At 45.3% G+C, this 72,089-nt stretch overlaps 1 protein-coding gene and 1 long non-coding RNA gene across 2 annotated transcripts; one reads left to right on the top strand and one right to left on the bottom strand.

Moving 5' to 3' along the window:
- Positions 1-21,037: 21,037 nt before the first annotated feature.
- Positions 21,038-26,409, top strand: LOC138662813 (uncharacterized). The gene is made up of 3 exons (XR_011318073.1): positions 21,038-23,184; positions 23,976-24,116; positions 25,005-26,409. It is a non-coding gene; the product is annotated as an uncharacterized lncRNA (long non-coding RNA).
- A 3,573-nt stretch (positions 26,410-29,982) lies between these two features.
- Positions 29,983-58,425, bottom strand: LOC138666336 (oocyte zinc finger protein XlCOF7.1-like). Its single transcript, XM_069754564.1, has 6 exons — positions 58,370-58,425; positions 37,737-38,029; positions 37,372-37,514; positions 36,700-37,023; positions 36,144-36,351; positions 29,983-30,167 (listed from the first exon to the last, which is right to left on the bottom strand). Exons 1-6 carry the CDS (start codon positions 58,423-58,425, stop codon positions 29,983-29,985), a joined length of 1,209 nt encoding a protein of 402 aa, XP_069610665.1.
- Between the last annotated feature and the right edge of the window lie 13,664 nt (positions 58,426-72,089).

The following is a 72,089-nucleotide window of genomic DNA, read 5'->3' as shown; positions in this document are numbered from 1 at the left end:
AGAAGCCGCGACGTCATTCCTCAGCTAAAGTCCTAGAATGAGCGCCTTCTAGGACCTGAGGAATGACGTCGCGGCTTCTGATTGGTCGCGTGGCGGTCACATGGGCGGCACGCGACCAATCAGAAGCCGGGACGTCATTCCACAGGTCCTGAAGGCGCGCATTTTGAAGAAAGAAGCCGTGCCGGACGCCGGATCCTCCCGCTGATGTCCAGGGGCCGCCGGAGAGGTGAATATAACAATATTTTTTATTTTAATTCTTTATTTTACACTTTAATATGGATCCCAGGGCCTGAAGGAGAGTTTCCTCTCCTTCAGACCCTGGGATCCATGAGGATACATTCCGATACTTGATGTCCCATTGACTTGTATTGGTATCGGATATCGGTATCGGCGATATCCGATATTTTTCGGGTATCGGCCGATACTATCCGATACCGATACTTTCAAGTATCGGACGGTATCGCTCAACACTACTGGTGGCCCTAAAAGAACCCACGGCTACTGGCTGTGAGGAGCACAAACCGTGATTGATTGCTTCTAACCTGTTGCATGTTTTGTCTTGAATATGCCAGCACTGTTTTGGGGTATTGAGTCTTCTGCCTGTGTGTAGCAGGCAGGGGGAGAGGAGGTTGTCTATGATACGGTGAGCACAAAGTTGCTCCTAGAGTCTCGGGTGCGGAGCATGGCGTGATAGAATCACGGGTGGTCGAACCACATAGTGAAAAAATTGGTAGAAACCTCTTTGAACCCTAGCATTGTGCACAAGGTCTGAAATAGAAATCCCAGTTACAGAGGATGGTCAGTTTTTGTGTTTGTCTGTCCGTATGGTTATGTGTGTCAGAGAGTGTTGTCCCGCTTCCAGAATTAGCTGTCCTGTCTGTGACCGCACATGAGGAACGGCGAGATTTAGTGTCGGTGCTGGGGGAGCGCAAATTCTGTGTGGTACCAGGTAACTCGGTCCAGTTCCGAGGGGAGACACAGCGTCCAGCTGACATGTCTCATTCTCTCTGCGGTTCATAGATTTGGGCTGGGACTTCTGGTGACTGGATAACAACTCCGTCTTTTTGTTTGTTTAAAGCCAGCAGAAAATGGAGACATTTTTGCAGTTCCGTAAAAGAGGAGGGAATGTGATGATGGCAGATAAGACTGCTGTATGATAGTGTTTGCCAGATGGGGGAAGAAGTGTATATATAGAATATGAGGTGATTTTATGAAAATATGTGTATTCCCCGAGAAAGGCAGATTACAGTAGTTAGAATGGCAGTGAGTTATTAAAGGAAAGAAAGGAAGTTGGAAGATGAGGAATTGCTGCAAGTAACTTTAGCATGGTGCAGAACAACAGAAAATTTGTCTAAGGAAAGTTGGGTGACTGACTTAATGAGGGTTTTCTGGAAATGTATTGAAGTAAAAAAAGAGAATCTTTAAATGATGCTGGCTTGTTAGATCAGGTTGAGATATTATGGAAAAACCTGTGTAATTAGAGGTGATGTGCAGGAAGAAAAACATGGTGATCAGTGGCGTATCCAGGGGGGGGCAGCCGGGGCATGTGCCCCGGGCGCAGCTGACAGGGGGGCGCCAGCGGGCCGCCTGATGTGATGCGGCATTACAGCTGTCATAAGCCAGGCTCCTCGTCGGCGGCCTTCTGCCGGCCCCACAGACCAGTGAGATAATAGTCCCGTGCTGCTGCGCTAGTACCCGGCGGTTGCGGTTCGCTTTCTTGTTTTGTGAGACAAGAGGAGTCCCTTCCTTCTCTGTTTAAAGCCTGCTGCCTGCGCCCTGGGCTGGACCCTGACAACCGCTGAGAGGCGCTCTGACCGCCGCTGGCACTTCCGTTCAGGGAAGCGCCAGCAGCGGCTGACGTCATGGAGAGTGTGACAGGCTGCTGCTGCATCGTTCGTCGTTGCGCCGCAGCACCGTTGACTAGGTTCGCGGCCGCGGGTGTCCTGTGTGTTTAGTCAGTAGTCACAGTGTGTAGGTGCTGTTGTTGCGTGGTTGGACGGTGACGTCGTTGGTGGTAGGTCAGGTCAGGGTCAGGACAGGTGCGTCGTGCTCCACTACTCCAGACCGCGGCCGCAGGGACCACCGGGTGACTCCAAGTTCCCTGATTGTCATAGGCAGCTACAGCCCACATCCCAAGAGACACTGTAATATACACTGCACAGCAGAACTGTGTTGGTGTGTTTGATTTTTCACAGGCAGCCGAGCTGAGATTGTGTGAGGCAGCAGAGCCAAGATTGATGCAGCAGGGCTGAGATGGTGTGATGCAGCAGAGCTGTTATGTTTTGATGAAGCAGAGCTGATATGGTATGATGCAGCAGAGCTGAGATGGTCTGATGCAGACCATCACAGCTCTGCTACATCAGACCATCACAGCTCTTCTTCATCAGACCATCACAGTTCTGCTGCATCAGACCATCTCAGCTTTGCTGCATCAGACCATCTCAGCTCTGCTGCATCAGACCATCTCAGCTCTGCTGCATCACACCATCGCCGCTCTGCTTCATCAGACCATCTCAGCTCTGCTGCATCAGAGCTGAGATGGTCTGATGAAGCAGAGCTGAGATGGTCTGATGAAGCAGAGCTGAGATGGTCTGATGAAGCAGAGCTGAGATGGTCTGATGAAGCAGAGCTGAGATGGTCTGATGAAGCAGAGCTGAGATGGTCTGATGAAGCAGAGCTGAGATGGTCTGATGCAGCAGAGCTGTGATGGTCTGATGCAGCAGAGCTGTGATGGTCTGATGAAGCAGAGCTGTGATGGTCTGATGTAGCAGAGCTGAGATGGTCTAATGAAGCAGAGCTGAGATGGTCTGATGAAGCAGAGCTGTGATGGTCTGATGTAGCAGAGCTGTGATGGTCTGATGAAGCAGAGCTGAGATGGTCTGATGCAGCAGAGCTGAGATGGTCTGATGCAGCAGAGCTGAGTTGGTCTGATGCAACAGAGATGTGATGATCTGATGTAGCAGAGCTGAGATTGTCTGATATTGTAGAGCTGAGTTTGTTAAGTGCCACCTATCTAAATTTGTGAAATGTAGCAAACCTGAACCTGTTATTCACATGTAGCAGCTCTTGTAGTCCTGATATGTCAGATGTAGCAGAGCTACAGTTAATGTTCAAATGGGGGAGGTGGGGGGGGAGGTTGGAGGGGGGGCGCCGAACTGATCCTTTGCCCGGGGTGCAGTAAAGGCTAGATACACCTCTGATGGTGATAAGTTTTAGTATGAGAAAGTATGAAACAAAGGTGCTGCTCCCAGTTTGTCTCCACCCCTTACATTGTGTATGTAGGAATTTAGTTTGGGTGGAGACCTGTCCTCTATGTGGTGCCCCCTGTTGGCACATAGGAACTATTAAACCTATTTCTAAGCTAGGATTGTATCCTTTGTTATGCCCCCCATTCATGTGAATAGTGTGCCTTTTGTCCAGTGCCCCAAATGCTATGCCCCCATAAGTTTTGTCCATGCCCTTAATGAATATTATGCCTGTACTGGATGGCACCAGCATCCCCTTCAGGATCTGCCCTGCCCTCTAGTTCTTTTCCTGATAAAATCCAAATGGATGCAGCAGTTATTAATACGTCTGTCTGTTGCTGCCATCTGAGACTCACTAGGACAATTACTCAGCCAGGGTGGGCAGCCCACCTCAACCCCCTTCTGTTCTCTTGCAGTGCTTATCTGGGTTATAGCCACCAGTCCTTATTACCCAGCCTAGGTGATCAGTTATGGTGGAGCCCCAGGAGGGTGTATGGCGTCCCTGGGATCCTAGTGAAATGCTGGCCATAATGAGTAGAATGAATAATAATAATAATTTTATTTATATGAAAGACCCTGGAATATTTCCCATGTCATTTGTTACAGAGAAATAAAAATAGTAATGCTTTCTGCTGTTGCTGGTGAGATTTAGAGGAACAGATTAGCCTCCAGAAAGTCATCCTTCTTGATATCCAACAGGATTCTACTGAATCAGGAGAAAATATGATACCCGATTCTGGCAAAGTTAAAGGTTTAAAGTCTGTGATTATAGAGCCACTAATAATGTCTTACTCAGAGTATTAAAGTCATATTCCCAACTCTGATAACACAAAAACCTGGTCTAGAGCCCCTGTTACATAAACCAGGGAAGAGCAAAAAATTTAAAGTGTAAAGTAAAAATATATTTAGAACTGAGAGTCCTCAGTGGTTGATGCCTTTTACCAAGATATATCTTTCCTATATGTGAAAGTATGCACACAGACGCTGTGCAGGGGGATTGCCCCCTCCTTCTCCTCTCTTCAGTCTCTTAGGGGAAAGGTCGGGGTCATGAAGCTGTGCTGCCGGGATAGCCCCCTCCCTCTCTCCCCCTTCTCTCAGTGCTGCTGAGATCTCAGGTTTCACTGGGTCTGATAACATTAGCATTCATGGGGCACTACTGATTTCAGCCATCCTGCTTGCCTCTGGGGGGAAGAGGAGGGAAGTGGGTGGTAGTGGAACCTGCCTGACCTGCTAGTTGAACTACAACAGGACCATGAGCTCTTTGTGGATGGATTGCAGTATGGCATAGGTGGCCAGTTCTACACCGAATATGCTGTTGGTCCATGAAACCATAAATGTGGAACTGTTGTCCCCACACATGGCGGTCCAGGAAGAATACTCTGACGTGACGCACGAACATGACTGCATAGATGAGTCAGGAGACAGTGGGTTTTGCACATGTTCAATAAACCTGATCCTAATGCAGATTTTGAGTTTTTTCTTGTAGATGGCTCCAGATACCACCAGGATGGGCGATTCTACACTGGATATGCAGTAGAATCCTGACATGAGGTAATCCGAGTTGAACCAATCGCTCCTCACATGGTGCAGGAGGCAGAGTTGAAGGCACTCACTGAGGCGTGTAGAGCTGCTGCAGGTAAAGTTGCTAATATTTACAGATTCGAGTTATGGAGGGGAAATATCCCATGATTATGGCCCTATCTGGAGAAGCAGAGCATTTCTTACATCAGCTGGTAAGCCCATTAACAATGCAGAGCTGGTGGAACAATTAATGGAGGCATTGATGTTACCAGTCCAGGTTGGCATAATCAAGGTGAAAGCACACACAAACTGTGACTCCGTGGAGGTAGAGGGCAATAGAAGGGCGGACGGTTTTGCTAATGTAGCAGCAAGACGGCCCAGGGAGCAGTGGACGGTGGCGAAGGGAGTCAGCATATTCCAGCCACACTGAGCCTAGATGTCCTGAAATCCCTCCAGCTGCCCAAACAGAGAAGGAACACTGGGAGAGAATGGGAGCTGAGCTGACCTCAAATGGAGTATGGGAGAATAAGGATGAATTGTACCAAGGTCCCTGTTCCTAGTCATGGCCCAAGCAACACATGGCCCCAGTCACACCTCAAAATGTCACATGTGTCCATGGTAAATGCCTTCTGGATCGCTCCTGGTTTTCGTTACATAGCGGTGAAACTCGTACAGTCATGCCTCATCTGTGCACAGCACAACCCAGGCAAAACAGTAAAAATCCCTAAGAAAGCGACACCCAGGCCTCTCTACTCGTTTCAGAGACTGCAGACTGACTACATACAGCTACCCCAGGTAGGAGTGTATGAATATGTCCTAGTATGTGTAGATCTCTTCTCTGGTTGGCTGGAAGCCCATCCAGTAAAATGTGCTAATTAATGCTAAAATGACACTTAAACTTAAAAATTCAGAAGGCAATGACAGACACATGAAAGAATTAAAGAATTGGGTAGAGTGCTTGTCTCTTGCACTCTCTTCAGTCAGACGCACTCCAAATAGAAAGACAGGCTTATCTCCTTCTGAAGTCCTGTTTGGTAGTCCGCCAAAGACTGGTCTGTACTTCCCATAAGTACTACAGCCTATGTCCAGGCCTTGCAGAAAAAGACTTAATGTGGTGCATAAACATGTGTTCTCATCCATTCCAGATCCTAATGAAAGTGCAGACGTGCATCAGCTGAATCCAGGTGATTGGTGGTCATATGCAGACACCTGAGAAGAAGCCTAGATCCACAGTTTGAGTGGCCATACCAAGTTCTCCTGACAATGCCTACCTCAGTGACACTCTAAGGGAGACCACCATGGATTCATGCCTAGCATTAGAAAAAAAAGGTGGATTAACCACCCGAGTAATACATATCCTTGCCATCATCTACCTAATGTTGTTATGTATAGGAAATGGGTAACAGGTAGCTGTAACTAAAGAAAAGGGAACTATTACTTTCTGGTACAATTCCTCAAGTGCAGTGGTGGCTACTTATGGGTTTGATGCCTGTGATATAATACAGGGAATTGGTGTGGGGAGCCAGGAGCATCATGACTCTCGGGAAAGACAGAACAATTTGTATTCTTTATTTGTGGTAATTGGGAAAGAAGAAATAAAAACTGTGGTTCTTGGACATTTGTAGGATGGGATACAAGTGATAAAGAGAGGGGATATAAACCGACCCCTGCCTTCAAACAAAAGAGTAGTAAAGGGAAGTCCTTACGTGGATGACGCTACTCAAATCTGACTCTAGTGACCAATGTAGGACAAAATGTCATCCTTTGATACTCAGTATTGAGGATCCATCACCCAATGATGTAGGTGAGTATACTTTGGGTGCATAATATAGTCAGGGGGGAAAGACCCCAACAGGCAATTTCCAACTTAAAGATATGTTGAAGTCTCAAGAATGGGCAAATGTGTAGGGTGAAAGTGACAAATCTGGAATACCATGGATTCCACTTCTTCAACATGTTTGTGTTTTTAGGGGCATGACTGTAATCCAGAACCTCACTTATGAGGACACACTTGCTATAGAGACTGGATATACAGATGTTAACGCCTGGGTTGAGTGGATGAGGTACACTGCACAACAACAAAATGGAACCAATTGTTAAGTGTGTGCTGCAGCCAGGCCCCATTTGGGATCTGTTCCCCTATTCATCCCTGAATTGGAGGAATTGTGTGTCCTTGCCCTCTTTACTAACACCTCCACTAATTATACACAATGTGGGAGATGGAGGGATAAATATCTTGTGTTGGATAAAACTCTGTCTCTTATTTGAAGTATTACTATCTATCCTGGGAACTACACCTGTATGCAAATACAAGGAGAGGACCGTTTCTTGGGGAATTTTAGTAAGGGTTTTTGCCATAATTACTCCTCAGCAACCCCTGAGAAGTTAACACAGCAGGTCTCCTCAGTAGCGGACATATTCTGGATATGTGGGGATATGAAGATAAGGTCTAAATTAGAGGGTAATTGGACGGGACAGTGTACTTTGGCCAAAGCCATCATGCCTTTTCATCTTATCACTGAAGGTTCGCCTTTGACTAATCAGAAACAGCCGCAACATATGAAAAGGGGAATAGCCCACAAAGAAAGCTTTGACCCTCATGTGTATATTGATGCTATAGGGGTACCAAGGGGGTCAGTGATGAGTTTAAAGCAAGGGACCAGGTTAAAGTAGGATTTGAGTCTATAATCCCTATTGTAACTGTCAATAAAAACGTAGATTGGATTAACTACATATATTATAACCAACAAAGATTCATAAATTATACTAAGGATGAATTAAAGGGGATAGCTGAACAGTTGGAAGCTATATCCACTATGGCTTTCCAAAACCCGATGGCTATATATATATCTGTTTTGATATGTTACTAGCAGAGAAAGGAGGGGTATGTAAAATGATTGGAGACATTTGTTGTAGCTTTATTCCCGACAACACAGGTTCAAATGGAAAGGTTACCTTAGCTATAAAAAAGCTTGAATCCTTATCTGAGGAACTTAAGAAAAATTCAGGATTTGATGACCTTTGGGATACTTGGTTTAAATGGATGACAGGATGGCAGAAATGGTGGCCACAGATTGGTACAATTATTATGGTAATCCTTATTTTCATGTCTGTGGTTTCTTGTTGTATATTTCCTTGTGTTAAACAGATGGTAAACAGGAGCGTGGACAGCCTAACAACTACGCTGGTTTTCCAAGAAGATGGTGATGGTCATGATTCTACTATAAAACCCCTGAAGACCAATTCGATTTATTAAACAGGGATACATATGTATATATATCTGATTTCCACATGAATAAAGACTGTATCAAGGGGGGTAAAAGCTTAACATTTATGTCTAATGGACAGCTCAGATGTCACAATCCATGTACTGTGTTTTCTCCTTGTCTTTTTGTGTTTGTCACTGTTCCCTGTGTGTATTATCTGCAGGGGTGAGGCTAGCATCCTTGCCGGCCAGTGCACTAGTCAGGGAAGAGTTAGGTATCAGTGAGGGACGAGGTTCCTGGTGGCAGTGGGGGGGGTGTTGTGAATTCTGTGGCTGAGTTCACTTCTGTGGTCACAAGTGGTATTGCAGTCTCTGGGCTTCCTCCCTCAGGTGTTTTGGTGAGCTCGTTGGCTGCCTTGCTATTTAGCTCCACCTGAGTCTGTCTTCCTTGCTCCTTGTCAATGTTCCTGTGTTGGATCTGAGCTACTGCATCTTTCCTTGGGCCTGCTGCTCTGCTAGATAAGTGCTTCTAGTTTGTTTTCTGTTTTTTTCTGTCCAGCTTGCTATTTACTTTTGCTGGAAGCTCTGAGAAGCAAAGGGGTGCACCGCCGTGCTGTTAGTTCGGCACGGTGGGTCTTTTTGCCCCTTTGCGTGGTTTTCGTTTTAGGGTTTTTGTAGACTGCATAGTTCTCTTTGCTATCCTCGCTCTGTCTAGAATATCGGGCCTCACTTTGCTGAATCTATTTCATTCCTACGTTTGTCTTTTCATCTTGCTAACAGTCATTATGTGTGGGGGGCTGCCTATTCCTTTGGGGTGTTTCTCTGAGGTAAGTCAGGCTTGTATTTCTATCTTCAGGCTAGTCAGCTCCTCAGGCAGTGCCGAGTTGCATAGGTAGTTATAGGCGCAATCCACTGCTGCTTATAGTTGTGTGAGGATAGATCAGGTACTGCAGTCTACAGAGATTCCACGTCTCAGAGCTCGTCCTATTGTTTTTGGTTATTGCCAGATCTCTATATGTGCGCTGATTACTGCACGCTGTGTTGCCTGATTGCCAGCCATAACAGTACAAGGAGCCCACACCAATGATTCCCAATAGAGGGAAAAAAGAAATCCTGACATCATTTTTTTTTCTTAGCTCTGTCTTCAGTCTTTTTTTTCCCCTAGACATTAGAGTGCTTCAGGACACAGCTGTGGACATGGATATTCAGGCTCTGTGCTCCTCAATGGATAATCTCGTTGTAAATGTACAAAAGATTCAAGATACTATTGATCAGAAATCGATGCTAGAACCAAGAATTCCGATTCCTGATTTGTTTTTTGGTGACAGAACTAAGTTCCTGAGCTTCAGAAATAATTGTAAGCTATTTTTGGCCTTGAAACCTCATTCTTCTGGTAATCCTATTCAACAGGTTTTGATTATTATTTCTTTTTTGCGCGGCGACCCACAGGACTGGGCGTTTTCTCTTGCGCCTGGAGACCCTGCATTGAGTAGTGTCGATGCGTTTTTCCTGGCGCTCGGATTGCTTTACGATGAGCCTAATTCAGTGGATCAGGCTGAGAAAAATCTGCTGGCTTTATGCCAGGGTCAGGATGATATAGAAGTATATTGTCAGAAATTTAGAAAGTGGTCAGTACTCACTCTGTGGAATGAATCTGCACTAGCGGCTTTGTTCAGAAAGGGTCTCTCTGAAGCTCTTAAGGATGTAATGGTGGGATTTCCTATGCCTGCTGGTTTGAATGAGTCCATGTCCTTGGCCATTGAGATCGGTCGTCGCTTGCGCGAGCGTAAATCTGTGCACCATCTGGCGGTATTGTCTGAGAGTAAACCTGAGCCTATGCAGTGCGACAGGACTATGACTAAAGTAGAACGGCAAGAACACAGACGTCTGAACAGACTGTGTTTCTATTGTGGTGATTCTACTCATGCTATTTCTAATTGTCCTAAACGCACTAGGCGGTTCGATAGCTCTGCCGTTATTGGTACTGTACAGTCCAAATTCCTTTTGTCCATTACCTTAATGTGCTCTTTGTCATCGTATTCTGTCATGGCGTTTGTGGATTCAGGCGCTGCCCTGAATCTGATGGATTTGGATTATGCTAAACGTTGTGGATTTTTCTTGGAGCCTTTGCGGTGTCCTATTCCGTTGAGAGGAATTGATGCTACACCTTTGGCCAAGAATAAGCCTCAGTACTGGGCCCAGCTGACCATGTGCATGGCTCCTGCACATCAGGAAGTTATTCGCTTTCTGGTACTGCATAATTTGCATGATGTGGTCGTGTTGGGGTTGCCATGGCTACAAACCCATAATCCAGTATTGGATTGGAACTCTATGTCGGTAACCAGCTGGGGTTGTCAGGGAGTACATGGTGATGTTCCATTTTTGTCTATTTCGTCATCCATTCCTTCTGACATCCCAGAGTTCTTGTCGGACTTTCAGGATGTATTTGAAGAGTCCAAGTCTGATGCCCTACCTCCGCATAGGAATTGTGATTGTGCTATCGATTTGATTCCTGGTAGTAAATTCCCTAAGGGTCGTTTATTTAATTTGTCCGTACCTGAACACACCGCTATGCGCAGTTATGTGAAGGAGTCCCTGGAGAAGGGACATATTCGCCCATCGTCGTCACCATTGGGAGCAGGGTTCTTTTTTGTAGCCAAGAAGGATGGTTCGCTAAGACCGTGTATTGATTACCGCCTTCTTAATAAGATCACTGTTAAGTTTCAGTATCCCTTGCCATTGATTTCTGACTTGTTTGCTCGGATTAAGGGGGCTAGTTGGTTCACCAAGATAGATCTTCGTGGTGCGTATAATCTGGTGAGAATCAGGCAAGGAGATGAATGGAAAACGGCATTTAATACGCCCGAGGGTCATTTTGAGTATCTGGTGATGCCGTTCGGACTTGCCAATGCTCCATCTGTTTTTCAGTCTTTTATGCATGACATTTTCCGTGAGTATCTGGATAAATTCTTGATTGTTTACTTGGATGACATTTTGATCTTCTCAGATGATTGGGAGTCTCATGTGAAGCAAGTCAGAATGGTTTTCCAGGTACTGCGTGCTAATTCCTTGTTCGTGAAGGGATCAAAGTGTCTCTTCGGTGTGCAGAAAGTTTCATTTTTGGGGTTCATCTTTTCCCCTTCTACTATCGAGATGGATCCGGTTAAGGTTCAGGCCATCCAGGATTGGACTCAGCCGACATCTCTAAAAAGTCTGCAGAAATTCCTGGGCTTTGCTAATTTTTATCGTCGCTTCATCTGTAATTTTTCTAGCATTGCCAGACCATTGACCGATTTGACCAAGAAGGGTGCTGATTTGGTTAATTGGTCTTCTGCTGCCGTGGAAGCTTTTCAGGAGTTGAAGCGTCGTTTTTGCTGTGCCCCTGTGTTGTGTCAACCTGATGTTTCTCTTCCGTTCCAGGTCGAGGTTGATGCTTCTGAGATTGGTGCAGGGGCGGTTTTGTCACAGAGAGGTTCTGGTTGCTCAGTGTTCAAACCATGTGCTTTCTTTTCCAGGAAATTTTCTGCTGCTGAGCGTAATTATGATGTGGGCAACCGAGAGTTGCTGGCCATGAAGTGGGCATTCGAGGAGTGGCGTCATTGGCTTGAGGGTGCTAAGCATCGCGTGGTGGTTTTGACTGATCATAAGAACCTTACTTATCTTGAGTCTGCCAAGCGCTTGAATCCTAGACAGGCCCGTTGGTCGTTATTTTTTGCTCGTTTTGATTTTGTGGTTTCATACCTTCCGGGCTCTAAAAATGTGAAGGCGGATGCTCTGTCTAGGAGTTTTGTGCCCGACTCTCCGGGGTTATCTGAGCCGGCGAGTATCCTCAAGGAAGGAGTCATTGTGTCTGCCATCTCCCCTGATTTGCGGAGAGTGTTGCAGAAATTTCAGGCTAATAAACCTGATCGTTGTCCGGCCGAGAAACTGTTCGTCCCTGATAGGTGGACTAGTAAAGTTATCTCTGAACTTCATTGTTCGGTGCTGGCCGGTCATCCAGGAATCTTTGGTACCAGGGAGTTGGTTGCTAGATCCTTCTGGTGGCCATCTCTGTCACGGGATGTGCGTGCTTTTGTGCAGTCCTGTGGAATTTGTGCTAGGGCTAAGCCCTGCTGTTCACGTGCCAGTGGGTTGCTTTTGCCCTTGCCGGTCCCGAAGAGGCCTTGGACACATATTTCGATGGATTTCATTTCTGACCTTCCCGTTTCTCAAAAAATGTCGGTCATTTGGGTGGTCTGTGATCGCTTTTCTAAAATGGTCCATCTGGTGCCCTTGGTTAAATTGCCTTCCTCCTCTGATTTGGTGCCTTTGTTCTTCCAGCATGTGGTTCGTTTACATGGCATTCCTGAGAATATTGTTTCTGACAGAGGTTCCCAGTTTGTCTCGAGGTTCTGGCGAGCCTTTTGTGGTAGGATGGGCATTGACCTATCTTTCTCCTCGGCCTTCCATCCTCAGACTAATGGCCAGACCGAACGAACCAATCAGACCTTGGAAACATATCTGAGATGTTTTGTTTCCGCTGACCAGGATGATTGGGTGTCATTTTTGCCGTTGGCTGAGTTCGCCCTTAATAATCGGGCCAGCTCGGCTACCTTGGTCTCTCCATTTTTCTGCAATTCTGGGCTCCATCCTCGTTTCTCTTCAGGACAGGTTGAGTCTTCGGACTGTCCTGGTGTGGATTCTGTGGTGGACAGGTTGCAGCAGATCTGGACTCAGGTGGTGGACAATTTGACCTTGTCCCAGGAGAAGGCTCAGCTTTTCGCTAATCGCAGACGCCGTGTGGGACCCCGACTTCGTGTTGGGGATCTGGTTTGGTTATCTTCTCGTCATATTCCTATGAAGGTTTCCTCTCCTAAATTTAAACCTCGTTTTATTGGTCCGTATAGGATTTCTGAGATTCTCAATCCGGTGTCTTTTCGTCTGACCCTCCCAGACTCCTTTTCCATACATAATGTATTCCATAGGTCGTTGTTGAGGAGATACGTGGCACCTATGGTTCCATCTGTGGAGCCTCCTGCCCCTGTTTTGGTGGAGGGGGAATTGGAGTATATTGTGGAGAAGATTTTGGATTCTCGTGTCTCTAGACGGAAACTCCAGTATCTGGTCAAATGGAAGGGTTATGCTCAGGAAGATAATTCCTGGGTTTTTGCCTCTGATGTCCATGCCCCAGATCTTGTTCGTGCCTTTCATGTGGCTCATCCTGGTCGGCCTGGGGGTTCTGGTGAGGGTTCGGTGACCCCTCCTCAAGGGGGGGGTACTGTTGTGAATTCTGTGGCTGAGTTCACTTCTGTGGTCACAAGTGGTATTGCAGTCTCTGGGCTTCCTCCCTCAGGTGTTTTGGTGAGCTCGTTGGCTGCCTTGCTATTTAGCTCCACCTGAGTCTGTCTTCCTTGCTCCTTGTCAATGTTCCTGTGTTGGATCTGAGCTACTGCATCTTTCCTTGGGCCTGCTGCTCTGCTAGATAAGTGCTTCTAGTTTGTTTTCTGTTTTTTTCTGTCCAGCTTGCTATTTACTTTTGCTGGAAGCTCTGAGAAGCAAAGGGGTGCACCGCCGTGCTGTTAGTTCGGCACGGTGGGTCTTTTTGCCCCTTTGCGTGGTTTTCGTTTTAGGGTTTTTTGTAGACTGCATAGTTCTCTTTGCTATCCTCGCTCTGTCTAGAATATCGGGCCTCACTTTGCTGAATCTATTTCATTCCTACGTTTGTCTTTTCATCTTGCTAACAGTCATTATGTGTGGGGGGCTGCCTATTCCTTTGGGGTGTTTCTCTGAGGTAAGTCAGGCTTGTATTTCTATCTTCAGGCTAGTCAGCTCCTCAGGCAGTGCCGAGTTGCATAGGTAGTTATAGGCGCAATCCACTGCTGCTTATAGTTGTGTGAGGATAGATCAGGTACTGCAGTCTACAGAGATTCCACGTCTCAGAGCTCGTCCTATTGTTTTTGGTTATTGCCAGATCTCTGTATGTGCGCTGATTACTGCACGCTGTGTTGCCTGATTGCCAGCCATAACAGGGGGGGAAGGACCCACTTAGGGCGTTAGGGCAGTGCAGGGATAGGTTCAGGTTAAATTCAGGTGGTGACCATTCCCCATTTCCCTATTGGTAATGCCTTCCTTTTCCCATTTCCCATCCCTTTTTGTGTGTTGTGCATTCATTGATTGACCACCTATTGGATCATGTTACATTGTGACATCAGGTTAATAATTGATTTAGGGGGGACTGTGAAGGAGAAAATGGCTAATGAAATCAATTATTTCCCCTATTTCCTGTTTTTAGTATTTCCTTTGTTCAGAATAAAGTTTAGTTGGGCACAAACCTTGACTGAGAGAGGCAGTGTGCGTCTGTGAATCTGATGCATTCTTGGCCCCTAAGCTAGCACTCAGCTTATATTTGGTCAGGTACAAGCAATCATATTAATCTCACTTTAAGAGATCACCCTCACACCCCCACATATGGGGTATTGGCGTACTCAGGGCAAAATGTACAACAACTTTTGGGGTCCATGTTCTCCTGTTACCCTTGGGAAAATAACACAAATTGGAGCTGAATAAATTTTTTGTGAAAAAAGTTAAATGTTCATTTTTATTTAAACATTCCAAAAATTCATGTGAAACACCTGAAGGGTTAATAAACTTCTTGAATGTAGTTTTGAGCACCATGAGGGGTGCAGTTTTTAGAATGGTGTCACACTTGGTTATTTTCTATCATATAGACCCCTAAAAATGACTTCAAATGAGATGTGGTCCCTAAAAAAAATATGGTGTTGTAAAAATGAGAAATTGCTGGTCAATTTTAACCCTTATAACTCCCTAACAAAAATACATTTTGGTTCCAAAATTGTGCTGATGTAAAGTAGACATGTACGAAAAGTTACTTATTAAGTATTTTGTGTGACATATCTCTGTGATTTAATTGCATAAAAATTCAAAGTTGGAAAATTGCGAAATTTTCAAAATTTTCGCCAAATTTCTGTTTTTTTTTCACAAATAAAGTTAGGTAATATCAAAGAAATTTTACCACTATCATGAAGTACGATATGTCACGAGAAAACAGTGTCAGAATCACCGGGATTAGTTGAAGCGTTCCAGAGTTATAACCTCATAAAGGGACAGTGGTCAGAATTGTAAAAATTGGCCCGGTCATTAACGTGCAAACCACCCTTGGGGGTAAAGGGGTTAAGTATCAGAGGCCTCTAGGCAATTAGCTAGGGATACCTTAGGAAGGTGCACACAGTCTCAATAAGAATCTGGAATTGCCAGTGCAGCGCCCCAGAGTCCTGGTTGTTGCAGTGATGTTGCTCTCCCACTAGGGAGAGTGATATTACGTCTGATGGCACCAAAGGAGTTAAACCCTGCCAGGTATCACAGCCACACACACATTTCACACTCCAGTCCACCAGGGGGAGCTAAGGGTTCTATCTACTAGGCCACTCCTCACATTAGGGTAAAACTGGTGGGTTGGATAGGAAGTAGAGAGAGAAAGTGAGGGAGAATGAGGAGAGAGGAGTTCCTGGCTGGAGACTAGCGAGAAAGGTCTCCGAGCCGAGCTGGCTGGAGCAAGGCCCAGTCAGATCCAGACTACGGTCTGAGGAGGAGGACAGAAGGCACAAGGAGCTGTGCCTGCACCTGATTGCGGCAGCATCCTAGAAAAGGACAAGAAGGGAAACGTGTCGTAGTGAGTGAGAAACGAAGTCGTAGCAACAGGAGTAACAAATCAGTGGGAGACCAGCTAGAAGCAGGCTGCCTCCCCCTGAAGCGCAGTACCGGTGGCCAGAGCACCGAGGAAGTAATAGACTATGCTTTACTTCAGAGACCGGCAGGGCAATCAGTTCCAAGCTGGCTGTCTGACCTAAGACCCTAAGCAGACAAGGTGGCAACGCGGAGGAGGGGCGACACTAGGGTCCCTATAAAATAGCCTCAGGCCACCACTGTCATACAGGTTTTGTCCTATCCATCTGGGGGACAGGAGAAGAGTAACAAGAGTGAGGACCCTATTAGGAGCTAATGCAAGTAGGGACCTACTACGTTTCTGTGCCCAAAGGGAAGGCTACTGATTTCCACCTGGCTCAGGAGACTCTGGAATTGCCATCAGACCGGCCGGATTCTGCTGACCCTGTAACCTGGTACTCCGGACTGTGGATGCTGAAGCCTTCAGTAAAGGTAAAGAGAATGCACCCACTGTGTCCTCGTTATTCACCACGTCTCGCATCACCCATATCTACACTATTGGGAAGCCCTGGGGAAACACTTCACCTGTGGGAAGGTATTCCATCTAGCTGCCATAACATCACCCCAGTGGATCCCTAAGCAGCGTCGGTCATGAACACTTGACAAACTTACATCACCTTTAATTGGGCGCCCCTTAGCATTGCCATGGACCGGGTTGGGCCACCGTGACATCCCCGCAGAAGGGACTGAAGGACCCGGTACCGAGTACCCCATTGCCCTGCGCCTGGGGGCGATCCAAATCTTGGCGTCATGAACAGGATGTACTTAAGACTGAAGAATCTGGTCATGTGTGCCTTAGAACTGTGCCAGAATTGTGTCTGAACTGCGATTTGCTTAAGAACTGTGTATTGCCATTTACCGCCAAATATTCCCGCCAAAACCGCCGCCATTACAGCGCCATGTGGCGTGCAGGAGGAGTGGGGCGTGTCATCGTGGGCGTAGCCTGGAAGAACGGCGCGAAAATGGAGCCAGCCCCTCAGCCACTACTACGTCAGAAAAATATGCCAATCAACCAAAGGAATCCACCTCCTAGTCTGAGATGGTGGAGGAAGAAGGAACCGCCCTCCTGAAAAGGAAGAGCGCAAATCACTGGGCGCCACGAGGCAGAACCAGGCTGGCATCATGGCGAGCGGAGGCAGTCCGGAAGAGGGGGAGAACACCCCTCACTGCTCCAGCCAATGGGAGCCGAGCGAGACCCTGCCAGGACACAAAAACCAGGAGGTTCTGGGAGCAGAAGTCGACGAGCTGTGTCGGCAGCTCCGGAACCTTTACCAGCGTGTAATCGCTGGCCCTGCAGCTCTACCATGCAGCCCACCACCCGAGCCCCAGCCAACGGCAGAAGAGATCAGCGCCGAAGATGCCACGGAGGCAGGTAATGACACCGCCCCTGCCCCGGTAGCCGAGGGATCCCTGCTAGTGGATGTAGATTCACCCCCACCCCACGACCACCGGCCTGGTGTGCAGACGCATAGAGTGCGAGAGGCCATGGGAGCCTATGAAAACCGCAGACGTTCCGTTGCAGCCCGTCAGGCAGAAAGTGGACATCCAGGGGAAATGGATGACTTAAGTGGACCCGATCGGGTTTCCTGGGAAGAATCAGCCAGAAGGGGAGAGTGTTGAGGTAATCGCCCAGGACGAATACCACCGACAGCTGCGTCAGCAGGAGAAGGAGTGGGCTAGAAAGAAGGAGCACCGACGCCAGGCTGAGCGGGAGAAGGATCTGCAGGCCAAAGCAAAGGCCAGGCAGGTGGCTGAAGAGGACTGGGGCCCCCAGTATCGTGGAATCGTGGTGACCTTCCGCATGCAAGGAGGTTGGGGCTTCATAAAGGAGCGCGGTCTCGATCTGGAGGTTTTCGTGAATTGGCGCGATGTAGAGTCTCACCTCATTGAAGGACACCCAGGCCGGGATTTGTATCCAGGCGACCGAGTCAGGTACACCCGATATTGGGGAGATAAGGGGTGGTACGCCCTCCATGTCCGGAAATATGAACCAAAGATCACCATTTCGTTGCCCTACTACCCCACACCTGAACAGGTGACCCCTGCACCGGTCACCACGTGCTCCAAGTGTACTCAAACCTTCATCGCCAGAAGAACTCTGAGTACACAGACCCCCATTCAAAGTGCGGATGCGCTTTATGTAGTACCCAGTGGCAGCCGGTACCCAACAGGACTGCCCCTACCGGTGCTACCCCCTGAGTTACAGCACTAAACCCCAAAACCCCGAAAAATGTATATAGTTAACTGTTTGTTCTCCTGCTCTTTTGCTGCTTAAACCCATTTCAGTGTAAACTCTTAAAGGGATCCCTTTGTTTACCCGGGATCCCTATTGTTTCTAAGTTTTTGCACAAGTTTTGCGGTTATCAAGAGACTACCGAATCATGGACGGTGAATGATTCACAAACTGTCCCTGTATATAGTTTGCACCTTCTTAAAGGTGCTCTCTACTGGTTTTACAAAGAAAGAAGACTTTGCGAAGAAACTGTTCCTGATGACGACGTGAAAGTTTCTTCTGTCTTAAAGTTTATAACAGACTTGTTGATTATTTGTACTACCTCAGAAAGGACTGGTTTTCCTCTTAAAGGGAATGTTTACTTGTTGCACTTTGATAATGTTGCCTTAAATAGTTGGATAGCAATAATATTTACATAGTAGATAGTATGTAGCTAGAAAGTTAGTAAATGATAGAATGTTTAGTGATGTACTTTAAATAAACTTGAGGTTTTTAGGAAAGAGATGCAGTAGGCCCGTAGGGGTAGACAGATAGTCCTGCATATGAAGAAGAAAGATAAAGCAAATGTTGATTTGCACTTAAGGGTTAATGATAGTACACCCTTAGAGGGTAATTGCACTTAGTAGAGTAGAGTACCTGTACGGGTATTTATGTTCCATAGATAGATAGTAATTGTTCAGTCGCGCGCACAAGGCCCAGTCAGATCCAGACTACGGTCTGATGAGGAGGACAGAAGGCACAAGGAGCTGTGCCTGCACCTGATTGCGGCAGCATCCTAGGAAAGGACAAGAAGGGAAACATGTCGTAGTGATTGGGAAACGAAGTCGTAGCAACAGGAGTAACAAATCAGTGGGAGACCAGCTAGAAGCAGGCTTCCTTCCCCTGAAGCGCAGTACCGGTGGCCGGAGCACCGAGGGAGTAATAGACTCTATGCTTTACTTCAGAGACCCGCAGGGCAGTCAGTTCCAAGCTGGCTGTCCGACCTAAGAGCCTAAGCAGACAAAGTGGCAACGCGGAGGAGGGGCGACACTATCCACCAGCGCCACCCCCCTATGCACACATCCAGGAAGCATGCACAGAAGAGGCAGACGACATTAGGCCCACAGCATGGAGCTGGCAGCAAACAGAGATCTCGCATGGCCCGGAGTAGTGAGTAAGTTGATGTATCAGGCAGGTGGAGGATGGGAGGCCATGCAGTGATGCCGGCATGGTTGTTACAATACCACACTGCCAAATATGTGGCCTGTATTTTTTTTATGCAAAATAGTACTGAATATAACTAAAGTAACAGACAGAACACCTATATATATGTCCTAAATAGGAGCCATTTAAGTTAATCACAAATACCTATGAATAATGGCAACACACATTTAAAGATCATAAAAATTACAATTTTATTAAGGCAGATTAAAACAACACCAAAAACACTTAATAATAAAATACAGGTGAGGATCAAATGAACAAGGATGAGAAAAGGTGGAAACGCCTGGAAACATACATTTATCCGACACTGAATAGTAATAGAAAAAAACTGGCTCATATACAAAAACTAGCATAAAAACTAGAAGCAGAATATTTTAAATAGAACAGAGGAACCTCGTCTAATAAGCCAGTGCGTGGGAAAGTTTCAGCCAAGACACATATATTAGTATAGATGAAGGCCGACAGAGGTCCTGTAAATTTACTTAACTAACTAGTATGTGAGAGAAAGTTAAATTATATATACATATTTACCAAATCAGATGAAGGATAACCAGGCGTCCACCACACCCAACGCGCGTTTCGCATTGAAATGCTTCGTCCAGGGGTGGATAGAGGCTGGTTTGATTCCTTTTTATATTGCAATAGGCCAATAACACAGGGTACCCGGAAGAAGACCAAGGCGCAAGCGCAAATGAACAAAGAGGTCAGATTTACATCGCTATATAATAGAACAAATTAACTATATGATACATATATTTTATACATCCGGAGGGACTTCAAAACTCCCCGCCGCATACTAATGTCAGAAATTCTAAGAAGCGGCAGTAAGAGAAAAATGCCGTATCGTTACTGAATCCAAATGTCATGGATACCAACACACGCGATATATTCCGGGAACACCACCGCAGACACCAGTTGTCACATGACGAAGCCACATGATCACGTCACGTGCTAAATGAGATGTATCGTCAGCAGTATAATAGCGACGGAGATGCAACCCGGAAGAGTGCCGCCAAAGTAGGACGCCGTGTCGTCATGGATACCAAAACACGCGATGTATTACGGGAACACCGCCTCAAATACAAGTTGTTACATGACAAAGCCACGTGATCAAGTTACGTGCTGAAAAAGATGTATCGTCAGAGGTGCCATGGCAACGGAAACGCAGCCCGGAAAAGTGCCGCCGAAGTAAAGGAAATAAATAGCCGGGAAAAAAAACAAAAAAGGGAAAGAAAATGCATATGATTACCACTCCATACATACAAATGACGTAATACTGCAATAAATATACAACTAACTATAATTGTGCCAACAAATACATATAATTAATACTAATGAGTATAACAGATTATAGACATAGTAAATATATAATTTAATACAATGACAATTATTATGCCAAATATAAAAATAAGTGACCAAAAAAGAGTGAAAATAAATATATCAAATATTAACAATTAATAATATATATATTATACATATAAAAAATATACATATATATAAAAAGTATACATATATATAAATATAAATCTGTGCGAATAGAAAAGTGACAAGTGCTTGAGAGACGTCATTCTGGATATAAGATGGAGTGAAAAACGTCAACAAGAATAATATCTACCGTATATACTCGAGTATAAGCCGAGATTTTCAGCCCAAATTTTTGGGCTGAAAGTGCCCCTCTCGGCTTATACTCGAGTCAAGGTGGGTGGCAGGGTCGGCGGGTGAGGGGGTGAGGGCGCTGAGGTATACTTACCTAGTCCCAGCGATCCTCGCGCTGTCCCTGCTGTCCCACGGTCTTCTGTGCTGCAGCTTCTTCCCCTCTTCAGCGGTCACGTGGGACCGCTCATTAGAGAAATGAATAGGCGGCTCCACCTCCCATAGGGGTGGAGCCGCCTATTCATATCTCTCTCTCTCTCTCTCTCTCTCTCTCTCCCCTCCGTCCGTCCCTGAACTGAAAAGCTGGTGTTACACAGTGCAAATCGCTACAGCGCACAAGCGACAACATGGCGATAGGCGTCCACGCCCTTAAGACCTATGTCATCACTCTGCCCACGCAAGCGCGTCATACGAAACGCGACTTTGGCGCGAAAGTCGCGTACCGCATCGCCGACCCCACACAGGGATCGGGTCGGGTTTCATGAAACCCGACCTGATCAGTCAGCGCAGAGACGCCGGGAAGATGGAGGCGCCGCAATGAGACGCCGGGAGCTGCAATCAAGAGAGGTGAGTATGGCTTTTTTTTTTTTTTACTGCAGCAGCAGCGGCAATGGCACAGCTTTATATAGGGAACTATGAACGGTGCAGAGCACTATATGGGGCACAGCTATAGGGAACAATGAACGGTGCAGAGTACTATATGGGGCACAGCTATAGGGAAATAATAAACGGTGCAGAGCACTGTATGGGGCACAGCTATAGGGACAATCATGAATGGTGCAGAGCACTATGTGGGGCACAGCTATGGGGCAATAATGAACATGCAGAGCACTATATGGCACAGCTATGGGGCAAGAATGATCTATTTTTATTTTTTGAAATTCACCGGTAAATGCTGCATTTCCACCCTAGGCTTATACTCGAGTCAATAAGTTTTCCCAGTTTTTTGTGGCAAAATTAGGGGGGTCGGCTTATACTCGGGTCGGCTTATACTCGAGTATATACGGTAAATAAAAAAGTAGGGAGAAAATGCATTAAGTATATGGAATATATGAAAAGACAACTAACATCATAAACACAACAGCTCAAAATGTTTTATTAAAAATAAATATATTATTTAATTAATACAAAATATATAAAAATATAAAAACAACAAACATGACAAGAAACTGAAAGGAGGACTCATTACAAGGACTATAATACATATTCATTAGAGGAAGGGTTGAAAGCTGTTATGGTCATTCAATCCATAGGGTGTAATTGAATTTAATCTGAAAATCCATTTAGTCTCTTTTTGGGCCAGTAGGCGTTTCCAGTTACCACTGCGTGGCCCAATAAAAACCCTATCGATGCCTCTAAAAGATAGTCCAGTAGGGTCACATTGATGTTTATCCTTAAAGTGCCGTGGGATTGGTTTTAAAACTGACAGGCCATCACTGTTCTTAGCGCCTTCGATATCCAGTATATGTTCCCGGATCCACCTCCTAAATTCCCTCGTTGTCATGCCGATGTAAATCAGGCCACATGCACAAGTGGCATGTTAGATAACTGCTTTAGTAGTGCAGTTGATGTTATGAGTGATGATATACTGTCTAGTTGCATCGGCATTCAAGAAGTCCTTGGTTTTGACCACATTTTTGCAAGCAATACATTTCCCACAAGGGGAACAACCCCAAGCCGGGCCTTTAGATCCAAAGATAAATTTAGTAGTGTCACCCTTATGGTAGCTATGAACTCAGTGATGCCGTAAATTACGTGCTCTTCTATAGGTCACAGCAGGGGTGTCGCCAATTATGTCAGATAAGGTTTTATCAAGTGACAAAATTGACCAATGTTTCTGCAAAATTTTGTATACTTCATCACTGCGCGAGTTGAAATCCAGAATGCATCGCACCTTAGTATCGAAGGTCCTGGTCTTCTTGGGTCTATTTTTCAACAAGTCACACCGATTGCTTAAATGTGCTCTCGTGTAGGCTTGACATAGGGTTTTCTTGCCATATCCACGTTCTGCAAATCTGTGATGAAGGTCACCAGCCTGTTTTTCAAAGAAAGAATCGTTAGAGCAAATCTTACACAGGGTGAAAGGGTTGCCCTTAGGGAATTAGAAGAACTGAAGAATGTGGTTATTAAACCCTCCGATAAAGGGGGTAATGTAGTAATCTGGCCTGTCAAATCATATGAAAAAGAGATGTACAGACAAATTAATAACACTGTGTGCTATCGTCGATTGACTTTTAACCCCTTGTTGAAATTTAGATCTGAATTGAAAGAACTGTTGTCCAAAGCTGTGGAAGATGGCATACTTACCAACAAACAGATGGAAGGACTTTTGATTGAAGAACCGAATGTGGCAGTGATTTACCTATTACCCAAAATACACAAAGACTCGACCACCCCACCAGGTAGAACAATTGTCTCTGGAATTAACAATCTGTGTGACCCTTTGTGTAGACTAATAGACCACTATTTAAAACCTTTGGTGGAAATCCTGCCATCTTTCTTGAAAGATACAACTTACGTCCTAAGGAAACTCGATGGTATTCACCTGGAACCAGACATGTGTCTGGTGACATGTGACGTCGAGTCTCTATATTCGTCAATTCGACACCAAGACGGAATTCATGCCACACAATTCTTTCTCAACTCTAGCGGCCTTGACAGGGCACTATGTGAGTTTCTCTTGACGGCCTTAAACTTTAATTTGACCCACAATTTTTTCCTTTTTAAGGAGTCCCTCTACCTGCAGCTCCAGGGGACTGCAATGGGGGAGTCTTGTGCGCCCTCATATGCTAATCTCTTCCTGGGGCTGTGGGAGACGGACATTTTTCAATCGAATCCTATATCACTGTGTTCTGGTGTTGTAGCATGGTGGCGCTACATTGATGATCTGCTGCTTATTTGGCAAGGCACTCAAAAAGATCTACATTCTTTCTTTGAATACTTGAATGATAATCAACTAAATATAAAACTTACGTACCAAAGTAGCAACCAGCACATTGAATTCCTAGATGTCTCTATTCAAGTTGATCATATGGGTAATATCCAGACTGATTTGTTTCGGAAAAGAACTGCAGCAAATACTTTACTACATGCCACCTCTCAACATCCAAGGCATTTGCTGAGAAACATTCCCACTGGACAGTTTATGAGAGACAGAAGAATTTGCTCTAACGATTCTTTCTTTGAAAAACAGGCTGGGGACCTTCATCACAGATTTGCAGAATGTGGATATGGCAAGAAAACCCTATGTCAAGCCTACATGAGAGCACGTTTAAGCAATCGGTGTGACTTGTTAAAAAATAGACCCAAGAAGACCAGGACCTTCGATACTAAGGTACGATGCATTCTGGATTTCAACTCGCGCAGTGATGAAGTATACAAAATTTTGCAGAAACATTGGTCAATTTTGTCACTTGATAAAACCTTATCGGACATAATTGGCGACACCCCTGCTGCGACCTATAGAAGAGCACGTAATTTATGGGATCACTTAGTTCATAGCTACCATAAGGGTGACACTACTAAATTTATCTTTGGATCTAAAGGCCCGGCTTGGGGTTGTTCCCCTTGTGGGAAATGTATCGCTTGCAAAAATGTGGTCAAAACCAAGGACTTCTTGAATGCCGATGCAACTAGACAGTATACCATCACTCATAACATCAACTGCACTACTAAAGAAGTTATCTACCATGCCACTTGTGCATGTGGCCTGATTTACATCGGCATGACAACGAGGGAATTTAGGAGGTGGATCCGGGAACATATACTGGATATCGAAGGCGCTGAGAACAGTGATGGCCTGTCAGTTTTAAAACCAATCCCACGGCACTTTAAGGATAAACATTAATGTGACCCTACTGGACTATCTTTTAGAGGCATCGATAGGGTTTTTATTGGGCCACGCAGTGGTAACTGGAAACGCCTACTGGCCCAAAAAGAGACTAAATGGATTTTCAGATTAAATACAATTACACCCTATGGATTGAATGACCATAACAGCTTTCAACCATTCCTCTAATGAATATGTATTATAGTCCTTGTAATGAGTCCTCCTTTCAGTTTCTTGTCATGTTTGTTGTTTTTATATTTTTATATATTTTTAATTAATTAAATAATATATTTATTTTTAATAAAACATTTTGAGCTGTTGTGTTTATGATGTTAGTTGTCTTTTCATATATTCCATATACTTAATGCATTTTCTCCCTATTTTTTTATTTAGATATTATTCTTGTTGGCGTTTTTCACTCCATCTTATATCCAGAATGACGTCTCTCAAGCACTTGTCACTTTTCTATTCGCACAGATTTATATTTATATATATGTATACTTTTTATATGTATGTATATTTTTTATATGTATAATATATATTATTAATTATTAATATTTGATATATTTATTTTCACTCTTATTTGGTCACTTATTTTTATATTTGGCATAATAATTGTCATTGTATTAAATTATATATTCACTATGTCTATAATCTGTTATACTCGTTAGTATTAATTATATGTATTTGTTGGCACAATTATAGTTAGTTGTATATTTATTGCAGCATTACGTCATTTGTATGTATGGAGTGGTAATCATATGCATTTTCTTCCCCTTTTTTGTTTTTTTTCCCGGCTATTTATTTCCTTTACCTCGGCGGCACTTTTCCGGGCTGCGTTTCCGTTGCCATGGCACCTCTGACGATACATCTTTTTCAGCACGTAACTTGATCACGTGGCTTTGTCATGTAACAACTGGTATTTGCGGCGTTGTTCCCGTAATACATCGCGTGTTTTGGTATCCATGACGACACGGCGTCCTACTTTGGCGGCACTCTTCCGGGTTGCATCTCCGTCGCTATTATACTGCTGACGATACATCTCATTTAGCATGTGACATGATCATGTGGCTTCGTCATGTGACAACTGGTGTCTGCGGCGGTGTTCCCGGAATATATCGCATGTGTTGGTATCCATGACGTTTGGATTCAGTAACAATATGGCGTTTTTCTCTTACTGCCGCTTCTTAGAATTTCTGACATTAGTATGCGGCGGGGAGTTTTGAAGTCCCTCCGGATGTATAAAATATATGTATCGTATAGTTAATTTGTTCTATAATATTGCGATGTAAATCTGACCTCTTTGTTCATTTGCGCATGCGCCTTGGTCTTCTTCCGAGTACCCTGTGTTATTGGCCTATTGCAATATAAAAAGGAATCAAACCAGCGTCTATCCACCCCTGGACGAAGCATTTCAATGCAAAACGCGCGTTGGGTGTGGTGGATGCCTGGTTATCCTTCATCTGATTTGGTAAATATGTATATATAATTTAACTTTCTCTCACATACTAGTTAGTTAAGTAAATTTACAGGACCTCTGTCGGCCTTCATCTATACTAATATATGTGTCTTGGCTGAAACTTTCCCACGCACTGGCTTATTAGACGAGGTTCCTCTGTTCTATTTAAAATATTCTGCTTCTAGTTTTTATGCTAGTTTTTGTATGTGAGCAAGTTATTTTCTATTACTATTCAGTGTCAGATAAATGTATGTTTCCAGGCGTTTCCACCTTTTCACATCCTTGTTCATTTGATCCTCATCTGTATTTTATTATTAAGTGTTTTTGGTGTTGTTTTAATCTGCCTTAATAAAATTTTAATTTTTATGATCTTTAAATGTGTGTTGCCATTATTCATAGGTATTTGTTTTTAAAGTAACAGACAGGAAAAACACTGGAATGCAGGCCTAAAATGCCCAAACTTGGAGCACGCAGATATGTGGCATGTCACGGAAATACCACACAGCCAAATATGTGGCCTGTATTTTTTTTAGGTCTCCTAAATAGTGCTGTATATTTTCACACTAAAAAATGTCCTTGTAGAATTGCCATGGCACTTCAAAACAATATATAATCCAAAACGGACTTATATGATATTAGCCACAAGAAGAGAACCATAAAATAAATATATATAAATCTTTATTCAATTTTTGTAAATAAAAACAGCAAGACCAAGCGATATTCAACAAACAAAGCATACATAAAGAGAATGACCAGATCACACCACCTTATATATATCACAACTATGTTACCAATTATGCTGACATGTCTATGAACCTGCTAGGGAGCCTAATATTGTGCATCAAAACATCAAAAACTGTTATCTTCTGCTGTAGATATGTAAAGGTAATAGGCGAAGAAGTTCTGGGCGAAACGCGCGTCGGGGCACACGAGGGAGAATTGACTGGCTCACTGCACCATTTGGTCTGCTTGGGGACTCGCTGCTGAATATATTGTTAGCATTAGCACTTTGGAAATTGAAACCATATGTGTTTGGCCATGTTGGCCGGGTATCTCTGATGTGGATAGGGGGAATTTTGTATGGATTACCATTACCTTTACATATCTACAGCAGTTATTTTATTTATATGGTTCTCTTCTCGCGGCTTATATCATATAAGTCCACTTTGGATTATATAGTGCTGTATATAACTAGAGTAACAGACAGGAAAAACACTAGAATACCAGCCTAAAGTGCTGAAACTTGGAGCACGCAGATATGTGGCCTGTCACAGAGATACCACACAGCCATATATGTGGCCTGTATTTGTTTTTAGGTCTGCTAAATAGTGCTGTATATAACTAAAGTAACAGACAGGAAAAACACTGGAATACTGGCCTAAGATGCCCAAGCTTTGAGCACACAGATACTGTATATGAGGCCTGTCACGGAGATACCACACTGCCAAATATGTGGCCTGTATTTTGGGGGGGATCTGCAAAATAGTGCTGTGTATAACTAGAGTAACAGACAGCAAAAAAATGGAATTTTGGCCTAAAATGCCCAAATTTTTAGCACACGGATGTATGAGGTGTGTCACAGATATACCACACTGTAAAATATGTGGTCTGTATGTCTTTTTTGGGAGGGGTTCAGCAAAATGGTGTCAAGAAAATGTGTTTGACACTCAAAAAAATTCTACTCTACCATACCACATAAAAATGAAAGATTTTTCTGCGCACTCATAAGTGATTTTTGTGACCACTTTAAAATTGCTGGATTCTCACGCTGTGCTAGGAAAAGGATCTGGCTGTATTGTGCAGTGTCAAAAAGCAAATGGAGAAAAAAAGGGCTCTGGATTGCTTTGCAATAAAATAATCTCTATTAACCTGGCAAAAAAAATTTTCCAAGCCAATTATACCTGGGGCTATGTATATATGTAATAGGCAGCAGCAGACAGTAATGGAATGGACCCTCTTGATGTATGCGCTGTTATCTATATACCCACATACAGCGCCTGCAGGCCTTGCACTGATATGTATAGAGCCACATACACTCCCCTGCCTACCTAGCACTGCAATCTATATACTCTGTAATTAGTCCTTAGGACTGTTCTTTTAGCTGGATTTGAGTAGTTTAGGATGGTAGACCCCACACTAAGAAATTCCCAAATCTGGCCCTATCTCGGCAGAAGCTCTCCCTACACTGTCTGAATCCGGAGCTGAATGCGCCCAGCAGGGCGGCGCCAGGTCTCTTATACTCCTGATGATGCTGTGCGGCCAGCCAATCACTGCAAGACCACAACAAAGATGTTGCGGCGTTACAGTGCCTGGCAGACAATCCCTGCATGTTGATTGGGTCTCTGAAGACTGAAAAAAATGCTGTGTGGAGACCCAAGTTCCCGCTGAGCAATCCTGGAAATGCTCGGTGCTCGCCGAGTACAGTACTTAGGTGAGTAACGAGCAGTGGCGATCACGTTCGCTCATCACTATCTATAATGCTTTATATGTTTATCTATTTTCTATTAATGATCTGTCGATTGCATAAATTCTTTGAGATATTATGAAAAGGAATAATACGATGGCAACCTTTTTCTTTTTCCTGTATATCTCTATTATTTTGGAGATGGGCGACAACATACAGAGGAGCGGTCTCCCTTTAGTAATGTAATGCGCCTGCGCGGTATGGCGTTGTTCTTCTGAGTAACGTTATGTGCATACATGGGTCTGCGGTGTATTCTGGGTGGTCAGGTGACTGGTGACACCATCTTGTGACGTGAGCGCCGTGTGATCGCTGGATGAGGCCTCATTCCGGATGTGTGGCGGTGCCTCTTCCGGTGGTTATGCGTTCTTGCGCGCTGGCTGGGACTCTCTGGTGTATTACGTGGCCTGGCTGTGAGTCACACACCAGTGATGCCGCTGTGTGACATGTGCTCAGCTCAGCCGCCGGATTACTGTATATTAGCGCACACAGGATTGGTGTTTATAGGAATGCCGGGCTATAATGTGAGAGGATCATGGATTGGTGATCCTCCCGGTTTAGAAACTTTCTGGCGCCTTTTTTGAAAGAGAATTTGATTGGGGTATTCTGAGGTATTCTTTTGCATTAATTAACATCCTGCCTCAGGGATTTGATGTTGGTTACTATAGAGATGGGGAAGCTTTATTTTCATTTGGTGATGTTTAGATGAACACTTTTTGTATATATGTTGTTTGTATGTATTTATTGATTATGCACATTTCAGTGTTGCATATTGTAATAGATATGGACCCTCTGTAGCTCTGATGTTTGTTATTTATATTTATTATTGATCTCTTATATGAGTAGGCTGTGACCTAAAGGTGATTGGTGCTTGCTGTAGCTCCATAATATATAAAGTCAGCCCTTTCCACCACTGTGTATACTTGACAAAAATCTACTTTTGATCGAAACGTTGTACTTTTTCTATGGTTGAATAAAGTCTTTTTTCTGCTACTACACCTGGATGTGGCACTGTTCATTCCTCTTCTGATTGCTAGATTTTCTTCAAGAGGGTTCCTTGGATCTGGAACGAGCGCCCCAATAAAGTGAGTGCTGTCAGCTTTTTCTATATGGGTGAACATTAGAGTCTCGCCCTTGCACTGACTTGCTGGGATAATAGCAGCTGTGACTACAGATCTTCCAGGGCCACTACCTCACCTGTGGCACACACATGGAGAGGAGGTAACGACAAGCATAGGATGATAACAGTGCATACAAGGCCAGTTGATCCGAGGATCACAACCTGGCTTCATATTTCGGGGTTGGTTACTCCACCTGTGGCACAAACACAGAGAGGAGGTAACAACAAGTGTAGGAAGATGACAGTCCATTGAGTCCATACAAGGTACAAGGCCAGTTGACCTGAGAATCACATCCTGGTTTCTCCAACCATATCCATGGTTCAGCGATGGTCAATGGAGCAGATCTGTATTCTTCCAACTGAGGAAGAAAACCCCTAGGTTGTTTCCTATAGAATGATAGATCCTTGTCTCTCGTAATGGAGCCATGATGTAAAATGGCTGCTGTGCTGTCTCTGGTCCTTTTGAGATGTATTGATGTCTTGGCATAAACTCTCTGGCTGTTTCTTTCTCTGAGTCTGTTTATACAGAGGCATGTAACCTATTTTTAGACTTAACGAGTGTCCCTCATTCAGTATTTACATAAAGGGCAAGAATGGAGACAAGATTAAGTAGCATTACTTAATTTTTAAACTATTTGCATAGTTGCATGGCTCCTCCGTCCTCCCTCTGTTGTATGCATGGCTCCTCCGTCCTCCCCCTGTTGAGTGCATGGCTCCTCCGTCCTCCCCGTTGAGTGCATGGCTCTGCTCGGCTCCCCGTCCTCCACCATCCTCCTCACGCTGTCTCTGCATGTCCCTGCATCTTTCTGTTGTCTCGGGACCAGCAGCTTCTTCCTGTGTTCAGCGGTCACGTGGAACAGATCATTAAAGTAATGAATATGCGCTCCACGCCTATGGGAGTGGAGATGCATCCATATTCATTACTTTAATGAGCGGTACCACGTGATTGCTGAACACAGGAAGAAGCTGCCTCGCCGAGACAACAGAGTGATGCATGGAGGACTTGCAGTGATCACGTGAGGAGTGGGTGAGTATGATGATGTGACAGCTGCCGGCTCCTGCACCTCCCTCTCCCCCATTGACCCCCTGGGACAATGACTCGTGTATAAGCCGAGGGGGAGCATTTTCAGCACAAAAAAAGTGCTGAAAATCTCAGCTTATATACGAGTAAATACGGTATTTGGTATCACCGCATTCAGAATCGCCCAATCTAGCAATATAAAAAAAGAATTAACCCGATCGCTAAACAGCGTAACGAGAAAAAAAAGTCAAAATGCCACAATTACGTTTTTTTTGTCGCCGTAACATTGCATTAAAATGCAATGAGGGGCGATCAAAAGATCGTATCTGCACCAAAATGGTATCATTAAAAACGTCAGCTCGGCATGCAAAAAATAAGCCCTCACCTAACCCAAGATCACGAAAAATGGAAATGCGACGGGTATTGGAAAATGTTGCAATTGTTTTATACTTTACCTAATAAAAAGGAGTTATTTTTACTGATAAATGTTTGTTTTGGGTCATTTATTTTCTGCTGGTATTTGGTTTATCCTATAAAACTCCCATATAATTGTCACGGTTCACACCATGCTGCAAACACTATGCCATGGATCCCCACAGTATGTCAGGGATCCTGGGGAGGATACCTTTATCGTCCCCACTACTCACACCAATTTGTCACGAACCGGGGTTGTTTGTTTGCCCCTGGTTCCCTCTGCAGGGGCTTTATCTATTTCCCACTTCCGGTTTGGAAACTGCAGCTCTCTGGCGCCCCCCTTACCCTCAGGTCAGATTAGGTACTGCACCTAGGGTAATTAGTCGCCAGAAAGGCTGCCTGCTATGTACTGGCTATTGGACATGCTACAGCGAGGGCGATAAAACTACTCCCATACAGGCAGGAACAATAATTATCAACTCCGCCGGTCACTGCAGAGATGCCCGATTGCACAGTAAGGCCGGCGTCACACTCAGCGTATGCAAATACGGTCCGTATATTACGGCCGTAATACGCTGAAAAGTCCCGAAAACAGTGGTCCGTAGCTCCTCCGTAGGCAGGGTGTGTCACCGTTTTTTGCGCATGGCATCCTCCGTATGTAATCCGTATGGCAGCCGTACTGCGTGTTTTTATCGCAGGCTTGCCAAACCGACATACGCCTATACAAGGGATCCATGTGTTAAAAAAAAAAAAAAACATATATACTGTCTATATATATATATATATATATATATATGTCAGTAGACACATATATATATATATATATTATTCTTTCATACAGCGCGAGATAGCAAAAAGCCGGTAATTCAATTACCGGCTTTTGCTTTCTCCTTCCTACACCCGACATGATATGAGACATGGTTTACATACAGTAAACCATCTCATATCACCATTTTTTTTTTGCATAATCCACACTACTAATGTTAGTAGTGTGTATCTGCAAAATTTGCCCGTTCTAGCTCTTAAAATTAAGGGTTAAATGGCGGAAAAAATTGGCGTGGGCTCCCGCGCAATTTTCTCCGCCAGAGTAGTAAAGCCAGTGACTGAGGGCAGATATTAATAGCCTGGAGAGGGTCCACGGTTATTGGCCCCCCCCCTGGCTAAAAACACCTGCCCCCAGCCACCCCAGAAAAGGCACATCTGGAAGATGCGCCTATTCTGGCACTTGGCCACTCTCTTCCCATTCCCGTGTAGCAGTGGGATATGGGGTAATGAAGGGTTAATGCCACCTTGCTATTGTAAGGTGACATTAAGCCTAATTAATAATGGTGAGGGGTCAATTATGACACCTATCCATTATTAATCCAATTGAATGAAAGGGTTAAAAAAAAACACACACACATTATTAAAAATTATTTTAATGAAATAAAAACAAAGGTTGTTGTAATATTTTATTTAACGCCCAATCCAATCACTGAAGACCCTCGTTCTGTGAAAGAAAAAACATAATAAACCAACAATATACTTACCTTCCGCAGATCTGTAAAGTCCAACGATGTAAATCCTTCTGAAGGGGTTAAAACAGTTTGCAGCAAGGAGTTCCGCTAATGCAGGCTGCTCCTTGCTGCAAAACCCCGGGGAATGAAGCTAAATATAGGTCAATGATCTATATTTAGCTTAATTTGCGGTGAGGCGCCCTCTGCTGGCTGTTCATAGATCGTGGGAACTTTCCTAGAAAGCCTGTTTTGAAGATTTAGGGAGACTCAAACATGGCATATTCACATTATCGTGCCAATAATATTCTCATCTTGAACGCACGCCACGCGCATCATGTTTTTGTGCAATTTGTCAACTATATAGGTTCTCCCCGTCTGAATTATTTTTGAAGGTCAACAATATACGATTTTCCTGTAATTCATTTCTCACACTCTAGGTATGATAATGGCTTTTCCCTCTGTAGGATTTTTGATGTTTATAAAGGTTGACAACTAGTTGGACAAGCCCTTCTCATTCCTCATGTTTGGTCCTGTTAAAATAAAAACACTTATACAATAAGTATACTGTTCATCTCCTCTTCAATCCTCTCCATCCATCTCACCTCCTCCTCAGAACTGTTCCTTAACATACAGTTCTCTCTCTCCAAGCACAGACAGCCACCTCATGCCCTCTCCTGCTCCCACCTGCTAACACTTTCTCTGCTCCTTCTCACTGCTGGTGATATCTCTCCAAATCCTGGTCCTCCTCACCACATCCCCACAGACAGTTCTACCTCCCACCCACGCTCCATCACAAATTTCCGTAACCTCTCTAGCCTTATACCCATTCGCTCAGCCCCCACTTCCCCAGTCCCACTAACAGGAGCTCTGTGGAACGCTCGCTCTGTCTGCAACAAGCTTTCCTACATCCACGATCTTTTCATTACTATCAAACTTTCCTTCCTCGTCATCACTGAAACCTTGCTCACCCCTTCTGACACAGCCTCCCCTGCTGCACTTTCCTATGGTGGCTTCCACCTTTCTCACACACCCCGCCCCAGCAGCAGGCATGGCGGAGGAGTTGGTTTTCTCCTGTCAGATAACTGCTCCTTCACCCCATTCCCACTGCCACCCTCTGTTACCCTCCCTTCCTTTGAGGTGCACTCTGTGCGCATCTACTCCCCCTCCAACTGGCTGTCACTTACCACCCCCAAGGCCAGCCACCACCTTATTTGACCACTTAATCACCTGGCTACTTCATTTCCTTTCCACGGACATCTCCACTATCATCATGGGCGACTTCAACATCCCCATTGACACTTGCCTCTCAGCTGCCACTAAACTTCTATCTCTCACTTCCTCCTTTGGCCTCACTCAATGATCTTCTGCAGCCACTCACAAAGATGATCACACATTGGACCTCATCTTCACCCGCCTCTGCTCCCTATCTAACCTCTCTAACTCACCTCTTCCACTCTCTGACCACAACCCTCTCACATTCTCTTCCCTCTCCACTCCGTGTCTACAATCCCCACCCCGCAAACTTGCACACCCTCGCAGAAATCTTAAACACCTTGATCTACATTCACTCTCTGAATCCACTCCTCCCTCTCACAGACATAAGTTCCCTACACAATGCGGATGATACTGCTGCTCTATATAACACCACAATAGCTGCAGCTTTGGAATCTCTTGCCCCTCTCACACATACCAAAGCTCGCAAAATCAACAGACAGCCCTGGCACACCAGACTGACCAAAGAACTGAGACGAGCTTCCAGGGCTGCAGAGCGGAGATGGAAAAGGTCCCACTCCAACGAGCACTTTATCGCATTCAAACAGTCCCTCACTACTTTCAAGACCACACTCGCCACAGCTAAACAAACCTACTTTTCGTCTCTCATATCCTCCCTGTCTCACAATCCTAAACAGTTATTCAACACCTTCAACTCTCTCCTCCATCCCACTGCACCTCCTCCCTCCCCACTCATCTCAGCTGAAGACTTCACCTCATTTTTTAAGCAGAAGATTGAGAACATCACAGACAGTTTTAGTTGACAACCCCAGAGCCCTTCCTCCCAACTACCCAGCATTCCACCTCGAAATCCACTGCGAAGATCAACTCTCCACTCTATTCTCAAGATCGCATCTCACCACCTGTGCACTTGACCTGATCCCTTCCCACTTCATCCCAAACCTCGCCACAGTCTTCATCTCAACTCTAACCCAACTTCAACCTATCACTAACAACTGGTGTTTTCTCCTCATGCTTTAAACATGCCTCAATCACAACTATCCTCAAAAAAGCCCTCTCTTGACCCATCCTCTGTATCTAGCTATCGCTCTATATCACTTCTCCCCTATGCCTCAAAACTACTGGAACAACACGTCCATCTTGAACTGTCCTCCCATCTATCTTCCTGCTCCCTTTTCGACTGATTACAATCAGGCTTCACACCACTTCACTGAAACTGCCCTAACTAACATCACCAATGACCTATTAACCACCAAGAGCAAGCGACACTACTCTATCCTCCTCCTCCTGGACCTGTCCTCCGCCTTTGACACAGTGGACCATTCCCTATTACTATAGACCCTCTCATCCCTTGGCATCACAGACTTGGCTTTGTCCTGGATCTCATGATACCTAACTGACCGAACATTCAGCATCTCCCATTCACACACCACCTCCTCACCTCGCCCCCTATCTGTCGGAGTCCCCCAAAATTCAGTTCTAGGGCCACTGCTCTTCTCCATTTACACTTTTGGCCTGGGACAGCTCATAGAATCTCACGGTTTTCAGTATCATCTCTATGCTGATCACACACAGATCTACATCTCTGGACCAGATACCAGCACCCTACTAACCAGAATCCCTCAATGCTATTTCATCCTTCCTCTCCACTAGATTTCTAAAACTTAACATGGACAAAACAGAATTCATTATCTTTCCCCCATCTCACGCGACCCCCCCCCAATGAACCTGTCCATTACAGTAAACGGCTGCCCACTCTCCCCAGTCCCACAAACTTGCTGTCTCGGGGTAGTCCTTGACACTGATCTCTCCTTCAAATCGCATATCCAAGTCCTTTCCACTTCTTGCCGCCTTCAACTCAAAAATATTTCACGGATCCGTACATTCCTAAACCAAGAATCTGCAAAAACCCTAGTCCATGCCCTCATCATCTCCCGCCTCGACTACTGTAACCTCCTGCTCTGTGGCCTCCCCTCTAACACCCTCACACCCCTCCAATCTATTCTAAACTCTGCTCCCCCGTGTGAGTTCTTTGATGACTAACAAGATGTGATTTCTTCACAAAACATTTCTCACATTCTGAACAGGAAAAAGGCTTCTCCCCTGTATGAGTTCTCTGGTGAGTAAACAAATCTGATTTCTGGTTAAAACATTTCTCACATTCTGAACAGGAAAAAGGCTTCTCCCCTGTGTGAGTTCTTTGATGACTAACAAGATGTGATTTCTTTACAAAACATTTCTCACATTCTGAACAGGAAAAAGGCTTCTCCCCTGTATGAGTTCTCTGGTGAGTAAACAAATCTGATTTCTGGTTAAAACATTTCCTACATTCTGAACAGGAAAAAGGCTTCTCCCCTTTATGAGTTCTCTGGTGAGTAAGCAAATGTGACTTCTGGTTAAAACATTTCCCACATTCTGAACAGGAAAAAGGCTTTTCCCTTGTATGGGTTCTTTGATGACTAACAAGCTGTGATTTCTTCACAAAACATTTCTCACATTCTGAACAGGAAAAAGGCTTCTCCCCTGTGTGAGTTCTCTGGTGAGTAAACAAATCTGATTTCTGGTTAAAACATTTCCCACATTCTGAACAGGAAAAAGGCTTCTCCCCTGTATGAGTTCTCTGGTGAGTAAACAAATCTGATTTCTGGTTAAAACATTTCCCACATTATGAACAGGAAAAAGGCTTCTCCCTTGTGTGAGTTCTTTGATGATTAACAAGATGTGATTTCTTCACAAAACATTTCTCACATTCTGAACAGGAAAAAGGCTTCTCCCCTGTATGAGTTCTCTGGTGAGTAAACAAATCTGATTTCTGGTTAAAACATTTCCCACATTCTGAACAGAAAAAAGGCTTCTCTCCTGTGTGAGTTATTTGGTGTCTAACAAGATTTCCTTTGAGGGTAAAACATTTCCCACATTCTGAACAGGAAAAAGGCTTCTCCCGTGTATGAGTTCTTTGATGACTAACAAGATGTGATTTCGTCACAAAACATTTCTCACATTCTGAACAGGAAAAAGGCTTTTCTCCTTTATGAGTTCTCTGGTGAGTAAACAAATGTGACTTCTGGTTAAAACATTTCCCACATTCTGAACAGGAAAAAGGCTTTTCCCTTGTATGGGTTCTTTGATGACTAACAAGCTGTGATTTCTTCACAAAACATTTCTCACATTCTGAACAGGAAAAAGGCTTCTCCCCTGTGTGAGTTCTCTGGTGAGTAAACAAATCTGATTTCTGGTTAAAACATTTCCCACATTCTGAACAGGAAAAAGGTTTCTCCCCTGTATGAGTTCTCTGGTGAGTAAACAAATCTGATTTCTGGTTAAAACATTTCCGACATTCTGAACAGGAAAAAGGCTTCTCCCCTGTGTGAGTTCTTTGATGACTAACAAGATGTGATTTCTTCACAAAACATTTCTCACATTCTGAACAGGAAAAAGGTTTCTCCCCTGTATGAGTTCTCTGGTGAGTAAACAAATCTGATTTCTGGTTAAAACATTTCCCACATTCTGAACAGGAAAAAGGCTTCTCCCCTGTGTGAGTTCTTTGATGACTAACAAGATGTGATTTCTTCACAAAACATTTCTCACATTCTGAACAGGAAAAAGGCTTCTCCCCTGTATGTGTTCTTTGGTGAGTAAACAAAACTGATTTCTGGTTAAAACATTTCCCACATTCTGAACATGAAAAAGGCTTCTCTCCTGTGTGAGTTATTTGGTGTCTAACAAGATTCCCTTTGAGGGTAAAACATTTCCCACATTCTGAACAGGAAAAAGGCTTCTGCCCTGTGTGATTTCTCTGGTGATTAAACAAATATGATTTCTGGTTAAAACATTTCCCACATTCTGAACATGAAAAAGGCTTCTCTCCTTTGTGAGTTATTTGGTGTCTAACAAGATTCTCTTTGAGGGTAAAACATTTGCCACATTCTGAACAGGAAAAAGGCTTCTCCCCTGTGTGAGTTCTCTGGTGAGTAACAAGATGCCATTCCTGCTTAAAACATTTCCCACATTCTGGACAGGAAAAAGGCTTCTCCCCTTTGTGGGTTCTTTGATGAATAAGAAGAGCTGATTTCTGGATAAAACATTTCCCACATTCTGAACATGAATATGGCTTCTCCCCTGTGTGAGCTCTTTGGTGTCTAACCAAACCTGATTTCCAGTTAAAACATTTTCCATATTCTGAACAGGATAAAGGCGTCTCCCCTGTGTGAGTTCTATGGTGAGTAAAAAAATGTGATTTCTTGTTAAAACTTTTCCCACATTCTGAACATGTAAATGACTTCTTTGCTTTAGGAGCAGTTTGTTTTTTAATGCCTCTTTTGTGACTTTGATTTTCCTTAGAAGTCAGTAATGAATCAGAAGATGGGACCCGTTTCATAGGATCAGATGACAGATCTTTGCTGTGAATGGATGATGATATATCTGGAGTAATGGCATTCACTTCAGTTGTATCTTGCATGATCTCAAGATCATCAGATTTAAAAATTGAAGATGTCAGCTGTCCCTCTGATCTCCTGATACAGTCATCTGCTATGATAAAAAAAAAACAATTATTATGTTTTAATAAAATATCCTTGAGTTTCATATTTTTGAACATTTCTACTTAAACTGTCCATAAAAATGGCAAGCTATGTAAAAAAAAACTTTAATTACACTATGTAACAACTTTTTTTCCTGGGTAGAAAATGTGTTTTCCTAACCCTTTATGCTTAAAACAAAAATAAAATAGTTGTTGCTCTACGAAAACTTTGCTCCTGTGATCAGGAATATGAAATTTTAAAATGTTTCTGTTTTCGGTAAAAATCTTGATTCATATTCAATACTGAGTAGCAGGGGCTGACTGGCAAATTTTAGCCTGGGGGGCAAGCACACCGCAGTGGCCCATGAGTAGCGGCCCATCCTTAAAGGGGTTGTCGGATCTTAAGCTACATGTCTACAGTCACTATGTGTGAATCCTCATATCGCATGCACTGTGAGGATTCTCCAGTGCCTGCGCCGGGAACAGGTGGTCTTGTGACTGCAAGCATGTGAAATATATATATATATATATATATATATATATATATATATTATGACACACACACACAGTCCCACTGTATAATTGACACACGCAGAGCCCCACTGCATAGTGACACACATGCACAGTCCCACTGTATAATCACACACACGCGCACAGCCCCACTGTATAATCACACACACGCGCACAGCCCCACTGTATAATCACACGCACGCGCACAGCCCCACTGTATAATCACACACACGCGCACAGCCCCACTGTATAATCACACACACGCGCACAGCCCCACTGTATAATCACACACACGCGCACAGCCCCACTGTATAATCACACACACGCGCACAGCCCCACTGTATAATCACACACACGCGCACAGCCCCACTGTATAATCACACACACGCGCACAGCCCCACTGTATAATCACACACACGCGCACAGCCCCACTGTATAATCACACACACGCGCACAGCCGCTCTGTATAATCACACACATGCGCACAGCCCCACTGTATAATCACACACACAGGGCCGGACAGGGACAAAAAAGCAGCACTGCCACATAAAACCCCACCAGTCCACATACTCAAACACTCCCCACCCCCAATCAGTGAATTTTGCTATACTTTGTCCTGCCCTTCAACACTCCTCTTAAAGGCGTTATTTGAAGAGCCACATGTGAATGGCGCCGAAGTGCGCATGATCGACCACAGGTCCATTTACATGGTGCTCTTTAGAGCTCCAGCTCTCAGGAACCTTGGGGGGTCTCAGTGGTTGGACCCTGGCGATTCCAAGTTCTCGGCATAGGAGATTACTTGGGATAATGCATTTAAATGGATTTTCCAATATTTTTTTAAATTTTCCCATAAAAAAAACTGAAAATAATAAACCAGTATTGACATTCCCAAAGACCAATGTCGCCTCTCTGACAACAGAACAGGAGAAATGGTACCATGCAGTGCACAGTATATATACAGGACAGGAGGAGTGGTGCTGTGCAGTGTATATATACACATGACAGGAGAAGTGGTGCTGTACAGTGTATATATACAGGACAGAAGGAGTGGTACTGTGCAGTGCATATATACAGAACAGGAGGAGTGGTACTGCGCAGTGTATATATACAGGAGGAGCGGTGCTGTGCAGTGTAGATATACAGGACAGGAGGAGTGGTACTGTGCAGTGTATATATACAGGAGGAGCGGTGCTGTGCAGTGTATATATACACATGACAGGAGGAGCGGTACTGTGCAGTGTATATATACAGGACAGGAGGAGCGGTACTGTGCAGTGTATATATACAGGACAGGAGGTGCGGTACTGTGCAGTGTATATATACAGGACAGGAGGAGTGGTACTGCGCAGTGTATATATACAGGACAGGAGGAGCGGTACTGTGCAGTGTATATATACAGGACAGGAGGAGTGGTACTGCGCAGTGTATATATACAGGACAGGAGGAGTGGTACTGTGCAGTGTATATATACAGGACAGGAGGACTTGTACTGTGCAGTGTATATATACAGGACAGGAGGAGTGGTACTGTGCAGTGTAGATATACAGGACAGGAGGAGTGGTACTGTGCAGTGTATATATACAGGAGGAGCGGTGCTGGGCAGTGTATATATACAGGACAGGAGGAGCGGTACTGTGCAGTGTATATATACAGAACAGGAGGAGTGGTACTGTGCAGTGTATATATACAGGACAGGAGGAGCGGTACTGTGCAGTGTATATATACAGGACAGGAGGAGTGGTACTGCGCAGTGTATATATACAGGACAGGAGGAGCGGTACTGTGCAGTGTATATATACAGGACAGGAGGAGCGGTACTGTGCAGTGTATATATACAGGACAGGAGGAGTGGTACTGTGCAGTGTATATATACAGGACAGGAGGAGTGGTACTGTGCAGTGTATATATACAGGACAGGAGGAGTGGTACTGTGCAGTGTATATATACAGGACAGGAGGAGCAGTACTGTGCAGTGTATATATACAGGACAGGAGGAGCGGTAGTGCGCAGTGTATATATACAGGACAGGAGGAGTGGTACTGTGCAGTGTATAAATGCAGAATAAGGCCACGGTCACATGTTCAGTATTCGGTCATTATTTTACATCAGTATTTGTAAGCTAAAACCAGCAGTGGGTGATAAATGCAGAAGTGGTGCATATGTTTCTATTATACTTTTCCTCTAATTGTTCCACTCCTGGTTTTGGCTACAAATACTGATCTAAAATACTGACCAAATACTGCTAGTGTGAATGTGGGCTTAATACAGGTACTCATTAGGGTGGAATCACAGTAGAATATGGCATCGGATGTGAGAAGAAAATCATACCACTTTTGTGGAAGAAAATGGAACAGATTTTTTTTTATACTCTTTATTAGCCCATGTGGCAACATTTCACTTCCATATCAGAGAAATGTTCAGTTATGGATCCAAAACGTTGCCACATGAACTAATAAAGAGTCCGCTAGTTTTCTCACAATTAATCGGAATGATAGCTAGATAGATACACACATACATAATAAGAATAGATACTGAAAATTACACCATTTATGCAGGACAGTAGAAGTATACACAGCTCCACAACATACCGTATATACTCGAGTATAAGTCGAGCCGAGTATAAGCAGAGGCACCTAATTTGGCCACAAAAAACTGGGAAAACTTATTGACTCGAGTATAAGCTGGGTATACATTGTCCCCACATCCCCGTCCTTGTATGCATGGCTCCTCATCCCCGTCCTTGTATACATTGTCCCCACATCCCCGTCCTTGTATGCATGGCTCCTCATCCCCGTCCTTGTATGCATGGCTCCTCATCCCCGTCCTTGTATACATTGTCCCCACATCCCCGTCCTTGTATGCATGGCTCCTCATCCCCGTCCTTGTATACATTGTCCCCACATCCCCGTCCTTGTATGCATGGCTCTTCATCCCCGTCCTTGTATACATTGTCCCCACATCCCCGTCCTTGTATGCATGGCTCCTCATCCCCGTCCTTGTATACATTGTCCCCACATCCCCGTCCTTGTATGCATGGCTCCTCATCCCCGTCCTTGTATACATTGTCCCCACATCCCCGTCCTTGTATGCATGGCTCCTCATCCCCGTCCTTGTATGCATGGCTCCTTATCCCCATCCTTGTATGCATGGCTCCTTATCCCCGTCCTTGTATGCATGGCTCCTTATCCCCGTCCTTGTATGCATGGCTCCTTATCACCGTCCTTGCATGCATGGCTCCTTATCACCGTCCTTGCATGCATGGCTCCTTATCACCGTCCTTGCATGCATGGCTCCTTATCCCCATCCTTGTATACATTGTCCCCACATCCCCGCCCTTGTATACATTGTCCCCACATCCCCGTCCTTGTATGCATGACTCCTTATCCCCGTCCTTGTATGCATGGCTCCTTATCCCCGTCCTTGTATGCATGGCTCCTTATCCCCGTCCTTGTATGCATGGCTCCTTATCCCCGTCCTTGTATGCATTGCTCCTTATCACCGTCCTTGCATGCATGGCTCCTTATCACCGTCCTTGCATGCATGGCTCCTTATCCCCGTCCTTGTATGCATGGCTCCTTATCCCCTGAAGAGCTGCAGTGAATATTAATTTTTCTTTAGCAGCGGCACAGGCTTTAGCCTCAGCTGCTGGCTCCTGCCTCTGTGACCCGCTGCTCCCCCTCCGTCTTTCTGTGACAATGACCCGTGTATAAGCCGAGGGGGGCGTTTTCAGCACACAAAAAAATATACTGAAAAACTCTGCTTTATACACGAGTATATACAGTATACTACAATCTATTATATACACAGCTGCATATTATATACCGTCTTAAGGAATATAGAGCCGTGTATATATTATATAGTGTAGAGATGTGGCAGCAGTGTATATATAGTGTGAATTACACAATATATACATAGCGCCACATTATATAAACTTCTCTACACCATATAAACATCTCTACACTATACAGACATCTCTACACTATATATATATATATATATATATATATTATAACATAATTAAGACAGCATTATACTATAATATGATGCATACATTATGATGCATACATCACATAGGAGACACCGCGACTGCTGAATATGTATCATAATATGTGTACTGCTGTACACATATTATATAGATGAAACTGATATATATATATATAGATATAGAGATATATCTATATATATCTATATATATATATATATATATATATATATATACTACATAATTGTCTAAGGGTCACTTCCGTCTTTCTGTCTGTCACGGATATTCATTGGTCACAGCCTCTGTCTGTCATGGAAATCCAAGTCGCTGATTGGTCGCAGCAAAACTGCCACGACCAATCAGCGATGGGCACAGTCCGGAAGAAAATCCTTACTCCTCGCAGTCAGTGCCCGGCGCCCGCATACTCCCCTCCGGTCACCGCTAACACAGGGTTAGTGCCGAAAGTAACGGACCGCGTTATGCCATGGGTAACGCACTCCGCAACCGCTGCTATTAACCCTGTGTGTCCCCAACTTTTTACTATTGATGCTGCCTATGCAGTAAAAAGATCTAATGTTAAAAATCATTTAAAAAAACAAAAAACCTGCTATTCTCACCCTCCAAAGTCCGCCGAGCTGCTCGTGCCGGCCGCCATCTTCTGTTCCCGGCGATGCATTGCAAAATTACCCAGAAGACTTAGCGGTCTCGCGAGACCGCTAAGTCATCTGGGTAATTTCGCAATGCATCCTGGGAACGGAAGATGGCGGCAGCCGTGCGCGTATCGCCGGAGCTCCGCTGGATCCCAGGGGTGAGTATATAACTATTTTTTATTTTAATTATTTTTTTAACCGGGATATGGTGCCAACACTGCTGTATACTACGTGGGCTGTGTTAGATACCGCGTGGCTGCTATATACTACATAGGCAGTGTTATATACTATGTGGGCTGTGTGATATACTCCGTGGGCTGTGCTATATATTACGTGCCCACTGTTATATACTGCGTGGGCAGTTTTATATACTACGTGGCTGCTATATACTGTGTGGGCAGTGTTATATATACGTGGCTGCTATATACTGCGTGGGCTGTGTTATATAGTACGTGGCTGTGTTATATACTGCGTGGCCACTGTTATATATCACGTGGCCTGTATTAACGCATCGGGTATTCTACAATATGTATGTACATAGCAGCCACATAGTATATAGCACAGGCCACATAGTATTTGTCTGCAATATACTACATGGCTCCTATATACTACGTGGCCTGTGCTATATACTATGTGGTTGCTATATACATGCATAAATACATATTCTAGAATACCTGATGCGTTAGAATCGTGCCACCATCTAGTATGTGTATATATATATATATATATATATACATAGTGCGACTATAGTCTACATTATACAGGTGATACTGCAAATGTTGGATACACATTATATAGGCGATACTGCTGTATATGATAGTATCACCTATACAGTGTATATCCATCAGTCTATATACATTATATAGGCAATACTGCTACTGGTGTGTGTGTATATATATATATATATATATATGTGATATATAGGTGATACTGCTGTACCAGTATCACCTATATAACGTATATACACATCAGTAGGAGTATTGCCTATATAATGTATATAGACTGCTGTATATACATTATATAGGTGATACTGTGATTATATACAGCAGTGGCAGCCAGTATCACCTATATAATGTATGTATAGCAGTTTGTATCTTATATATATGGGCAATACTGCTACTGATGTGTATATACGTTATATAGGTGATACTGCTGTGTATACAGTGGTGTGATATAAACACACACACCCCGCAGTGTCACCTATATAAGGTATATACACATCAGTAGCTGTGTCACCTATATAACATATAGACTGCTATACGTACATTATATAGGTGGTGTAGTGATTATATACAGCAGTATCACCTATATAATGTATATATAGCAGTCTATACACATTATATAGGTGCAACTGCTGTATATACATTAAAAAAATTCATTTTGAGACTCACCCAGGTCCCTGAGATGGGGGGAGGTCGGGAGGATGAAGAGCAGAAGTGGGTCAGGTCCTGGCCAGCATAGGCGGTGAAAAGGAGACGACCAGATTCATCCCACGCATTGGTGAACAGAGCGCTCTTCCCTGACGCTGGTGCAGGCCGGCCAGCGTCAGATACAGGCAGTCAGCTGGAGCCTGCTGGTCAGATTCATCCCACGCATTGGTGAGCAGAGCGCTCTTCCCTGACGCTGGTGCAGGCCGGCCAGCGTCAGATACAGGCAGTCAGCTGGAGCCTGCTGGTCAGATTCATCCCACGCATTGGTGAGCAGATCGCTCTTCCCTGACGCTGGTGCAGGCCGGCCAGCGTCAGATACAGACAGTCAGCTGGAGCCTGCTAGAGGCGCCCTATGCACGCCGGACTTTTTAAATCTCTCCACGTGCGCGCGTGGTCTCCTGCTTGCCTGCGCTAGCACACAGCACAGGCAGCAGACGAGCACGCACAGGACCTAGGAACGTGGCCGTGCTCGTGCACTAGCACGGGCCACCTCGGCACTTCTCAGCGTGGGCAATGCGCGCACACAGGACCTGACTAGTGACTGCAAGATTTAAAGGGCCGGCTGGCGGGATGCGCTATGTATTAAAATCGCTGCCGGTCCTCCAGCGGTCCTGTGCAGCTGCTCAGGCACCGGCCTGGGGGGCATATGCATTCCTGCCACCCGGCCCAGTCCGCCCCTGCTGAGTAGTAGTGATAAGCGAGTGTACTCGTTGCTCGGGTTTTCCCGAGCACGCTTGGGTGACCTCCGAGTATTTATGACTAGAGTTGAGCGACCTTGACCTTTTTAGAGTCGAGCCGTGTTTCGCAAAACCCGACTATCTCAAAAGTCGAGTCGAGTGGAATCGGCCGATTATCGCGAAAAGTCGGGGATCGACCGAAACACGAAACCCAATGCAAGTCAATGGGGGAGCATAGTCGGCAGTGAGTAGAGGCCAGGAAAACATGTACAGAGCCCATTGTATTGGCAAAAACATCCATTCTTGCTACTGAAGCTTGTCAATCGTAATTTAGCTTATAATAATTGGAAGGCATTTGAAATTGGGGGTCATTTAGCTAAAGTTGTGGGGGGTAGGGCTGGTTTGAGTAATTAGTGTGCCCAGTAAATCTGGACCACGTCACGGCAGTGGAGCAGGGAGAGGTAAGTATTTCAACTTTGCAAGTTCTGTGATCCTGAGCAAGCAGGGGGGGCCCACTCGTTGGCATTGGCACTGGCACAGGGCCCCTCAAAGTACAGCGGTGTGTTTGCACGGCGGGGGCGCCTCCCACCGGCAGCAACACTTTTGCGTACTATGAGGGGCCCTGTGCCAGTGACGTCGCCGACGAGTATTCCTCCCCCCACCTGATGAAGGAACCTGCACCTTCATCTGCACCTTCCTCTTTGTCCCTGTGTAAGGTGGTATGGTATGCGAGAAGGGGGACCTGACTTTCAGCAGGGTCACAATCTTGCAGTGTAGCGTGCACGGGGAATGTTGCATTATGGGTCAATGTACCAGCAGACTCATCTATCACTGGCTGGGCAATGGGCAGGATGAGGGGGAAACAGATATGGGCCCAAAGAATAAAGTGGGCTAAATGCAGTTCAAAATTGGTAACAGGACTAACCAGGGGGCATTGTTTTGTTCAGTGGAGGACAACTGGAATGAGAGGATGACACAGAGAGTAGGCCCAAATCAGTAAGACACTACTCTGTCCTCCTTCTCCTGGACCTGTCTTCTGCCTTTGACACTGTGGACCACTCCCTTTTGCTACAAATTCTCTCATCTCTTGGCATCACAGACTTTTCCCTTTCCTGGATCTCGTCATATCTGACAGACCGAACATTCAGTGTCTCCCTCCCCCACACCACCTCCTCACTTCGCCCCTTGTCAGTCGGTGTTCCTCAAGGCTCTGTTCTAGGACCCCTACTCTTCTCCATCTACACTTTTGGCTTGGGACAGCTCATAGAGTCCCATGGTATGCAGTACCATCTCTACGCTGATGACACGCAGATCTACCTATCCGGACCTGACCTCACCTCCTTACTTACCAAAATCCCGCACTGTCTGTCTGCTATTTCAGCCTTCTTTTCTGCTCGCTTTCTACAACTGAACATGGACAAAACAGAATTCATCATCTTTCCCCCATCTCACTCTACCCCTCCACCAGACCTATCCATCAATGTCAATGGCTGCTCTCTTTCCCCAGTCCCACACGCCCGGTGCCTCGGGGTGATCCTCGACTCTGCCCTCTCTTTCAAGCCACATATCCAAGCCCTTGCCTCCTCCTGCCGTCTCAAACTCAAAAATATTTCCCGGATCCGTGCTTTCCTTGACCGCGACACCGCAAAAACGCTAGTGCATGCCCTTATCATCTCCCGCCTCGACTACTGCAACCTCCTGCTCTCTGGACTCCCCTCTAGCACTCTGGCACCGCTCCAATCCATCCTACACTCTGCTGCCTGACTAATCTACCTGTCTCCCCGCTATTCCCCAGCCTCTCCCCTATGTCAAGCCCTTCACTGGCTTCCTATCGCCCAGAGACTCCAGTTCAAAACCCTCACATTGACATACAAAGCCATCCACAACCTTTCTCCTCCATACATCTGTGACATGGTCTCCTGGTACCTACCTACACACAACCTCTGATCCTCTCAAGACCTCCTTCTCTACTCCCCTCTCATCTCTTCTTCCCACAACCACATCCAAGACTTCTCCCGTGCTTGCCCCATACTCTGGAACTCTCTACCCCAACATATCAGACTCTCGCCTACCATAGAAACCTTTAAAAAGAACCTGAAGACTCATCTCTTCTGACAAGCCTACAGCCTGCAGTGATCCTGAAGTTACTGAACCACCGCGCAACCTGCCCTACCCTCTCCTAGTGTTTCATCACACATCCCCTGCAGACTGTGAGCCCTCGCGGGCAGGGTCCTCCCTCCTTATGTACCCGTGTGCCTGTTATCTGCTCATGTTTAATGTATTTGTCTATATTTGCCTCGTATTCACATGTAAAGCACCATGGAATAAATGGCGCTACAAAATGTATAATAATAATAATATTCTAAATGCAGTTCAAAATTGGCAACAGTAGTAAACCGGCGGCACAGCTTTGTTCACTGTAGGAGAACAGCAAGGAGCGGCAGACACAGATAGAAGGCCCCAACCCAACTAGTAGGCCTAATGCGGTGTTGTTTTCAACAACTACTAAACGAGAGCCAGAAGATTGAAGCAATGGAGAGGAAACCTGGGGAACACCTTGGAGTGGAAGACACCGTCTCTACACCCCAGACCCAACTTGTAGGCCGAATGCAGTGTTTTTTTCAACAACTACTAAACAAGAGCTTTAAGATTGAAGCAATGGAGAGGAAACCTGGAGAACATCTTGGAGCGGAAGACACCGTCTCTACAACCCAGACCCAACTTGTAGGCCGAATGCAGTGTAGTTTTCAACAACTACTGTTATGACCTGGTGGTCAGGACAATAATGGACCTGGTGCTTAAGAGCACACGGAATGACCTGATAGTTACTGATAATAAGGACGAGCTCTGGGACGTGGGAACTCTGCTGACCGCAATCCCTAATCCTATCAAACACACTAGAAATAGCCGTGGATTGCGCCTAACGCTCCCTATGCAACTCGGCACAGCCTAAGGAACTAGCTAGCCCTGAAGAAAGAAAAATAAAGCCTACCTTGCCTCAGAGAAATTCATCAAAGGAAAAGGCAGCCCCCCACATATAATGACTGTGAGTAAAGATGAAAATACAAACACAGAGATGAAATAGATTTAGCAAAGTGAGGCCCGACTTACTGAACAGACCGAGGATAGGAAAGGTTACTTTGCGGTCAGCACAAAAACCTACAAAAAGACCACGCAGAGGGCGCAAAAAAGACCCTCCGCACCGACTCACGGTGCGGAGGCGCTCCCTCTGCGTCCCAGAGCTTCCAGCAAGCAAGACAACAATAAAAATAGCAAGCTGGACAGAAAAATAGCAAACCAAAGAAATACAAGCTGGAACTTAGCTTCTGCTGGGAAGACAGGTCACAAGAAAGATCCAGGAGTGAACTAGACCAATACTGAAACATTGACAGGTGGCATGGAGCAAAGATCAAAGTGGAGTTAAATAGAGCAGCCAGCTAACGAATTAACCTCGTCACCTGTGGAAGGAAACTCAGAAACACCCACCAGAGGAAGTCCATGGACAGAACCAGCCGAAGTACCATTCATGACCACAGGAGGGAGCCCGACAACAGAATTCACAACAAACTACTAAACGAGAGTCGGAAGACCGAAGCAATGGAGAGGAAACCTGGGGAACACCTTGGAGTGGAACACACCGTCTCTACACCCCATACCCAATTTGTAGGCCTAATGCAGTGTAGTTTTCAACAACTACTAAACGAGAGTCGGAAGACCGAAGCAATGGAGAGGAAACCTGGGGAACACCTTGGAGTGGAACACACCGTCTCTACACCCCATACCCAATTTGTAGGCCTAATGCAGTGTAGTTTTCAACAACTACTAAACGAGAGTCGGAAGACCCAAGCAATGGAGAGGAAACCTGGGGAACACCTTGGAGTGGAACACACCGTCTCTACACCCCATACCCAATTTGTAGGCCTAATGCAGTGTAGTTTTCAACAACTACTAAACGAGAGTCGGAAGACCGAAGCAATGGAGAGGAAACCTGGGGAACACCTTGGAGTGGAACACACCGTCTCTACACCCCATACCCAATTTGTAGGCCTAATGCAGTGTAGTTTTCAACAACTACTAAACAAGAGTCGGAAGACCGAAGCAATGGAGAGGAAACCTGGGGAACACCTTGGAGTGGAACACACCGTCTCTACACCTCACACCCAATTTGTAGGCCTAATGCAGTGTAGTTTTCAACAACTACTAAACGAGAGTCGGAAGATCGAAGCAATGTGGACGAAACCTGGGGAACACCTTGGAGTGAAACACACCGTCTCTACACCCCATACCCAATTTGTAGGCCTAATGCAGTGTAGTTTTCAACAACTACTAAACGAGAGTCGGAAGACCCAAGCAATGGAGAGGAAACCTGGGGAACACCTTGGAGTGGAACACACCGTCTCTACACCCCATACCCAATTTGTAGGCCTAATGCAGTGTAGTTTTCAACAACTACTAAACGAGAGTCAGAAGAACGAAGCAATGGAGAGGAAACCTGGGGAACAACTTGGAGTGGAACACACCGTCTCTACACCCCATACCCAATTTGTAGGCCTAATGCAGTGTAGTTTTCAACAACTACTAAACGAGAGTCGGAAGATCGAAGCAATGTGGACGAAACCTGGGGAACACCTTGGAGTGGAACACACCGTCTCTACACCCCATACCCAATTTGTAGGCCTAATGCAGTGTAGTTTTCAACAACTACTAAACGAGAGTCGGAAGACCGAAGCAATGGAGAGGAAACCTGGGGAACACCTTGGAGCGGCAGACACCGTTAGTAGGCCCTACCGAAGTAGTAGCCTCAATGCAGTTTTCAAATTCCTAGAGGCTGAAAACAAGACTATTGACGCTCTGCTTTTTTCAAAGGAGGACAGGTGTATTGAGTGGCACAGACAGACACAGGTGGTAGGCCTTAAACCAAAAATGTGGCTCACTGCAGTTTAAAAAAGGTTACAGGGGTACACAGGCAGCATTGCTCTGGTCAGTGGAGGACAATTTCAATAGTGGACTGCAGACAGACTTTGTACGCCTACTATTTAAAAAAGGATGCTCTATGCAATTAAAAATAGGTTCCAGGGGTCCACGGGCAGCAGTGGTGTGGTCAGTGGAGGAGTATTGGAAGGAGGGACCGCAGACAGGCGAAGTAGGCCTAACATAACAAAATTAGGCTGTAGGCACTTTAAAATTGGTTCCAGGGGTACACGGGCAGCAGTGGTGTGGTCAGCGGAGGACAATTTGAATTAGGGACTGCAGACAGACTTTGTAGGCTGTCCCCTGTGGACCATGCATCCAACACATTAACCCAGTGCGCCGTAATGGACACGTAACTTTTTGTGGACATGCCTACTGGTCCATGCGTCTCTTGTCATGTGCACCTTTCTACTGTTTGATTGCTTGAGTGCTATGACAATGCAGACTTTTTCATGCCGGTGGAGGGCTGGGATGGCTTTTCTCGCAAAAGAAATGTCGACTGGGTAGCTTGAACCGTGGTTAAGCGTAGTTCATCTGGGCTTTCTAAATATAAAACAAAGAAAAAAAGGAGGCTCCATGCACTTTCAGCTGGGTTCCAGGGGTACACGGCCAGCAGTAGACAGGTCAGTGGAGGCCTAGTGGAAGGAGGGACTGCAGACAGGCTTCGAAGGCCTAACATAATAAAATTGGGCTGTAGGCACTTTAACATTGGTTCCAGGGGTACACGGGCAGCAGTAGACAGGTCAGTGGAGGCCTAGTGGAAGGAGGGACCGCAGACAGGCTTCGAAGGCCTAACATAATAAAATTGGGCTGTAGGCACTTTAAAATTGGTTCCAGGGGTACACGGGCAGCAGTAGACAGGTCAGTGGAGGACTAGTGGAAGGAGGGACCGCAGACAGGCTTCGAAGGCCTAACATAATAAAATTGGGCTGTAGGCACTTTAACATTGGTTCCAGGGGTACACGGGCAGCAGTAGACAGGTCAGTGGAGGCCTAGTGGAAGGAGGGACCGCAGACAGGCTTTGAAGGGCTGTAGGCACTTTGAATTCTCTTGCAGGGGTACACAGGCACCATTGGTGTTGTCAGCGGCGGCCGATTGTAATGAGTGTCTGCCAGTTAGTAGTCCCAAAAAATAAATACATGTTAATGTCTCGCATTACAACAAAAAGAAAACACAAAAGGGTGCAATCATTAGGTACAGGGGTGGGCTCCTCTGCGTAGTTTCAGACCTAGTAATTTGGCACAAAGTATTTACTTGGGTAAATATAGGACACTGCCCCTGACTATGTTAAGTACCATCATACATGTCAACACAATGGTATTGTCAGTGGCAGGAATTTACGGATGTCAGCGCATAGACTAAACATAGGTGGAACTGTGAGAGATAATTGTGCAAGTGGTAGAGCAATGTTTGAGCTGGGGGTGGGGGAACTCTCTTGTGGCTGGCGGTACATGCCCAGGGCCCCTCATGTTACAACAGTGTGTCTGACGTTGGGTGCGCACCACCACCACCAGAGACACTTTATTGTACTATGAGGGACCCAGTGGCAGTGCCGTCGACCAAAAGCGGGCACACCCACCTCTTCAGACAAACAGCACTCTCACGGGTGCTTGCGCCAAGTGGCGATACCACGGCCCCGTGTGGGGAGTTTGGCCATTTAGGGAGGTGTAAACATGTTGTATGCTGGACAATCAGCTGTTGCAAATTACGAGATTGGTAAAGTCATTCAGAGTAGTCCACAGGCAATACCTTTTCATAGGAAAGCTAGGTGTCGGCCGGGCAAGGTGGGGCAAAAGAATTCGAAATCCAGTTGTGGTTCATTTTAATGAAGGTTAGATCATCAACATTTTGGGTAGCCAGACGAGTCCTTTTTTCGGTTAATATTGAACCTGCAGCACTGAATACTCTTTCTGATAGGACACTAGCTGCCGGGCAAGCAAGCTCCTGCAATGCATATTCTGCCAATTCTGGCCAGGTGTCTAATTTGGATGCCCAGTAATCAAATGGGAATGACGGTTGAGGTAGAACATCGATAAGGGATGAAAAATAGTTAGTAACCATACTGGACAAATGTTGTCTCCTGTCACTTTGAATTGATGCAGCAGTACCTGTCCTGTCTGCGGTCATAGCAAAATCACTCCACAACCTGGTCAGAAAACCCCTCTGTCCAACACCACTTCGGATTTCTGCACCTCTAACACTTCTGGTCTGCTGCCCCCTGCTGCTCATGTGAGAACGATCACGGGCGCTGTGTGCTGGGAATGCCTGAAGCAAACGGTCAACAAGAGTTGATTGTTTGGTTGCTAATATTAGTTCCAAGTTGTCATGTGGCATAATATTTTGCAATTTGCCTTTATAGCGAGGATCAAGGAGGCAGGCCAACCAGTAATCGTCATCGTTCATCATTTTCGTAATGCGTGTGTCCCTTTTGAGGATACATAATCCGCCATGTGTGCCAAAGTTCCAGTTGTCAAATCTGCGGTTGTGCTTGGTTGAGGGGCAGTTTCAGGCAAATCTATGTCACTTGTGTCCCTCAGAAACCCAGAACACGGCCTTGCCACGCCACCAATTTCTAGTGGCCCCGGAGAAGCTTCCTCATTAAAAAAATACTCATCCCCATCATCCTTCTCGTCCTCCTCCTCCTGTTCGCCCGCTACCTCGTCCTGTACACTGCCCTGACTAGACAATGGCTGACTGTCATCAAGGCTTTCCTCTTCCTCGGCTGCAGATGCCTGCTCCTTTATGTGCATCAAACTTTGCATCAGCAGACGCATTAGGGGGATGCTCATGCTTATTATGGCGTTCTCTGCACTAACCAGCCGTGTGCATTCCTCAAAACACTGAAGGACTTGACACGTCTTGTATCTTCGACCACTGCACACCTGACAACTCCATGTCTGCCATCCTACTGCCTGCCCGTGTATGTGTATCCTCCCACAAAAACATAACAGCCCGCCTCTGTTCGCACAGTCTCTGAAGCATGTGCAGTGTTGAGTTCCACCTTGTTGCAACGTCTATGATTAGGCGATGCTGGGGAAGGTTCAAAGACCGCTGATAGGTCTGCATACGGCTGGAGTGTACGGGCGAACGGCGGATATGTGAGCAAAGTCCGCGCACTTTGAGGAGCAGGTCGGATAACCCCGGATAACTTTTCAGGAAGCACTGCACCACCAGGTTTAAGGTGTGAGCCAGGCAAGGAATGTGTTTCAGTTGGGAAAGGGAGATTGCAGCCATAAAATTCCTTCCGTTATCACTCACTACCTTGCCTGCCTCAAGATCTACTGTGCCCAGCCACGACTGCGTTTCTCTCTGCAAGAACTCGGACAGAACTTCCACGGTGTGTCTGTTGTCGCCCATACACTTCATAGCCAATACAGCCTGCTGACGCTTGCCAGTAGCTGCCCCATAATGGGACAACTGGTGTGCAACAGTGCCAGCTGCGGATGGAGTGGTTTGGCGACTGCGGTCTGTGGACGAGCTCTCGCTTCTGCAGAAGGACGAAGAGGAGGAGGAGGAGGAGGGGGTGCGAACACCTACAGCCAACTGTTTCCTAGACCGTGGGCTAGGCAGAACTGTCCCGAAATTTATGTCCCCTGTGGACCCTGCATCCACCACATTCACCCAGTGTGCCGTGATGGACACGTAACGTCCCTGGCCATGCCTACTGGTCCATGCATCTGTTGTCAGGTGCACCTTTGTACTCACAGATTGCCTGAGTGCATGGACGATGCGCTCTTTAACATGCTGGTGGAGGGCTGGGATGGCTTTTCTCGAAAAGAAGTGTCGACTGGGTAGCTCGTAGCGTGGTACAGCGTAGTCCATCAGGGCTTTGAAAGCTTCGCTTTCAACTAACCGGTAGGGCATCATCTCTAACGAGATTAGTCTAGCTATGTGGGCGTTCAAACCCTGTGTACGCGGATGCGAGGATAAGTACTTCCTTTTTCTAACGAGAGTCTCATGTAGGGTGAGCTGGACTGGAGAGCTGGAGATCGTGGAACTAGCGGGGGTGCCGGTGGACATGGCAGACTGAGAGACGGTTGGAGATGGTATTGTTTCCGCCGGTGCCCTAGATGCAGTGTTTCCTACTACGAAACTGGTGATTCCCTGACCCTGACTGCTTTGGCCTGGCAAAGAAACCTGCACAGATACTGCAGGTGGTGCGGAAAATGGTGGCCTTAGAGTGACGGCAGGGATGTAGCGTTGCTGACTAGCTTCATTGGCCGAGGGTGCTACAACCTTAAGGGACGTTTGGTAGTTAGTCCAGGCTTGCAAATGCATGGTGGTTAAATGTCTATGCATGCAACTTGTATTGAGACTTTTCAGATTCTGACCTCTGCTTAAGGTAGTTGAACATTTTTGACAGATGACTTTGCGCTGATCAATTGGATGTTGTTTAAAAAAATGTCAGACTGCACTCTTTCGAGCCTCGGATCCCTTTTCAGGCATTGCAGACTGAGCTTTAACCGGATGGCCACGCTGTCCTCCAACAGGTTTTGGCTTTGCCACGCGTTTTGGGCCAGATACGGGCCCGGCAGATGGAACCTGTTGCGATGTTGATGCCTGCTGCGGCCCCTCCTCCTCCGCTTCAGAACTACTGCCGCCTGCTCCCTGTTCCCCCAATGGCTGCCAATCGGGGTCAACAACTGGGTCATCTATAACCTCCTCTTCTAGCTCGTGTGCAACTTCGTCTGTGTCACCGTGTAAGTCGGTGGTAGAGCGTTCTTGACGGGGCAACATATTCTCATCAGGGTATGATTCTGGATCAGTACCCTGTGAGGGCTATGTTGTGGTCTGAGTCAAAGGACCAGCATAGTAGTCTGGCTGTGGCTGTGCATCAGTGCACTCCATGTCAGATTCAACTTGTAATGGGCATGGCCTGTTAACTGCTTCACTTTCTAAGCCAGGGACGGTATGTGTAAAGAGCTCCATGGAGTAACCCGTTGTGTCGCCTGCTGCATCCTTCTCTGTTGTTGTTTTTGCTGAAGAGGACAAGGAAGCGACTTGTCCCTGAGCGTGACCATCCACTAACGACGCGCTGCTTTTACATTTACCAGTTTCAGAAGAGGAGGCAAAAGAGCTAGAGGCTGAGTCAGCAAGGAAAGCCAAAACTTGCTCTTGCTTCTTCGGCTTTAAAAGCGGTTTTCCTACTCCCAGAAAAGGGAGTGTTCGAGGCCTTGTGTAGCCAGACGATGAACCTGGCTCCACAGCTCCAGACTTAGGTGCAATATTTTTTTTCCCACGACCACCTGATGCTCAACTACCACTACCATCATTACCAGCTGACAATGAACGCCCACGGCCACGACCTCTTCCACCAGACTTCCTCATTGTTTTAAAAACTTAACCAAAGTAACAGTATTTGTTGCTGTAAAACAACTTACACGGTGAGCTATAACTTCAGTATGATTTAGATATCCCTTTACAGGTGGGTGAGACCGCAAGGAAAATCAGGCACAATGTTACACACTCTGTTTTCGGTGGCACCAAATGAGAGAGATGCCACACACGCAGGACTGTCACTCAAGCACAAATGTCAATATTGATCTCCCACTTTTTTTTTTATTTTTTCTGGGAGAATTTAGAAACCAAATAGAAAAAAAAAATAGGCTTTCTATGGCCCACTATTTGAGAGAGAGAGATGGCACACCCAGGAGTCAAGACTGGCACACAAGCAGAAAGGGCAATATTAATCTCCCACTGATTTTTTTTTTTGTTTTTCAGGGAGACTTTAGAAACCAAATTAAAAAAAATGATTTTTTCAGGGAGAATTTAGAAACCAAATAAAAAAAAAAATAGGTTTTCTATGGCCCACTATTTGAGAGAGAGAGATGACACACCCAGGAGTCAAGACTGGCACACAAGCAGAAAGGGCAATATTAATCTCCCACTGATTTTTTTTTATTTTTTCAGGGAGACTTTAGAAACCAAATTAAAACAATGATTTTTTCAGGGAGAATTTAGAAACCAAATAAAAAAAAAAGATTTTTTCAGGGAGAATTTAGAAACCAAATAAAAAAAAAAATAGGCTTTTTATGGCCCACTATTTGAGAGAGAGAGATGGCACACCCAGGAGTCAAGACTGGCACACAAGCAGAAAGGGCAATATTAATCTCCCACTGATTTTTTTTATTTTTTCAGGGAGACTTTAGAAACCAAATAAAAAAAAATAATTTCTTCAGGGAGAATTTAGAAACCAAATAAAAAAAATGATTTTTTCAGGGAGAATTTAGAAACCAAATAAAAAAAAAATAGGTTTTCTATGGCCCACTATTTGAGAGAGAGAGATGGCACACCCAGGAGTCAGGAGTGGCACATAAGCAGAAAGGCCAATATTAATCTCCCACTGATTTTTTTTTATTTTTTCAGGGAGAATTTAGAAACCAAATAAAAAAAAATAGGCTTTCTATGGCCCACTATTTGAGAGAGAGAGAGATGGCACACCCAGGAGTCAGGAGTGGCACACAAGCAGAAAGGCCAATATTAATCTCCCACTGATTTTTTTTTTTTATTTTTTCAGGGAGAATTTAGAAACCAAATAAAAAAAAATAGGCTTTCTATGGCCCACTATTTGGGAGAGAGAGAGAGATGGCACACCCAGGAGTCAGGAGTGGCACACAAGCAGAAAGGCCAATATTAATCTCCCACTGATTTTTTTTTATTTTTTCAGGGAGAATTTAGAAACCAAAAAAAAAAAAAAAAAATTAATAGGCTTTCTATGGCCCACTATTTGAGAGAGAGATGGCACACAAGCCCAAAGGCCAATATTAATCTCCCACTGTTTTTTTTTTCAGGGAGAATTTATAAACCCCACAAAAAAAAAACAGAAAAATAAAATGGCTTTCTATGGCCCACTATGTGAGAGAGATGGCACACACAGGGATGGCACTCTTAATCTCCCACAACTTATTTTTTTAGGGAGAATTAAAAAACAAACAAACAGGAACTGTCCTACAATTACTATCTCCCTGCAGTAATCTCAGCCAGGTATGGCAGGCAGCAATAAGGAGTGGACTGATGCACAAATTAAATAAAAAGTGTGGACAAACAAACAAGATAGCTGTGCAGAAAGGAAGGAACAACAGGATTTGTGCTTTGAAAAAAGCAGTTGGTTTGGACAGCGGCGTACACACAGCAATGCAGCTATCAGGGAGCCTTCTAGGGCAGCCCAATGAGCTACAGCGCTGAGAAAAAAAATGTAGCTTCCACTGTCCCTGCAAACAAAAGGTGGTGTTGGACAGTGGAAATCGCTACAGCACAAGAGGTTTGGGGGTTAATGTACCCTGCCTAACGCTATCCCTACTTCTGACGAAGCAGCAGCAACCTCTCCCTAGGCTCAGATCAGCAGCAGTAAGATGGCAGTCGGCGGGAACGCCTCTTTATAGCCCCTGTGACGCCGGAGACAGCAAGCCAATCACTGCAATGCCCTTCTCTAAGATGGTGGGGACCAGGACCTATGTCATCACGCTGCCCACACTCTGCGTTCACCTTCATTGGTTGAGAAATGGTGCTTTTAGCGTAATTGAAATGCGACTTTGGCGCAAAAGTCGCGTACCGCATGGCCGACCCCACACAGGGGTCGGGTCGGGTTTCATGAAACTTTTGAAAATGAACGATCCGTTTCGCTCAACCCTATTTATGACTGCTCAGAGATTTAGTTTTCATCACTGCAGCTGAATGATTTACAGCTACTAGCCTGCTTGATTACATGTGGTGATTCCCTAGCAACCAGGCAACACCCACATGTATTCAACCTGACTAACAGCTGTAAATCATCCAGCTGCCGCAATGAAAATTTCTCTGAGCAGTCATAAATACTCGGAGGTCACCAGCACGTGCTCGGGAAAACCCGAGCAATTAGTAAACTCGCTCATCACTACTGAGTAGTCTTCTAGAATATTCTTCAACTGCTAGAATTGTGCAAAAGTTTCTATAATTTCCCAGAATTATCGAGAAGTTTCTAGAAACTTTTAGAACTTTCTAGAACATTCTTGGACTGTTCAATAGTCATACAAGTATAAAAGCACAGGTGACTCGAACCAACATTTCGGTTTACGCTATTGCTGAGTAAGAGAATAACGAATCGTAGTTAAAGAGCAATTATTTGTTTAAGATGGCATCAAGAGGTTGTTTGTGCCCAGCAGATGCATTTTGCTATGTGTGTGGACAATTTATTAAGACAAGAGCGAGAAAGTATTCCATGAAAGATGTGCGAGGCCTACAAGGCATATTTCGGCATGTCTGTCAGGGATCAAGATAAGTCCTGGGCACCTCATTTCACATGCGAATATTGTAAGAAAACTCTTTAAGGTAAGGTGAACAGTTGCTGCTCATTTTGGTGGCAGTGCTTTATTTTGTAGAATTTCAATGATTTAGATCTAGTACAGTTTAAGGAGATGCAACTGATAAAATTTTCACATATGTCAATGCACTATAGTAAAATATGTATTAAGTAATGTGTAAAATTTCATGCTTTTCAATTTATATAATTAATTATATCTGCTATGTGTGGTGCAGTGACCCATGTTACAACCAGGGGCGCTTATGTGCTCCTCAGGATATGCATGGAGCTATATCTGTAATGATGATAATGAAACAGTGTCCAGCACGATTGTAAATGGCCGGTATGTGTCGCAGAGGGAGTCTGCGCTGTAAGTCTGTAGTATTGTTGTTCTGGGACCTGTAGTCCCACAAGTATTTGTATAGTTTATAGAGGGAGGCTTACAGGGATAGTTTGAGAGCTGGGTGGGCCAAACTAGTCACACACCTCCCACTTATGGGATTGGTTATAACTATGCAATGTGACCAGGGTGTGGGCCACATAGTTCAGAGTGTGAGTTCCTGTATAGCCTGTGTGTTGGAATGTCCTGGGATCGACTGGATTCCTGGAAGCACCTGCTGAGGCTATGAACTGAATGGTCAGTGTGTTGGTATGTCCTGGGATGGACTGGATTCCTGGAAGCACATGGTGAGACCATGGACTGAAGGCCTGTGTGTTGGAAATGCTTGGGACTGGACTTCCTAAAAAGTGCACGTAGAGGCCGTATCTGCAGAGCCTGGGACGGCTACTGTGTTGGGGAAGCTAGAGTTCCTACTGTGGGTCTGGACTATCTGAGGTGCTCTGGTCACAAGGACGGTGACCCCAGTGAAGCAGCTTTTTCCTGGGAACCAGCACTGAAAGGAGTCAGTGTGTGGAGCTGGAACTCCTGTAAGGTAACTCCAGATAAAGGGGGTTATATGCAGAAATGACATTTAATAAACCGGATAGATGTTTATGTGGAGAAACTGTGCCTGGGTGCTTTAATCCCGTGCCAAGCGAGTGTCCCCCAACTCACTCAGGTAGCGCTATCTCACATTTGGTGGAGAATGCCGGTAATGGTTCAGAAAGCACATGTCAGGTGTTTGCTGAAACTCAGCGGGGTTATGAAGTTTTCTGTGGATCGGCGGGTCCACGAAGCTTGTAAGCATTTGGCTGTAACTCGGCAGGGTTACGAAGAGTTGCTGTGGATCGGCAGGTCCACGAAGTCTGCTCTGCAGAGCCGTGTAGAGCCTTGTGCAGAGGAGCTGCAGTTGCAGCAAGAAGTTCTGCAGCAGCAGGAGCTGCTGTTGCAGCAGCAGCGGCTTGTGAGTAGCACCCAGAGGTGCTGGCGGCTTGTAACTGCAGCAGGAGCTGTGGTAGCGCCAGCAGAAGCTGGTGAGGTGTCATAAAAACATTGTTGGTCCAGATCGTGCAAACTCTTAAAGGTCCAGTGCAAGTCCAGAGAGACATAAGTGTACTGTGCGAACTGGTGCCTGAGAGTACCGTGGGGAGTCCACGGGGTGTACCGCAGGGAAGGGGTAGTGTCCCTAATAGGGTGCGGTAACCCAAACAGGGATGGATGCCAAAAAGGGTGGAATCCCAAAACGGGCCGTAACCCAAAAGGAATAGTTGCCCAAAAAGGGGTGGAGTCCCAAAAGGGTAATAACCCTAAAAGGGGCAGAGTCCCAAGAGGGGCAGTAACCCAAATAGCGGTTGTGTCAAAAAAGAGGCGTCAGAGAATGCACCATTGGACTGCAGCCAGGAACAACTTAGTTTATGCTATGTAGGTCCATGCTCTGCTGTGGATCGCTTGACCAGAGGCTTTGTGGGTGTGTTCTGGACTTAGATGCAGAGGTAGAGGATATACTGTGTTGTGAATTCCGCTCTTGGGCTCCCTCCGGTGGTTGTAAGTGGCACTTTTGTGAGTTCTGCTCTTGGGCTCCCTTTTGTGGTTTCTAGTGGTATGGCTGCTCCTTGGAGTTAGCTGTCATCAGCTGCCTCCACTTAGCGTCTCTTCTGCTCCGCTATTTAAGTCTGGCTCTTTCTTCAGCCTGTGCCACTTGTCAATGTTTCCTGGCTGGATTCACATCTCTGCTTGGATTCTCCTGGTTTCCTGACCAGTTCTGCAAAGATAAGTTCTGGCTTTGCTCATTTCAGTCCACATGTTGTGGACTTATTGTTCTGTGCATTCTATATTTGTCCAGCTTGTCAGTATGGATTATTTCTGTTAGCTGGAAGCTCTGGGAAGCAGATTTACCCTCCACACCTTTAGTCAGGTGTGGAGATTTTGTAAACTCTGTGTGGATTGTTTTGTAGTTTTTATACTGACCGCACAGTATCCTTTCCTGTCCTATCTATCAAGCTAGACTGGCCTCCTATGCTAAAATCTGATTTCATTTCTGCGTATGTTATTTTCTCCTCCTCTCACCGTCAATATTTGTGGGGGGCTATCTTTCCTTTGGGGATTTTCTCTGAGGCAAGATAGGTTTCCTGTTTCCATCTTTAGGGGAAGTTAGATCTTAGGCTGTGCCGAGGGGTCTAGGGAGCGTCAGGTACCCCCCATGGCTATTTTTAGTTGCGCTGCTAGGTTCAGGGTTTGCGGTCAGTACAAATACCACCTCCTTCAGAGCTGGTCTCATGTTGTTCCTAAACCACCAGAACATAACAGTACAAGTGGCCAAAAATGAATTAAATGCATCTCAAAAGAAGGAAAAGAAAGTTCTGAACCATTTTTTTTTCTGTGCTTTGGTTTGTCTATTTTTTTTCCTCTTGATATCTGGGTGGTTCAGGATATATGTTTTGGCATGGATGTTCAGGGTTTGTTTTCTCGTGTGGATCAACTTGCTGCAAGAGTACAGAGTATCCAGGACTATGTTGTCCAGACTCCGGCTTTAGAGCCCAGAATTCCTACTCCTGATTTGTTTTTTGGGGACAGATCCAAGTTTTTGAACTTTAAAAATAACTGCAAATTGTTTTTTGCTTTGAAACCCCGTTCTTCTGGTGATCCCATTCAGCAGGTGAAAATCATCATATCCTTGCTGCGTGGTGACCCTCAAGACTGGGCTTTTTCTCTTGAAACAGGGGATCCGGCATTATTGAATGTAGATGCATTTTTTCAAGCGCTCAGATTATTGTATGACGAACCTAATTCTGTGGATCATTTAGAAAAAACCCTGTTGGCCCTGTGTCAAGGTCAGGAAGCGGCAGAGTTATACTGCCAGAAATTTAGAAAATGGTCTGTGCTCACTAAATGGAATGAAGAGGCTCTGGCTGCTATTTTCAGAAAAGGTCTTTCTGAAACCCTTAAAGATGTTATGGCGGGCTTTCCTACGCCTGCCGGTTTGAGTGAATCTATGTCTCTAGCCATTCAGATTGATCGGCATCTGCGCGAGCGCAAAGCTGTGCACCATATGGCAGTATCCTCTGAGCATAGTGCTGAACCTATGCAATGTGATCGGATTTTGATTGGAATAGAACGGCAGGAATTCAGACGTCAGAATAGGCTGTGTTTTTACTGTGGTGATTCGGCTCATGTTATCTCTGATTGCCCTAAGCGTACTAAGAGAGTCGCTAGGTCTGTTACCATTAGTACTATACAGCCTAAATTTCTCTTATCTGTGACCCTGATTTGCTCATTGTTGTCCTTTTCTGTCATGGCATTTGTGGATTCAGGCGCTGCCCTGAACTTAATGGACTTAGAATTCACCAGGCGCTGTGGTTTTTCCTTGCAGCCTTTGCAGAGCCCTATTCCTTTGAGGGGCATTGATGCTACACCCTTGGCCAAGGATAAACCTCAGTACTGGACACAGATGACTATGTACATGGCTCCTGCACATCAGGAAGATTGTAGTTTTCTGGTGTTGCATAACCTGCATGATGTTGTTGTACTGGGATTTCCATGGTTACAGGAACATAATCCGGTGCTGGATTGGAAAACTATGTCGGTGACTAGTTGGGGTTGTCGAGGAGTACATAGTGACGTTCCTTTGATGTCAATTTCCTCTTCCCCCTCTTCTGAGGTCCCTGAGTTTTTGTCGGATTTCCAGGATGTATTTGATGAGCCCAAGTCCAGTTCCTTTCCTCCACATAGGGACTGTGATTGTGCTATTAACTTGATTCCTGGTTGTAAGTTCCCTAAGGGCCGACTTTTCAATCTGTCTGTGCCAGAGCATGCCGCCATGCGGAGCTATGTTAAGGAATCTTTGGAGAAAGGGCATATTCGGCCCGCTTCGTCACCATTGGGAGCGGGTTTCTTTTTGTTGCTAAGAAGGATGGCTCCTTGAGACCCTGTATTGATTATCGTCTTCTTAATAAGATCACGGTCAAATTCCAATACCCCTTGCCTTTGCTTACTGATTTGTTTGCTCAGATTAAGGGGGCTAGTTGGTTTACTAAGATTGACCTCCGAGGGGCATATAATCTTGTTCGTATTAAACAGGGTGACGAATGGAAAACTGCATTTAATACGCCCGAAGGCCATTTTGAATACCTTGTGATGCCATTTGGGCTCTCTAATGCTCCATCTGTGTTCCAGTCTTTCATGCATGATATTTTCCGCAATTATCTTGATAAATTCATGGTCATATATTTGGATGATATTTTGATTTTTTCCAATGATTGGGATTCTCATGTGAAGCAGGTCAGGATGGTGTTCCAGATCCTTCGTGATAATGCTTTGTTTGGGAAGGGGTCTAAGTGCCTATTCGGAGTTCAGAAGGTCTCTTTTTTGGGTTTTATTTTTTCTCCCTCGTCTATAGAAATAGATCCTGTTAAGGTCCAAGCTATTCATGACTGGATCCAACCCACATCTGTGAAGGGTCTTCAAAAATTTTTGGGCTTTGCTAATTTCTATCGCCGTTTCATTGCCAACTTTTCCAGTGTGGTTAAGCCCCTTACTGATTTGATGAAGAAAGGCGCTGATGTGACGAATTGGTCCTCTGCGGCTGTTGAGGCCTTTCAGGAGCTTAAACGCCGATTTACTTCTGCCCCTGTGTTGCGTCAACCGGATGTTTCTCTTCCTTTTCAGGTTGAGGTCGACGCTTCTGAGATTGGGGCAGGGGCCGTTTTGTCTCAGAGGGAGTCTGATGGTTCTTTGATGAAACCGTGTGCTTTTTTTTCCAGAAAGTTTTCGCCTGCGGAACGCAATTATGATGTCGGCAATCGGGAGTTGTTGGCTATGAAGTGGGCGTTTGAGGAGTGGCGACATTGGCTTGAGGGAGCTTAACACCGTGTTGTGGTCCTGACCGATCATAAGAATCTGATTTACCTCGAGTCGGCCAAGCGGCTGAATCCTAGACAGGCTCGATGGTCCCTGTTTTTCTCCCGTTTTGATTTTGTGGTCTCGTATCTTCCGGGATCTAAGAATGTTAAGGCTGATGCCCTCTCTAGGAGTTTTTCGCCTGATTCTCCTGGAGTCCTGGAGCCAGTTGGCATTCTTAAGGAGGAGGTGATTCTTTCTGCTATCTCCCCTGATTTGCGGCGGGTGCTTCAGGAATTTCAGGCTGATAGGCCTGACCGCTGTCCAGTGGGGAAGCTGTTTGTTCCTGATAGATGGACAAGTAAGGTAATTTCTGAGGTTCATTGTTCAGTGTTGGCTGGTCATCCTGGGATTTTTGGTACCAGAGATTTGGTTGCTAGGTCCTTTTGGTGGCCTTCCTTGTCTCGCGATGTGCGTGCTTTTGTGCAGTCCTGTGGGACTTGCGCCCGGGCCAAGCCTTGCTGTTCCCGCGCTAGTGGGTTGCTTTTGCCTTTGCCGGTCCCTGAGAGGCCCTGGACGCAAATTTCCATGGATTTTATTTCAGATCTTCCGGTTTCCCAGAAGATGTCTGTTATCTGGGTTGTTTGTGACCGGTTCTCTAAAATGGTCCATCTGGTACCTTTGCCTAAGTTGCCTTCCTCCTCAGATCTGGTTCCATTGTTTTTTCAGCATGTGGTTCGTTTGCATGGCATTCCGGAGAATATTGTGTCTGACAGAGGTTCTCAGTTTGTCTCTAGATTTTGGCGGGCCTTTTGTGCTAGGATGGGCATTGACTTATCTTTTTCTTCGGCGTTTCATCCTCAGACTAATGGCCAAACTGAGCGAACTAATCAGACCTTGGAGACCTATTTGAGATGCTTTGTGTCTGCTAATAATAATAATAATAATAATAATCTTTATTTTTATATAGCGCTAACATATTCCGCAGCGCTTTACAGTTTGCACACATTATCATCGCTGTCCCCGATTGGGCTCACAATCTAGAATTCCTATCAGTATGTCTTTGGAATCAGGATGATTGGGTGTCTTTCTTGCTGTTGGCCGAGTTTGCCCTTAATAATCGGGCTAGTTCGGCTACTTTGGTTTCACATTTCTCTTGTAATTTTGGTTTTCATCCTCGTTTTTCTTCTGGGCAGGTTGAGCCTTCTGATTGTCCTGGTGTTAATTCTGTGGTGGACAGGCTGCAGCAGATTTGGACTCATGTGGTGGACAATTTGACGTTGTCTCAGGAAAGGGCTCAACGTTTTGCTAACCGCCGTCGGCGTGTTGGTTCCTGGCTTCGTGTGGGGGATTTGGTTTGGTTGTCTTCTCGTCATGTTCCTATGAAGGTTTCTTCTCCTAAGTTTAAGCCTCGGTTTATTGGTCCTTATAAAATTTCTGAAATTATTAATCCGGTGTCTTTTCGTTTGGCTCTTCCTGCCTCTTTTGCCATTCATGATGTTTTCCATAGATCTTTGTTGCGGAGATATGTGGTGCCCGTTGTTCCCTCGGTTCACCCTCCTGCCCCGGTGTTGGTTGAGGGAGAGTTGGAATATGAGGTTGAGAAGATTTTGGATTCTCATTTTTCGAGGCGGAGGCTTCAGTATCTTGTCAAGTGGAAGGGTTATGGCCAGGAGGATAATTCTTGGGTTGTTGCCTCCGATGTCCATGCTACCGATTTGGTTCGTGCTTTTCACTTGGCTCATCCTGATCGGCCTGGGGGCTCTGATGAGGGTTCGGTGACCCCTCCTCAAGGGGGGGGTACTGTTGTGAATGCCGCTCTTGGGCTCCCTCCGGTGGTTGTAAGTGGCACTTTTGTGAGTTCTGCTCTTGGGCTCCCTCTTGTGGTTTCTAGTGGTATGGCTGCTCCTTGGAGTTAGCTGTCATCAGCTGCCTCCACTTATCGTCTCTTCTGCTCCGCTATTTAAGTCTGGCTCTTTCTTCAGCCTGTGCCACTTGTCAATGTTTCCTGGCTGGATTCACATCTCTGCTTGGATTCTCCTGGTTTCCTGACCAGTTCTGCAAAGATAAGTTCTGGCTTTGCTCATTTCAGTCCACATGTTGTGGACTTATTGTTCTGTGCATTCTATATTCGTCCAGCTTGTCAGTATGGATTATTTCTGTTAGCTGGAAGCTCTGGGAAGCAGATTTACGCTCCACACCTTTAGTCAGGTGTGGAGATTTTGTAAACTCTGTGTGGATTGTTTTGTAGTTTTTATACTGACCGCACAGTATCATTTCCTGTCCTATCTATCAAGCTAGACTGGCCTCCTATGCTAAAATCTGATTTCATTTCTGCGTATGTTATTTTCCCCTCCTCTCACCGTCAATATTTATGGGGGGCTATCTTTCCTTTGGGGATTTTCTCTGAGGCAAGATAGGTTTCCTGTTTCCATCTTTAGGGGAAGTTAGATCTTAGGCTGTGCCGAGGGGTCTAGGGAGTGTCAGGTACCCCCCACGGCTATTTTTAGTTGCGCTGCTAGGTTCAGGGTTTGCGGTCAGTACAGATACCACCTCCTTCAGAGCTTGTCTCATGTTGTTCCTAAACCACCAGATCATAACATTTCCCCTCCTCTCACTGTCAATATTTGTGGGGGGCTATCTTTCCTTTGGGGATTTTCTCTGAGGCAAGATAGGTTTCCTGTTTCCATCTTTAGGGGAAGTTAGATCTTAGGCTGTGCCGAGGGGTCTAGGGAGCGTCAGGTACCCCCCACGGCTATTTTTAGTTGCGCTGCTAGGTTCAGGGTTTGCGGTCAGTACAGATACCACCTCCTTCAGAGCTGGTCTCATGTTGTTCCTAAACCACCAGAACATAACAGTACTGTATGTGGTCTGCTCGATTCAGGGAGCTTGGTGACCCTGGTAAAGTCTGCAGAGGATCAATTTGTAAGGTCAGAAAAGATCGAAGTCACTTGCATCCATGGGGACGCTAAGTTGTATTCAGTGGCCTGGGTGCTCCTCGAGATGGTCAGGGGCTATACAAATCTTGAGGCTGCCATAGTCTCAAACCTACCCTGTCCGGTGATAGTAGGCTGGGACTTTAAGTTGTTCTCAGTCTTATGGGAGGAGGGCGTTCCTCTACAGAAGGAGGATAGAAGTCTCTATACTATTGTGGGGGCATTGTTATGATCTGGTGGCCTAGGAGCAGCATGAGACTTACTCTAGAGAAGGTGGTACCTGTACTGACCACAGACCCTGAACTTAGCACCGCAACTAGAAGTAGCCGTGGGATGTACCTAACACTCCCTAGACACCTCGACACAGCCTAAGGACTAACTTCCCCTAAAGATAGAAACGGGAAAACTATCTTGCCTCAGAGAAAATCCTCAAAGGATAGACAGCCCCCCACAAATATTGACTGTGAGAGGAGAGGGAAATGACATACGCAGACTGAAATCAGGATTTAGCAAAGGAGGCCTTTCTAGCTAAAGAGAAAGAATAGGACAGAGTACTATGCGGTCAGTTTTAAAACACTAGAAAATATCCACCACAGAAAATACAAATCTCCACATCTGACTAAAGACATGGAGGGAATATCTGCATCTCCAGAGATACAGCTTGGCTGCAAAAAATCCTTACACAGACAAAGCTGGACAAGACAAAACATGAAAATGCACAGAACTATAAGGCCCACAGCATGTGGACAGCAAAAACAAAGCCAGAACTTATCTTTGTTGAAAAGAACAGTAAAACAGGAGAGACCAGTCAGGGATGTGAATCCTCCAAAAACAATGGATAATTGGCACTGACTAAAGGATCAAGCAAGACTAAAATAGCCCAGTCCAAATTGCAATAAGTGGACACACCTGAGTGATAAATTCTGCGATCCAAAGACAGCAGCACTACCACTCATAACCACCGGAGGGAACCCAAGAGCAGAATTCACAACAGTACCCCCCCTTGAGGAGGGGTCACCGAACCCTCACCAGAGCCCCCAGGCCGATCAGGACGAGCCAAATGAAAGGCATGAACCAAATCGTCAGCATGAACATCGGAGGCAACAACCCAAGAATTATCCTCCTGGCCATAACCCTTCCATTTGACAAGATACTGAAGCTTCCGCCTCGAAAAACGAGAATCCAAAATCTTCTCAACCACATACTCCAACTCCCCATCAATCAACACCGGGGCCGGAGGATCAACAGAGGGAGCAACGGGCACCACATACTTCCGCAACAAAGATCTATGGAAAACATTATGGATGGAAAACGAGGCTGGAAGGGCCAAACTAAAAGACACTGGATTGATAATCTCAGAAATCCTATAAGGACCAATAAACCGAGGCTTGAACTTAGGGGAAGAAACCTTCATAGGAACATGACGGGAAGACAACCAGACCAAATCCCCAACCCGAAGCCAGGAACCAACACACCGACGATGGTTAGCAAAACGCTGAGCCTCCTCCTGAGACAACACCAAATTGTCCACCACATGAGCCCAAATTTGCTGCAGCCTGTCAACCACAAAATCCACACCAGGAAAATCAGAAGGCTCAACCTGCCCTGAAGAAAAACGAGGATGAAAACCAAAATTACAAAAAAAAGGTGAAACCAAGGTAGCAGAACTAGCCCGATTATTAAGGGCAAACTCGGCCAATGGCAAGAAAGCAACCCAATCATCCTGATCAGCAGACACAAAGCATCTCAATTAAGTTTCCAAAGTCTGATTAGTTCGCTCGGTTTGGCCATTTGTCTGAGGATGAAATGCGGAAGAAAAAGACAAATCAATGCCCAGCCTTGCACAAAAGGCCCGCCAAAACCTAGAAACAAACTGGGAACCTCTATCGGACACAATATTCTCCGGAATGCCATGCAAACGAACCACATGCTGAAAAAACAAAGGAACCAAATCAGAAGAGGAAGGCAATTTAGGCAAAGGTACCAAATGAACCATCTTAGAAAACCGATCACAAACCACCCAGATAACCGACATCCTCTGGGAAACCGGAAGATCTGAAATAAAATCCATAGAAATATGCGTCCAAGGTCTCTAAGGGATCGGCAAAGGCAGAAGCAACCCACTAGCACGGGAACAACAAGGCTTGGCCCGCGCACAAGTCCCACAGGACTGCACATAAGAACGCACATCCCGCGACAAAGAAGGCCACCAAAAGGACCTAACAACCAAATCTCTGGTACCAAAAATCCCAGGATGGCCAGCCAACACAGAACAATGAACCTCAGAAATCACTTTACTAGTCCATCTATCAGGAACAAACAGTTTCCCCACTGGACAGCGGTCAGGTTTATCAGCCTGAAATTCCTGAAGAACCCGTCGTAAATCAGGGGAGATGGCAGAAAGAATCACCCCTTCCTTCAGAATGCCGACCGGCTCAAGGACCCCAGGAGAATCAGGCAAAAAACTCCTAGAGAGGGCATCAGCCTTAACATTCTTAGAACCCGGAAGATACGAGACCACAAAATCAAAACGGGAGAAAAACAGGGACCATCGAGCCTGTCTAGGGTTCAGTCGTTTGGCAGACTCGAGGTAAATCAGATTTTTATGATTGGTCAGGACCACAATACGGTGCTTGGCCCCCTCAAGCCAATGTCGCCACTCCTCAAATGCCCACTTCATAGCCAACAACTCCCGATTGCCGACATCATAATTGCGTTCCGCAGGCGAAATCTTCCGAGAAAAGAAGGCACACGGTTTCATCTAGGAACCATCAGAATTCCTCTGAGACAAAACGGCCCCTGCCCCTAGCTCAGTCAACCTCAACCTGAAATGGAAGAGAAACATCCGGCTGACGCAACACAGGGGCAGAAGTAAATCGGCGTTTAAGCTCCTGAAAGGCAGAAACAGCCGCAGAGGACCAATTCGTCACATCAGCGCCTTTCTTCGCTATATCGGTCAGAGGTTTAACCACACTGGAGAAGTTGGCAATGAAACGACGATAAAAATTAGCAAAGCCCAAAAATTTCTGAAGGCTCTTCACAGATGTGGGCTGAATCCAATCATGAATGGCCTGAACTTTAACCGGATCCAATTCTATAGATGAGGGAGAAAAAATGAAGCCCAAAAAAGAAACCTTCTGCACTCCAAAGAGGCACTTAGACCCCTTCACAAATAAAGCATTATCACGGAGGATCTGAAATACCATCCTGACCTGTTTCACATGAGACTCCCAATCATCAGAAAAAATCAAAATATCATCCAAATATACAATCATGAATTTATCAACATAACTCCGAAAGATATCATGCATGAAGGACTGAAACACAGATGGGGCATTAGAGAGTCCGAATGGCATCACAAGGTATTCAAAATGGCCTTCGGGCGTATTAAATGCAGTTTTCCATTCGTCACCCTGCTTAATACGAACAAGATTATATGCCCCTCGAAGGTCAATCTTAGTAAACCAACTAGCCCCCTTAATCCTAGCAAACAAATCAGTAAGCAAAGGCAAAGGGTATTGAAATTTGACCGTGATCTTATTCAAGAGGCGATAATCAATACAGGGTCTCAAGGAGCCATCCTTCTTGGCAACAAAAAAAAAACCTGCTCCCAATGGTGAAGAAGATGGCCGAATATGCCCCTTCTCCAAAGACTGGCGCCATGCACATGGTCAGCTGTGTCCAAAACTGAGGTTTATTTTTAGCCAACGATGTAGCATCAATGCCCCTTAAAGGAATAGGGTCCTGCAAAGGCTGCAAGGGAAAACTACAACGTCTGGCAAATTCTAAGTCCATTAAGTTCAGAGCGGCGCCTGAATCCACAAATGCCATGACTGAAAATGATGATAATGAGCAGATCAAGGTCACAGATGACAGAAATTTAGGTTGTACAGTACTGATGGTAACAGAACTAGCGATTCTCTTAGTACGCTTAGGCCAATCAGAAATAACATGAGCAGAATCGCCGTAGTAAAAACACAACCTATTCTGACACCTGAATCTTTGTCGTTCAGCTCTAGACAAAATCCTATCACACTGCATAGGCTCAGGGCTCCGCTCGGAGGACAACGCCACAGTGTGCACAACTCTGCGCTCGCGCAAGCGCCGATCAATCTGAATGGCCAGAGACATAGAATCACTCAGACCAGCAGGCGTGGGGAACCCCACCATAACATCTTTAACGGATTCAGAAAGACCCTTTCTGAAAATCGCCACCAGGGCATCCTCATTCCATTTAGTCAACAGACCATTTTCTGAATTAGGGGTAGAAGAAAAACGACGCTTCAACTCCTGAAAAGCCTCTACAGCCGCAGAGGACCAATTGACCACATCAGCACCTTTCTTGGTCAAATCAGTCAACGGTTTAGCAACACTAGAAAAATTAGCGATGCAGCGACGGTAAAAATTAGCCAAGCCCAGGAACTTCTGTAGGCTCTTCACAGATGTCGGCTGAGTCCAATCATAAATGGCCTGGACCTTAACAGGGACCATCTCGATAGTAGAAGGGGAAAAAATGAAACCCAAAAACGAAACCTTCTGAACTCCAAAGAGACACTTAGACCCCTTCACAAACAAGGAATTCGCACGAAGGACCTGGAACACCATTCTGACCTGCTTCACATGAGACTCCCAATCATCCGAAAAGACCAAAATGTCATCCAAATATACAATCATGAATCTATCCAGGTACTCTCGGAAGATGTCATGCATAAAGGACTGAAACACAGATGGAGCATTAGAAAGCCCGAATGGCATAACCAGGTACTCAAAATGGCCCTCGGGCGTATTAAATGCTGTTTTCCATTCATCGCCCTGTTTAATTCGCACAAGATTATACGCCCCTCGAAGATCTATCTTGGTGAACCAACTAGCCCCCTTAATCCGAGCAAATAGATCAGACATCAGCGGCAAAGGATACTGAAATTTGACTGTGATCTTATTAAGAAGGCGGTAATCAATACAAGGTCTTAAAGAGCCATCCTTCTTGGCCACAAAAAAGAACCCTGCTCCCAATGGTGACGACGACGGGCGAATATGACCCTTCTCCAAGGATTCCTTTATATAACTCCGCATAGCAGCGTGCTCTGGCACAGATAAATTAAACAG

This window comes from Ranitomeya imitator, chromosome 2 (genome assembly GCF_032444005.1).
Source record: "Ranitomeya imitator isolate aRanImi1 chromosome 2, aRanImi1.pri, whole genome shotgun sequence".
Taxonomy (NCBI): Eukaryota; Metazoa; Chordata; class Amphibia; order Anura; family Dendrobatidae; genus Ranitomeya; species Ranitomeya imitator.
This window is presented reverse-complemented; position numbering and strand designations above follow the sequence as displayed.

What these genes read in the sequence shown, in the direction of transcription:
- LOC138666336 (XM_069754564.1), bottom strand. Translation starts at nt 58,425, where the DNA reads ATGAGCGAGTTTACTAATTGCTCGGGTTTTCCCGAGCACGTGCTGGTG. An exon ending in TTTTTCCTGTTCAGAATGTG is followed by an intron (nt 37,515 to 37,736) that starts GCAAATGTTTTA and finishes TAACTCACACAG; the next exon opens with GAGAGAAGCCTTTTTCATGT. An exon ending in TTGTGAAGAAATCACATCTT is followed by an intron (nt 37,024 to 37,371) that starts GTTAGTCATCAA and finishes TTTACTCACCAG; the next exon opens with AGAACTCACACAGGGGAGAA.